Source organism: Maniola jurtina, chromosome 6 (assembly GCF_905333055.1).
Source record: "Maniola jurtina chromosome 6, ilManJurt1.1, whole genome shotgun sequence".
Lineage (NCBI taxonomy): Eukaryota > Metazoa > Arthropoda > Insecta > Lepidoptera > Nymphalidae > Maniola > Maniola jurtina.
Genome location: NC_060034.1, coordinates 14,289,523 through 14,350,470, shown reverse-complemented (window position 1 = coordinate 14,350,470; position 60,948 = coordinate 14,289,523). Strand labels below are relative to the sequence as shown.

Below are 60,948 nucleotides of genomic sequence, written 5' to 3'. Positions count from 1 at the left end.
TTGTGGAATATATAGAAAAAATTGAGAAAATATTCCGAACTTCATTTAAAACCAAATATATAAATTGTTAAGTAGCTGCAGGTATCTATAACCAAGTAAAAGATATTCCTTTTTCTCCATCTTGTCCATGTTTCCCAAAACAATTTTTAATTAAAAGCTTTATACTAGAATGCGGATTTTTTAAACTTTAAAATTTAATAATTCGTATCGTTCGTTTAATTTCCTACGTCTCAGTCGAGGCGCAAATATTTTTCGGTCTCAAATGTATAAGACCGATTTGTTATTCAATCATAAACATGGTTTTTTAATTAAATCTACCAATCAAAAAACAACACGCATTTTTATTGAACATTTCCTATTTCCATTTGAATTCACAAAGTATTTTATTTGTTTATATAAAAAAGTATATTTACAATCACAAAACTAGATGGAAACACAAAGTAGGCAAATGTACTTAAAATGCAGGAGGCGGGCAGCCCTACCGCATGTTTACGTACCGCGCAGCTGTAGGTATTTATTTCAAAGAAACGGCCGAGTTAGAATACTGTATAGATAATATTACCGTGCCGACGTCGACTCATGCAACTGAGTCGAAATATCGGCTGTTCAAAACACCAAATTAATAATGGCATGTACCTGTTGTCTACAATATAAAAAGATCCTATTATAGGTTCCTTGTTTCTCTCGAGATATACAAGCCTAAAATAGACAAATTCCCCTGCAGTTCTACGTCATGTAAATAAGGATACACTGAGCCGGGCTATTAGCCCACAATTACGGTGGACCATAATTGATTTCGCTGAACGCCTGTGCGTCATTCTTATTTACCACTAGACGATGCCCGCAGCTTCGCCCGCATGGATAGGTCAGATCCCCTGCAGCATCAGGATTGAGGAGTTGGAATCCAAATTCTTTATGGAACAATCTCGCAAAGTTACCTTAACGATTAAAAAAAAATTACGCAAATCGGTTCAGATATCAGTGTACATAGGTAGAAAAACACAACTCCCTTTTTGAAAGTCGGTTAAAAAAGGAACCGATTTGCGTCATTTCTTTTTTAATCGATAGAGGAACTTTGCGATATTGTTTCATAAAAAATTTGGAGTCCAAATCCTCAATCCTGATGCTGCAGGGGATCTGACCAATCCACGCGGGCGAAGCTGCGGGCATCAGCTAGTCATTCATAAAAATCGGCCCGGTAATTTAGGCGCTACGGTGGAACACACAGAATCTGATACAAATACAAAGGTACATAAATACATACATAGACTGCTAAAATCATAACTCTTCCTTTTGGCTTTGCTGTAGTCAGGTAAAAAGTAACCACTGAGCTATTGCAGCATAAAGAATAACAACGTGTTAGATCCACCAACGGCATTAAGGTAATTAGATTACCTTGCCGGCCGAAACGAAACCTTTCAGTGTTTCGCCTGCCTTCGTTCAAGCTGTGGATATCGATATGGCGGAAGGTAAGGAAACAAAACAGTTTATAATATCGTAATTACTGTACGTGACAGGTCAGATGGCAATCGGGGTATGAGGCAAGGGGACGCCCTGAACGCCCGTACGGGCTGTGAAGGTGTGTTGGGCGTCCTCACCCTGGTTGCTGTCTCGACTTGTCGCGAACCATAGCTATTCATCACAATAATCAGGTTTTGGCAGGACATTTCTATAATTATTTAAAATTATTTAAGTAATACCTGCTTTTCTGAGTGACGCTTAGGTGTACAACCGACAGACGTCCATTGCTGACACACGAGTATAGATCGTTTCAACGAATAGTTCCTTTGGCGTTATGTTGACTCCCCTGTCTGTCCAAGTCATTGGCACCATTTTTGCATAAGAAGATGCAGATTTTGTTTATTTTCATTTGATTTTCATGAATGAATGATTAGAAAATCAAATGAAATTGAACAAAATCTGCGTCTTCTCAGCAAATATGGTGCCAATGACCACTCAATGACTTAGACAGATAGGGGAGCCAACATAACGCCGTAGAAACTATTCGTTGAAACGATCTATAGGACTTTTATAGAGACTTCCTCGCGCTGCTTGAATTCAGCGGCGCCCTGTGATTAGTTTGATGTCGGCTGTCCAATGTCCTTCTAGTGGGAGATCTTCCAACGCTGCCCTTTCCGGTGTGAGGTCACCATTCTAACATCTTAGTCTAGAAGTTTTTGGAAATATCTTTTTTTTTTTTTTTTCTTATACAGCAGGGGAATTCCTCATGGACACCCACTGGGTAGTGCCGGACTTTTACCGGCTAAAACCCCTGCTGTCTCCTTGTTGGCTGTGTGCCCGCCTCGCAGCCTAAAACACAGCACAACACTTTTGCCCCTTCATCTATTTTTTCCCCTCCTTTTCTCTTCTTCCTCCTTTTCCTTCATGATTACTTCGGCATAATTTGCAACAGCAATCCAATTCTCTTCCTTTGTTAGCATCTTTTTAACTACATTTTCTGCTGTTATGTCTCCTATTTTATCCACCAGTTTTTCTCTTTCCGTCTTCCACTTTGCACAGACAAATATAGTGTGCATGGCGTTATCTACTTCGCCGCAGTAAAAACATGTATCGTGTTTTTCGAAATATCTGCCCTACTCATTGCCACTTCAGCTTCGCAACCTGTTGAGCAACGCTGGTCACTCTGGTTCACCAACGGATCTCCTCATTTCTGATTCGATCAAACTCCAAGCGTAGCTCTCTCCCGCGGAGTGACTGAGTGGAGCTTTTTTATGAGGCCTTTAGTGAAATGCCTCTGGCAGGGGTTTGCCATTTAGAAGGAACTATGAAAAAATAGACTTTAAAGGTACGTTGACGTAAGATTTTTACACTTTTCTCGTCTGTTATCTCCCAAAACCAACATGATCCAAACTTCACAGTCGCTGATCGTTCCTCCCTGTGTTGGGGACAATACGCTGAGAAATTTTCAGCTTTTATAAAATAACGAAGGTCTGGCACGCGTTGGCTCTCTCTATAATAAGTCATGCCCGAGGAGACAAAACTGTTGCCCTTTATATGTTATTATTTTGTCGCTATTACCAAAATTGGATGTATTAGGTTTACCTAATAACAAGGAAAAAATCAAGGAAAATTCTTTTCCGCAGAGAAAATCATGAGGAAAATCTGGGATCCTTTCTAATTTGTTCAGTGAAATTTTCTCTTACAATACTCCAACTGGCATTGTCTGTTTACGGTTTTCCTATTAAATTAAGGTCAGTTGCGTTGATAGTCCGAGAGATTGTGGAACATTTTTGAGAGCTGTTGAAACTAAAAGTTTATTAGTAGTACAATATTAAAATTCCTCTATTTACTTTGCCATACCGATCATAGTGTTCTCAAGGGTGTGTGAAGTCTGCCAATCCGCACTCGGCCAGCGTGGTGGACTCTGGCCTGAATACTTCTCATTTTGACAGGAGACCCGTGCTCAGTAGTATGCCGCAGTGACGGGTTAATAAGTTGATGATTTGCAATAATCGAGCGATGGTGAAAGAAAATTTCGTGGGGAATCCTGCATGCTTGAGATCTCCATAATGTTCTGTCTGAAATATACTGGTTTATTGGTTTGTCCTTCAATCAAGCCGCAACCGATTGACCTGATTTACATAGATAGTTGAAGACCTAGAGAGTGACATATGCAACTTTTTATTCCGGAAAATTAAAGATTCCCCGAGATTATCCCACGAACTATTTTTATGAATAACTGGATGATGCTCGCACTTCGTCCGCGTGTATTTAGGTTTTTAAAAATCCCGTGGGAACTGTTTGATTTTCCGGGATCAAAAGTTGCCTTTGTAAATTTCCGGTATGCAAGCTACCTCGGTATCTTTTATATAAATCTGTTAAACGGTAGGGCCTATAAGATTCCCGTGGAAACTCTTTGATTTTCCAGAATAAAAATAGCCTATGTCCTTCTCCGGAACGTTAACTAACTCTGTACCAAATTTCATTAAAATCAGTTAAACTGTTGGGCCGTGAAAACCTAGCAGACAGACGGACAGACAGGCAGATTGACAGACACACTTTCACATTTATAATATTAAGTATGGAGGTATGGATTACTTTCCCATTATGTCTGCAACTATGTAGATAAAGTGAGGTCGGTCGCTTGGTTCGTCAATAGGATAAAACTCAAAGTACATTCACAGTGTTCACAGTGGGCTCAATTTGATTAAATTTCCATCTTTTTGTGTTCAAATTTACTTAGCTTTTAAAGGACTTCAAAAAGGAAGGAAGCTTTCAGTTTGACGCAATTTTAGGTTGTAATTGAATTTTTCTAAGGCTGCTTTTTCACTGCTCAATTTAGGGAAGCGAAGGATTTGAAACCTAATCGGCGTACCAACAAAAAAATATTTATAACGTCATTGAAAACATTTTTTGAGACTAGCACTACAAAATCAATGGAATAGCACATAATGGAGTAATTTAAATAAGTAATATAGGCAGTTTTATCGCTGAACTGTTTATTTATAACTAACTAGCCGATACCCGCGACTTCGCCCGCGTGAATTTAGGTTTTCCAAAATCCCGTGGGAACTCTTTGATTTTCCGGGATAAAACGTAGCCTATGTGCTAATCCAGGATAGTATCTATCTCCATTCCAAATTTCAGCCAAATACGTCAAGCAGTTTTTGCGTGAAGAAGTAACAAACATACACACACACACACACACACACACACACACACACACACACACACACACACACACACATACACACGCACACACACACACACACACACACACACACACACACACACACACACATATATACACAATTTTTCACCTTTATAACATTGATTAGTGTGATACTAGTAAAAATTTTACTTTTTGTGATGCATACCTACTTGCAAGAGTGATATCTCTTTGTTCGGTGGTTTACAGCGTTCTGCCCACGATAAAAATTGAAGCTTATTTATGCTTTCTTTTCATGGGAAGTGTCTTTTATTGGATAGGTATACCGACCAACTTGGCCCATCCCCCTTTCTTAACCGAAAAATCTAATTCCTAAATATTTTTAGCCCAGGACATCGTACAGGGCAGGACTTGCTAACCATTAAAGCAACGAGGCAGGTAGCTAGTAGGTATGATGGTTCACACAAAATATCCTTCGTAACGCATCTCTACACACTCCACGCGAAAAAGAACCTACGTGTCTTCTTCTCTTTCTTCTCTCTGGTCTGGTTTCCACACTTAAACGATTCCGTCTGTTGTGCGTATCCTACATGGCGTCGCTGGCCATGAAAATTCCGCCATGAGGCGGGGTGACGCCTTGAACACCCTCATGGGAACTATCCCACACCGGGTTAGCGCGAGGTCTGTGCGGGTGTGCGGGGCGTCTCCATCCCGATCGCCATCTTGACCTGTCACGAACTATAGCTATTCATCATCATAATCATCATTTTCGACCGATAGACGTCCACTGCTGGACATAGTTCTCTTGTAGGGACTTCTTGCGCCGCCTGAAGATTTCAGGAGACGATCACATTGCTAAAAAGATTATTTTTTGAACTAGCACAAATCTTACATGTACACAAAGCAAAACAAATCGGTAAGCAGGCAACACAACGAAGCATTATGTGTGTGCATAACTCGTTTACTTATTATTTTACACCTATCTCTCTTTAATGAATTGTCGGTCTCTTTTCACCATACCTACTTGCAATAATTACAAATTACATATTTCGCTGATTTCCCCACAGCAGGCACTAGGTAGTATTGCCGCTTACCCACGCTGATAGAATCCGATCGTCGAAGCACAATTATGTCAGAGTAAAATGGCCTTAAACCACCTTGAGATAACGTCTAAAATTCACGACTTTAATTAGCAGTTTTCACTTGCAGTGCTGGCTGTAGATATGTGGACGAATTTAAGCTTTAAAACAAGACAGTTAAGGTCTATTCATCACTGAAATGTTTCGAACCCACAAAACGATAAATTATGCGGTGTAGGTATACCTATAGATTACAGAATGGCAATATCAAGTTGATGTCCCATTTTTTAAATCTACCCTACCTATTTTATAAATTATTGTCAAATAGAACTTGAGCACGCGGATTAATAGATCCTTGTAGTGAATTCATTTATGGTGTATTGTGTTATTTTTCACACTGAATAACTACTGAACTTCTCACCACCATGGAACATTTATTTATCTTTGTTTAAAAAGCAGAGATTGTTATTTGAGCGGAATATTTCGATAACCGAAATCGATGATATCGGTAAGTAAACAAATATAACCTACTCGTATTGAAATTATGTTTATGGTTTTACTTATGTGCATTTAGTATTTTCTAAATGTTAGCGTAATGTTTTTTTCCATTTAATACTTTTAATCAGACGCATTATAATATAACAATGTAACCAATATACTAAATACTAGTTGATGCCCGCGACTTCATTCCCGTGTATATAGGTTATTAAAAATCCCGTGGAACTCATTAATTTTCCGGGATAAAAAGTAACCTATGTATTAATCCAGGATATAATCATTTACAGATGAATACCGTGCGCTTGTGGGTCTGTCACTACGGTGAAACGGGGCATGTAGACAATTGTTGACCTGGGCCCAAACCATCAGCTTATAAGATGGAGTCACATCACCACCAAGAAATCGTTGCAATGCATAGCGTGGATTCCTTTTTAAAAATTTGGTTGACAGCGACCAAGCACAATGTAGTTCTACAAACTGTGCGGAAGCATTTGCGTGCGGCCGGAATACATTACGAAGAAAATATTACGAATGGTTTGCACCAGGACCATAGACTTTCATTTTGCAATGAAATATATAAACTTTGACTGATGTAATTACGTTGTTATTTTTAATAATGAAAAATCTTTTGAGTCGGACAAGGATGGACGTAAAATACTATAATAATAGAACAACAGGTAAACGATATATTATACTTTGAATAAAGTGGTAACTTCAACCTGGGAGTCTCTGTGGGGCAGCATAGACTTGCTGGAATATGGTTACTAACATGACGAGTCGATTACAAAAAGTAATAGCTTACGAGGGTGGCCTACCTTTATACATTATTAAATAAAGTATAGGTAATTAATTTAATTCTATTTGTGAGTGATGTTATTGTTATTGCAGTTAGAAGTTATAATTGATTTTGATTTCTAACTAAGTAATTAACATGTTGATTCATCTCACAAACCTAAAAGTAACCCAAAACGTAAATAAAACATTACGTTCATACTTGACCGACTTTTAGCATACTTCACATCGATATTGGTTTTAAATTACTATAGGAGTAATAGGAGTAGATAAAGTATGTCAATTTTTTTTCCTCTTTTGTATACCTTCTGTTAACTTGATGTGTTAATTTTTTGACAAGCGTCTTATTTATTTCTTGCTTATTATAATAATTTATGAACTGCACAAAAGACAAATAAATAACTTCTAAAATAGAAAAGTGTTATTATTTTTGTTTTTTCTTGCTTATAATTATATTGTTTGAAAGTATGATAATTTTGACTGTATAAAGAAGACAAAATAAATAATTGCAAAAATAAAAAAGCAATCCCCCACTAGGATTAGAACTCACGCCATATTTAAGAACTTCAACACTATTACCACTCGGCCATCAGAACTATGTTGACGAATGTGAAATTTGCAACCCTATACGACTGGTAAGGTTATCTAGAAGTGTGAGTGAGTGTAGTAAGTGTGAGTGTATCTATTATCGGATAGCATCGGGTCGTATCTTTGTGTGTTATACATACGCGCGCATTAGTATGCTCTGCCAAGCGAATTATTTTTCCGAGTGTACACACACCTTTTAAAACCAAACAGAATTACATAAGTGTAAATTAAAAATTTATAACACCCCCGACAAGTGAAGGTTACAGTAACTAGAAAAGAGCTGATAACTTTCAAACGGCTGAACCGATTTTCTTGGATTGTAGCTACGAACACTTTCGATCAAGCCCACCTTTCAAAAAAAAAACTAAATTAAAATCGGTTCATTAGTTTAGGAGCTACGTTGCCACAGACAGATACACAGATACACACGTCAAACTTATAACACCCTTCTTTTTGGGTCGGGGCTTAAAAGGTAAATCCTAAACAAATAAATAGCGGATTTTGCATGCGCAGCGATGTACATCTCTGGGAGATGTTTTAACATCGTAAAAATGCTTTACGCCCACTTAACGTTAACTGGAAAGTTACGCCGTGCCCCTGACTTTTTAATCAAATTCCAAAGTTGAAGTTTTCAATTAGGTTCGTATTTTTTTCTGAAATTTCCAAGATTTAAAAATTTGCGTGATTCTTTTTTCGATAAAGAATCCTTCTAAATGGTCCTAATGGAATTGCGGTAACTTTGATTCAGTTGTTTTTAAATAGCTTTAAAAATCACTAACCATCACATCGTATTATGAATGCGAAAGTGTGTTATTTGTCTTTCAATCACGTCGCAAACGAAACGTACGTACGACATCGTACGTAACGGTATCGACATGATTTTTTTCATGGATAGGACCTGGAGACTGGAGAGTGACATAGGTTCTTTTGGTCTCTGTAAATCAAACAGATCATACACAATTTTAAAAACCTAGATCTACGCGGACGAAGTCGCGGGCATCGACTACTAAAATATATCTGACTTTTTATTGAGAAAGCGCCTGTGACAAAAATATAGCAATGAGAACTTCAGTAAAAATCTAAGAAAAACGGTCTAGTCCGAGTCGGACTCCCACTAGAAGGGTTCCGTACCATCTTACAAGCTATAACTAACACTTTAATGTACCTAGAACACTGAAAGTTAATGATGGGCTGCACTATCGAGATTTAGTAGGTAAATAAATTTTTTCGTGAACCCATTTTCTTTTTGTGAAGTAACCACAAATTCACTGTTTTTGGTTTTTTTACTAGTGCTATATGACCTACCTACCTGCCACATTTCATAATTCTAGGTATCCTGGAAGTACCCTATAGAATTTCTTGACAGACACGACAGAAGACCAAACGGATAGACCAACAGGCAATCAATAAAGTTATCCTATAAGGGTTCCTTTAACGCACAACAGACGGAAACGTTTAAGTGCGGAAACCAGCCCAGAGAGAAGAAGAAGGGTTCCTTTTTTTTATTTAACGGAATTCTAAAAATGAAAAATTGGCAAAGCGCGATTGGGACTCTTTTAAATTCGTTTTCTCTTTCAGTAGCAGATTCAGTGGTGGCCAAAACCGGCGCTTATAAATATGAAGATGGTACCCGGTACGTGGGTGAGTGGAACTCCAAGGGCCAGAAAAACGGGATGGGACACCTCATGCTATCTGATGGGACCAGATACGATGGCGCCATGACGGCTGGACTGTGCTCTGGACTTGGAGTCATGGCGTTCCCCGATGGAGCGAAGTAAAGTTACTTTTTACCCGACTAGCTAATATCTGTCCACCTTGAAAGGGTCTTCTAAAGTTCTAACGCTGCGTTTTTCGATGCAAGGTCGCTATTCTAGAACCTTGGGACCCCAACGTCTAGCGATTTTTCGAATTACCAGTACGCCTTACCAGTTCAGTTTCGCAACCCATTCAGTTATGTTGGTTACTCTGGATCTCTTACGGATCTCCCCATTAGATTTATTTGTGGATTAGATGCGTGGGTTTTATTATAGAGCAATTAATGTGTGTGTGAGCACAGGTTTTCCTTATTCTAATAATCCGATGGGACGGCAATCCGACACAACCGTGGAGAAATAAGGCGCAGAACCGACAGTTTTACGTGCTCACCAAGGCACAAGGGTTCAATCACCTTCCTAACTCTAGACTAGTATTGAGAATAGATAGGTATTTCTTGAAAAAAAACAATTCAATAAGTTCTAAGTTCTAACCTAACTAACGAGCCAGGGCAACTAAGATATCTCAGTATAATAATAACATTAAGAGTATAATAGTAGCCAAAACAATTAATAAAGTTAAATTGGACATTTTTCACGAAATTTTTCTCGATACACTGTATTTACATTACTGGATTTCATGAATTTATTAATAAAAGTAATCCATGAGTTTAATTAACGTGAATGCGCGAGATAGACGTTTACTCGAAAACAAAATTAAATATTTAAACGTGAAACAAGGGAAAATAAAGCAGTTCATTTCATTTCATGAATTCTGAAAACTCGTTTTATTATTTTCCATTTAATTCACATCTAGTAACATCTTTCTAACGAAAAAATGTTTGCAAATCTTGGGTATGTTTTGGGCAAGAGAGTGAAGGAATATATAGAATATAGATTATTTGTGGTATTTACCTTATTTTGTTTATTTATGCAGTTTTTATAATAATTTATTTTGAGTATTCTAGAATATAATAGACAATATTAATGCACTAAATTGTCGGAAACAACTGGGCTACTTCTGGAAATCAGCGCTACAGCTTACTGTGGCTTCGTGCTGAATGGGAAACCTTATTTGTTCCATTCCATATTGTTCAGTTCATAGAATTGTTATACTTATTACAGTACGCTAAAGTTCAAGATGGCAATCGGGGTATGAGGTGGGGGGGAGGCGCCCCGCTCACCCGCACATCGCCCGCGCTATCCCGCACTGAGTTAGTGCGGGGATGTGAGGGTGTACGGGGCGCCCCCACGCTGATTTTCATCTCGTTGCGTACTATACTTACCTCTTTGATGAATTTTAGCGTACTGGTTTGTGGATAAAATTAAAAAAAATATTTCAGTAATATCTTGTACGGGAGCTGTGTGTCTGTGTGCTCGACCGTAGCAATAGGGAAATTCCCAACCGAGCGGTGTTGTGCTCGGTAGCGCCAGCTGGGCCGACGGTTATGCGTTGAAACTTCTATATATAGTGCAATTTGGTAAACGCTCTGTCCATGCGATTGAAAGTTGCGTGTTTCTCCTTGTATTCCAATTAAGCTACCCGTGCTGCCATCTAGGCGTAGGTCGTGAGTTATCAGGCTGGGGTTCGTTTTTCGAGCGTTGTTGATTGATTGAGTTTAGAAGCGACATCTTCTTGCGAATGTGGCAACCGCTACAATCTAACTAGGTACTACTAGTTCTTAGCCTAGTTGTGGCAGCGTAAAGTGGATTGGGCTGATTATAAGCAACGTTGACCCAGGTCGGTAACTGGATGGGAGATCGACTTCGATCGAAGTCAGAATTTGGTCTTTTTGTCACCTCTGTTCCTCGGAGACCACATAATGGACTAAGAGCCAGCGCGTGCCAAACCTTCGTTATTTTATAAAAGCTGATATTTTCTCTGCGTAGGTATTGTCCCCAACACAGGGAGGAACGATCAGCGGCTATGAAATTTGAATCATGATGGATGGCTATGGAGGGTAACAGGTAACAAAGGTGTAAAAAATCTTCCCTCCGCATTACATGCCCAAACCATGCCAATCTGTTACCCTTCACTGGTACTACTTTCAAACCCCCTACCTACTATTATGGGATTAGTGGATAGGGGTCTCGACCCACAGAAATGAGGAATATGACGTAGAGAGAGAGATAATATTTAGTTAATGAGATTGACCTTGTTGCAATTTCAGGTATGAGGGTGAATTCATGCAAGGCTGGTTCCATGGACATGGAGTATTCTGGCGATCGGATGGGATGAAGTTTGAAGGGGAGTTTCGAGGAGGCCGCGTTTGGGGATTGGGTAAGTTTGTTGCTTCTACTTTGATATAATTAAATACCTTCATTTGATTATTCACACGAATAGGTATCATATTCAAAAGCTACGTCCTTTGTACTTTGGTTGCCTGGAAGAGATCGCAGCAGCAGGTTTGATTGACTCGCACGTGGAAGGTTCCGTACCATCGTAAAAGACACTTTTAAGTGCAACACTGCCAGTCAATGATGGACAGCGCCATCTATATGTGATTTAGTGAACTAATTATGTGATTATTGTGAGAAAATGTTCTCAAAGATGTGTAAAGTCTTCCAGTCCGCGCTGAACCAGCATTTTACCTTCTCATTCTGAGAGATTTGTGCTGAATAGGCTTGGCGATGGACTGACCATGATTATGTAGATGGTGATCAATTTGTTTGCTTCAGGTCTTGTAACCTTCAACTGGCAAACTATGGCCTTAACCCTTCTCATTCTGAGAGGAGATTAGTAGTGGGCCGTCGATGGGTTGATCATGATGATAATGATCAATTTGTTCGCTTCAGGTCTGGTAACCTTCAACGATGGCAGCAATGGGTTCCCGCGGAACGAGGGTTACTTTCAAGACTGCAAGATGGTCCGTCGCAAGCGTTGCCCTGAGGTGGTCCAGCGGGCACAGAAGGTGGCCTACATGGCCCGCGCACAGTGCCAGCAAATGTAGCAGCATTAAATATCTCTTTTTGTCTTTTTTTGGGGCTGTGCCATATATGACACAGTTTATTCCAGCGCTTCTTCTGGTTAAGGCATGTTCACTTTAATAAAGCGGAATTTATATTACGGAATTATTTGCACGAAATTAGTTTTTCAATTTATTGCACGTGTAAACGTCTTATCTAGCCGATGTGCGAATTAAGGTGATATTGGATTCCTTTACAGGATCAGGTATTCTATAATGATGCTGTTATGATGTCGGTAATCAAAGGTCTAGCTCTAATTAAAATGATCAATGGGATTATATTCGAATGTATTGATGTCGAATAGAGACGATTAATATTACACTGTAATATTAGTCCGTCAATCAATTATCTGTGGGAATAATGTAGCTGTGATAATTCCAGATCATGTATAGTTCGCGACAGGTCGACATGGCAATCGGAGTGGGGACGCCCCGCTCACCGCACAGCCCACTCGCTAACCTGGTGCGGGATAGCGCGGGTGACGTGTGGGTGTGCGGGGCGTCACTCCACCTCATATCCCGATTGCTATGTCGACCTGTCGCGAAATATACGTGAGGGAATCTGCTTGGCAGAAATTATGTGGAAAATAATATAACATGATATTATTTTCAAGAACGTAAATTGCAGGGTCCATGCTGAATAAAGATGCAGGGTCCATGCTGAATAAAGAATTTCCACGGGACTATTAAAAACCGAAACTTGCGCGTGTCTGCCTTTTACATTTTCACAACTCACTACGAAATCTTTGATGAAATTTGATATAAAAATTACTTTTTAGCTCGGAAAAATCAAAGAGTTCCCACGAAAATAATACGATATTGTTATAAGGTTATTGTTAAATGTTCTGTTTATGTAAATGTTGTGTATTTTAAAATATTAATCTTTAATTATAAATGTATAAGAATAAAACAATTGTCAACCCAACAAAATAATATTTAATTGCCATCCTTTACAATTATACATAAATACATTTTAATTACTAAACTAATTTATTTTTTATTTATGTACATTAACTTATAATAAATTATCAGTAATTTGGGCGACGATCCGACACGACGTTCAGAGTTCTAGAAATCGGTTGGTTCGGTCTAAAAACCGTATTCATCTCTATGGCAATGTGCTACTTTCCATTCCCCAGAGTTCACAACTCTACAAAAAATCGTATCGTATCGTAATACATCAAGTAATTATTAATTTCTAGAAGCCAGATTGTTGGATCGTCGTCTAATTTACTTACACAAAGTATGACGACAACTGCTCGGCAGTACGTCACACTGAACGCGCGCTTACATGTGTATAATGTAAAGAAACGAATCGAAATGAAGTAGCGCTAATCATACCGTCTCACTCACACTATACACAGACACACTGTGTAAGTGAAATCGAATGATTAACGCTTTTTTTTTATACTAAGGGCCGGGGCACATATTATGGCGGAGCGCAGCGCAGAGCATTTTTCACGGTCAAAATATTATCGACATTATCCTCATTGAAATAATTGTGCATCCGTGCGGATACTCGCGCATCCGCGCGCAGTCCCGCGCGTGCTCGCGCATTATCTGGTACAAATTCACGCGATTAGAAAACCGCGGGCATGCTCTGCGCTGCGCTCCGCCATATGTGCGCCGGCCCTTATAGTTTCTTTAAAGCAGTTACAGATTAGCATTAGCGTGCGTTATACGTTTTACTAAATACAAAACTTCCTACAACTTCTAGGAGCCTCGTTGGACACGTTGCCGTCGCGCCGCGCTGCTGTCGCGCATTTTATGTGTCGAAGCTTTTATGAAGAGTTGTATCAATTGTCTTTCAGTTTTCTTCTTTGGATCGTCTCCTCGTCGTCCAAACATTGGCCATATCTTACTTCCATGCATTTGCTTCCCTGTAAGAAAAAAAATATTGTTTTATTACTTACGAGTAATCTACACAAAGATTTATGGTGTTTCGGTATTTGAGTTAGATTTCCCATATTTTTCTTATCGAAGTGATGAGATAAGAACAGTGTGGTTAGTATGAGATTTTTCATCTCACCAAAAGGTGTAAACCAAACTTAGTGGAATTTACATTACGAAATTAGTGGCACGTAATTAATTTCACGACATTAATTTCATCATCAATTGCACGTGTAAACATCTAATTTCGTAATGCATGCATTCTGCTGGCCATACACGATCAAGTTTACCGTCAAGTTTGCAGCTTGACAACTGTGAGCCATGCACGGTAAAATCTACATGACATAATGCACACTGATAGCCTTATACCGTCAAGTTTACTAGACGCTACTGTAAGCCTGCAAACTTGACCGGTTGACTAGGTGTTAACCATACGTAACGTAATGCCCTGGCCAACCATTGAATCCCGAAATTCCGAAAAATAGGCTGCAGTATTTACCCTCCAGGCCACCACCGCTGTTTATGAGCATACTTTTAATGGATTCTTAAAGCCTAGTAAGGCACAAAATTGATTTCCTCGAGGCACCAAAATAATAAATTATGCAAATACGCCCTTTTACTGATAAAAGTAGCCATACAGGTTTAGTGACCGTGTCAACTCGAGATGGGTATTTTATTACCTACTCTCCGGATGTCAGCTCGAAAGTAAAACGCAATGATGTAACGAGGCATGCTTCGAGCCTGTTACGTGGCAGCTTTCACTCGGAACTCGGGTTACGTAAAACGGAACGTAACTGACCACTCATTACAAGTTATTACCTGTGTTATTACAGTGTATGATCAAATCTCGGAATCTCGGACAGAGCATAATAATCAGCGAGCACGCGACAGGTCGAGATGGCAATTGGGGTGGGGTATGCCCTGTACACCCGCACGTCACCCGCGCTATCCCACAGCGGGTTAGCGGAGAGGCTATGAGGTCGCGAACTATACTTATTAAATGATAAAATATGATCGTTTGCTGCATCTAACGTATCATCAAGAATGTTTAGCTTTTTTTTCGTTAAGTCTCATCTTTTCCACTCGCCGGACCATATTAAGCACGGATCTCCTCTCAGAATGAGAAAGGTTTAGGCCATAGTCCGCCACGCTTGCCAAGTGGTTGCAGCAGACTTCACACACTTCACAACTCTCAGGCGTACAGGTTTCTTCACGATATTTTATAATTGATTAAAACGCACAATTCCGAAAAATTAGGGGTGCGTACCTAGAATCGAACCCCTGACCTGAATATTAGGCGGACGTCTTAATTACTAGACTATCACAGAATAGCATACAGCTCGATGATTACAGTTTCAATTACATAACCAGTAATCATATTGGAATCCCTGTGAGTCCGTCCACACCAGAAAATGAAATGAAAATAATATCTCTAGTACCAAAATCAACAATTGTACTACATCTACTAAAGTGATTTGACCTACTTTACATTCATTCTTGTTTGTGGTCCGCTTCAAATCTCGGTCTCGGTTACATATATATCTACTCATACCTACCTACTAATCAAATTTTGTACTCGCCTTGCAGAATGCAATTGTGTTATGTTCGAAAAGTTATTCGTAAAATTTAAATTAAAGCCTGACTCATCTCTTCTATAATATATACTAATTATTTAATTTAGAACTAATATTAGATAAGTAGGCGTTTTTGACGGCGCAACGCACACCGACAGAGTGGATTGAAAACGAGGAACGGCGTCTTTCTTGATAACAACTGAGTTTTATTAACTTTGACATCGGACGGTCGGAGTGCCACCCAAATGGGCCGCACGTCCTCCGTGTTTTCTTATGTGTACCTATTGCAACCGTATTTTTAACTAAATAGGCGTGCCCTTGTTACGGTGGAGCGCGCTTGCCTAAAAAGTGCCTTTTAGCTGTTCTTTGAAGGTCTCAATATTGTAATTAGCGAGAAAAATGAAAAAAACGAATAGCATTCCATATTCTAGCAGTGCGTATGAGAAACGAGAAAGCGAATCGATTCGTACAAGTCCGTGAAATTTCGACTATGTACAGGTGCAGATCTTTATATGGTCCCGATAGTAAAAATTACGAGTAAAAAGTCAAGTTATTATCAAATAGACTCGGCTCAACTCCGCTCTGTCTGTATGCGTTGGTCTTTTGCAATAACTTGACCATCACTAAATTGTTGGTTACTTATAAAAGTGTAACTTACCTTCGCAAGGTATGCATTCATATAGAAGTTGCCAAAGAGTACTATGAAGGAGATCATGTAAATGATGAGCATGTAGTGCATCCAGAGAGGAAACTCGCAGCCAGTCCTGATGCCGTTGATGCCGAGGACTAGGGCACACGTGAACTGGATCTAGAAGAGGAAACAAGTTTTCATGAAGAGCTAAACATTTTGACAATCATACTTTTCGATAAAAGCACGAACTCATTCATCATTATAAACAACAACTGATGGACGTCCACAGCTGGACGCAGGTCTCTTGTAAAGACTTCCACACACCACCGTCTTGTGCCGCCTGAATCCAGCGGCTCCCTGCAACTCGCCTGTTGTCCATCCACCGGGGACAACAGGCGAGGGGGGGTTCTTCGAACTCATTAGAGGCTACTAAATCACATCACACTAATATTATAAAGGCGAAAGTTTGTGTGTGTGTGTGTGTATGTGTGTGTGTGTGTTTGTGTGTGTGTGTGTGTGTGTGTGTGTGTGTGTGTGTGTATGTATGTTTGTTACTCCTTCACGCTAAAACTACTGGACGGATTGGGCTGAAATTTAGAGTGGAGATAGATTATACTCTGGATTAGCACATAGGCTACTTTTATCCCGGAAAATCAAAGAGTTCCTACGGGATTTTTAAAAAACTACATCCACGCGAACGAAGTCGCGGGCATTAGCTAGTCGTTTAATATTTACTTATAGATTCATCCATACTAATATTATAAATACGAAAGTGTGTCTGTCTGTCGGTCTGCAACCTTTTCACGGCCGAACAGGTTAATCGATTTTTATGAGGTATAGAATTAGCTCACATCACGGGGACAGACATAGGCTACTTTTTATCCCAAAAACCAAACAGTTCCCAGGCCGATCCGTTTAAAACCGATTTATATGAAAGGAACAGAAGTAGCTTGCATCCCAAAAATTGACATAGGCAATTTTCGTCCCGGAAAAGCAAAGAGTTCCCATGGGGTTCTTAAAACCCTAAATCCACGTGGCCGAAGTCGCAGGCAACATCTAGTTAATGATAATAAAAAATATATTGTGTTTAATAAAAGTTACTATGATCAGACGTGCGGAACTATTTTCCAATTTTCTTAAGAAGAGGAAAGTTTAAAAATACCTTTGAATTGGGGTTATAATCGTCTAACGCCAAACGGCATTGCAAATGTCGTTGTACGTTGATTGTGGTTACATCTACGTTTAATTTAACGGGAAACGCCGTTGAACGTCGCGTTGTTGGCTGTCAATGTAGCCGAATAAATCACGAGGAAACTCTTTATTTCACGGGGATAATAAATATCGCGAGTTCGTTTTGTAGGGTAGCTATACAAGCTAACATAACATCTTATTTCGTCGAGATCAGTTCAATGATTGAGCTATGAATAGGTATTAATTAGGTAACAGACAGACACACTTTCACATAATGTTAGTATCGAAGTATGTATAAGTGAACTTACCAATTGCAAGATGGTAAGGTATTTCTTCCACCACAGGTATTTGGTGACTAAAGGACCGAAGACCGAGAGGCCGTAGTACGTATACATCAGTACGTGGATGGCACTATTGACCATCGCAGGAAGGAAGGCTGAAAACAAGTTTCAAAATTTTCAATACAAAAATACATGGGTTTATCCAAGGGGTTGACCAACACATTCCTGAAAGGCCCTTAACGCATCGACAGTTCCTCTGGTGCTGCAAATGTTCATTGGCGGCGGTAATCACTTAACATCAGGTGACCCGCCCGTTCGATTTACGCTTAGTACTTAGAAACGAGGTACGTATCTGACCCATGACATACTTAGGTAAAATCACGTGCGCAGCAAACCAGGCAGGCCAACAGCAGCACTCCGTCAGCAAAATATGACACGTAACTCGAACTAATTGCGGCTAAATTATTGTTTACGACAAGTCGAAATGGCAATTTTCTAGTGAGGTGACAATCACACACCGGGTAATCGATATCGATAGTTTTTTGGGTACTATTTGGTAATGTTTTATTTATTCATCACAATCAAAATCAAATAAAGTTACACTAATATCGCTATAAAAACTTGATTTGAATTGTGAAATCCTACTAATTTTTGAATCAGATTTTATTTTCGACAGAGAATTCTTTTCGATATTCCAGTGTAAAACACATAGGTACCTATCCAGTATACTTATATCAATTATTTTTCTGTTGGACGTTGGGACACGTAAATATTATTTTGACAAACCCAACGTCCGATGCAGCCATGCAGCAAAATATTTGTACAGGATGGCCCGTAGAAATATAAGTCTTAGAAGCAAGTAATTGTTAATAGTATGTAGATTGTAGTAGAAGTATTAGAATAAGATAGAATGGACCTACCAGAGCTACATGGTCAAACTAGTGACCCAGCTCTTTAAATGAGAGAGAAAAAAAACTAATTTTTTCAGGCTTGTTCACGTGTTTGAGAATGATCATTGGTTATTTTATTATTTTTTATTTTTACACGTGACGGACAGACAACTCAAGTCATATTATTCAATATATAAAACTACAAGCCACTACGAAGTCGATAAACGTGCTCGATACGAACTCGTGCAACAAACTATGACAGCATGGCTGTGCTGGGCGTCCCCCCTGCACGACTCATATCCCGATTGCCATCTCGACCTGTCGCGAATAATACGTTGTATTAGTTAGTTAGATATTTTGTGCGAGTTTGACTCACACTTGACTGGTTTTAATAAAGTGTTCTAAGGCTTAAAGGCCCCAACACAAAATTAAATAAGATTGGTGTTCCGTGGAAAATTTATTCAGATCCATCCAATTTTTCACGAAATAATCAGCATAGATCCAAAAATCCAGATAAATTACTCAATTTAAATGGTGCCTTAATTCAACTTTCCTTTTAAATTAATTTATTTTTTTGCGAGTGTTCAAATAATGCAATATCTTAGGAGCTTTTGTTTTAAGCAGCAAAATATTTTCAATTTTAGCTGGCTTGCCTCGGCGAAGTGTTTCAAAAAATTCGTTCTCAAGCGACGGGTCTGCCCGCGAAATACAAATTTTACTTGGGTTTTCGCAATTTGTAAACTAATACGACAACGTAGGCTTATGTCACTTTAATTGTGGCAATGGCAGTATCATCCTCACAGGTTTATATAAAATTCTTTACTTGAAAGGGGCCAGTTTAAGAAGTTAGTTCTAGTATCGACTATAACTCACAAACTAGTCGATACTAGAACTAACCTCTTAAAAACTGGCCCGTTTCAAGGCAAGATCTGCACTCTGCAGCCGTATTGAACTCATATATAAATAAGTATATCGAAATAATATTATATAAATTAAATCGAATTTTTTGCACGCTATACCAAAATATAGCGGGGTTGAAAAATACTACATCACTAAAACGACATGTATAAGGCAAATGGTTACTGGTATTGGATTGTGTTTTACTCACTAGATCCACTAGGCACCCATTTGATTCCAATCCACCAGAAACCGAACATCGTGGAATGGTGGTAGACATGGAGGAAGGTCAGCTGTTCGTCCTTCTTTCTTAGGATGAAGAAGAATGTGTCGCAGAACTCTAGAAGCTTCGAGAAGTAGTACCACCATACCGCGTTTGCTATCTAGAACAAAAAATGCGAGTTTAATCCATATTTTCATACTTTCTATATAAATCCTTTCCATCCATCATTTGGTACAGAGTTAGTTTGCATCCCGAGGAAGGACATTTATGCTACTTTTATCCCGGAAAATCGAAGAGTTCCCACGGGATTCTAAAAGGATGGGCCGTTTAACCGATTTATATGGGTACACAGAGGTAGCTTGCATTCCGGAAACTGACATAGGCAACATTTTATCCCCAAAATTACAGCGTTCATTTAAAAAAAACCACGACATTGGTTGTTTGTACATTGCTGCTTCACTGAGTGATATTAAAATAAATTTTCGTAAAAAAATCTTCAGTGGCTTAAAAATAAATACCGAATGTACAATTATTCTGATGAGTGTATAATTATTTTGGAACTTTAAACGTTGTTCTTTTGGCACCCCCGTATAGAGTGGGTATATTTTATTTGAAGTTAACATATTTTACTTCGTGCTTAGTCTTAGGGTCTAAAAATTATTTTGGTAAGCATTTAAATTGTACCCTTTATTTATTTATTTATTTATTTATTTATTTATTTATTTATTTATTTACCCTTAAGGAATGAGTAGACAGCTACTTACTTGCAATTCATCAGGATCGTACTTTTGCCGGCAAGGCTCACATATATAGCTATATCTCAGCCTGAACGACGCTGTTAGTAGTCTGACAGCTATATAGCCATTTAATGCGGCCATCGCCAAGTTATAAGGGACTAGAAGCCAAGTAAGCTTGAAGGGACGTCTGTTTTTCATGACCTTGGGCCCGATCCAGACGATGAATAGGTATATTAGTGTGTAGATGACTGTGGGTATGGGGGAGTCCACGAGCGGCCATCCTTCAGTCCTTTTATCTGCAATAAGAAATAATATTAACTGCATAGGGTTCCGTACTTCAAAAGGAAAAAAGGAACCCTGTCTGTCTGTCCATCTGTCCATCTGTCGTGTCAAGAAACCTAAAGAGTACCGTTGACCTAGAATCATGAAATTTGGCAGGCAAAGGCATTTGGTGTCTTATAGCACACAATATAAGTAAGGGGGAAATCTGAAAATCGTGAATTAGTGGTAACATCTAATGTGGTAACATTTGTAGTAAAAAATTCAAATGTGGTCACGAACAAATAATTAGTATTTTCTACTTTCAAAGTAAGATTAGTACTTTACCTGTACATTCTAAAACAGATTTTTATTTATTTTTATGCATAGGTACCTACCTAAATGATTTTGATTTATCGTGGAAAATGTCGGAAAAATACCCTAGTACGGAACCCTTGGTGCGCGAGTCTGACTCGCACTTGGCTGGCTTTTTATAGCGGGAATAATATAATTAATAGCTGACTTGGCCTGGCTTCACTCAAGTGGAATTTTTGAAAATCGGTGAGGGGAACAATCCGGGACCTTCGGCTTACAAAACAGCAGCACTACGCCAGTAAGGTAGTCATTACATCATCATTTTCTCTATGGTTCTGGGTGTATACAGGTATGGAGTATATCTTACCTGAGAGTGATAAGGTCCATAAATAGTAGTCGTACGTGCCTTTCAGGACACTCTGCGTCGAGTTCACGATTTTCGCCATATTGGTTGAATTTCATATGATCTGAAACGAAAAAAGTTTTTGTTCATAAAAGTGTTGTTTGTAATTTGAACTCTATATATTACGGTTCACGAGATAGAACCCGCTTACAGAAAGACAGACAGATGGATAGAGGAGGCTTAGTTATAGGGTTCCGTTGGCACACTTCGGGTGCGGAACCTTAACAAAAAAGATTCCGACGAATTGAGAACCTCCTCCTTTTTTCGAAGTCGGTTAAAAAGGAGAGAAAGTTCTAAAATGCAGTTTTATTATAAGTAAGTAACAGGCTTAGTATTCTCAGTATACTGTATTATGGGTAACTAAATTAAATTTTGCTAAATTAAAGCTTGAAATTTTCACAGAATTCGTTAAGCGCCAGAAGATCCACGAAGATTGCTCTTTGAAAACAATACTTAATTACCTTTTGCTAATTATATTACTGAAGTATATCAAAATATTAGTTACTTTTACAAGTATAGTGCGCGACAGGTCGAGATGGCAATCGGGGTATGAGGCGGGGGGACGCCTCGCACCCTCGTACGTCACCCGCATTATCCCGCATCGAGATAGCGAGAGGGGTGTGCGGGGTGTCACCACTCCGATTGCCATCACGACCTGTCGCGTACTATAGGTACATTTCGACGAAATGAAAGATACGAACAAAGCAACCTATAAAGCTCTTAATTAAACAAAATATCTCCTACCTAGGATCTCCTTCAGTTGAAATAATATAAATAAACGCAGATATTTTCCATAGACCCTTAAGAGGGGTCTCTCCGTCACTCGCTCCATACAATCGTAGTTCGTCTCTCATTGGAATACTAACCAATCATACTCAATGGAATTTTGCAGAAACGTTCCGGGAACTAATATCTATGCCTGTGGTTTTCCAGATTTCCGTTAATATATTCGGTTTCAAAGTTACGCGGTCTTAAAAATTCACATACAAATCTTTGAGCCCTTGTAATTTTAAAACTACATATTTTTATAAAAATCTAAAACACCACACGCACGGATATTAGTTTCTAGAATGACTCTTAGTTTCTTAGTTTCTAGACTTTGGCTGCTTAATATTCAAATGAAATTGGAACTACGATTGTATGGAGTAAGTGACGGAGAGAGCCCTGTTAAAGTACTGGATAGTCAATCAAGTAATAATATTACAGTCCACAATTATATAAGCCGTTTTCTCCTGTGACTCGACATTCATTGTGGCAGGTCTCGCAAACGCTTTCTAATTTATGAATAGGTTTTCAAATGGTCTTTGCTTTCGGTCACTGAAATTTATTTTGGTAATGTCATGACCTTTACTCATTATAAAATTGTGTTGTGTTTGAACTTTGAACTACCTAACCAAAATTTGCCAGCTTTTTATTCGCTGACAATAGCAAAAATCTATTGATTCGAATCCCACTTCTGACTGTTAAAGATAAACGCAGGTTAAACGATTTAATATAGGGTGTAACGAAAACGCTAGCAAAAATGATGACAGGTGATAGTACTGATTATAATTTACCATTACAAAAACTAGATTTTTTCCTGTATTTTTATAAAGCTTACAATATATTGCAAATTAAACATCTGACTGACGTTAGTTCTCGTCAACGAACGTTTCGTAAATAAGACACTCGCAGTCAATTCCGCGGAGGGGCATTGACCCAAACTTTGCACGCTATACAATACTTGTTAGAAAAGTACTATATCACTAAAACTACAAGAGAATGTTTAGTTTATCCAACACTAGCTTCTCCTTTCTTCTGTATACTTATAATTAACTTAACTCAATTATTTTAGAAGGATTGACATTATTATACGTCACCAGACGCATCGAGTTGCCCAAAGCATAGACACCTCGAAAACTGTCAGAGAGGGTTAGGACGTGTCTACACTATCAACAAATCCGTCTAACAGTTGGTAACCTGTTTATCATAAATTTTTTAACAAACAAGAACCCCAAATTACAGACACCAGGTGAATTCCAGAGAAAAAAAAGAGAAGAGAAGAGTCCATTCCAAACAAAAAAAAAATTGCGGGCTGCGACTCATTTTTATGGTCCCGTACCTCAAAAGGAAAAACGGAATCCTTATAGGCGGGGAGCCACCAATTTGGTATGCGCGATACTTTCGGCAGTTTGTAAGCACGCATACCAAGATAATTATAAATGTGACATTAAAACGCGTGAATTAAAAAAAAAAAGGTTTCCGTGATAATGGATAAATTCTACCCCTTATCACACCATTCAAATAGGCATGCGTGACCGTTTCGGCTAAAAATCATTGGTCGGCGTGGTCGGCCGGATTTTTTTTTGTTGAACATAATGTTACACACAAAATTCTATATGATTGATCGAAATCCGTGATGACGGAAAAAAATTATGGAAACTTAATAATAAATAATTTAATTAAAATATTTCCGGCCAATCAAATCCACGCCGACCAAGCAAATCTTGTTCGTCTAAACGTTTACTTTTATTTTTCATTAAAAATATTAGAATCCGTGATCACGGAGCTTTCAGGATTGGTGACACCCGGACTATTAAAGGATCACTTAGTTGTCTGTCTGTCTGTCTGTCAAGAATCCTATAGGGTACTTCCCGTTGACCTAGAATCATGAAATTTGGCAGGTAGGTAGGTAGTACAAGTACAGGAATAAATCTGAAAACCGCGAATTTGTGAAAAAAAATTAAAATATGTTTCAATTTTCAAAGTAAGATAGCTATACCAAGTGGGGTATCATATTATGAAAGGGCTTTACCTGCATATTATGAAACAAGTTTTTATTTATTTTTATGCCTGATAGATTTTGATTTATCGAGCAAAATGTTAGAAAAAATACCCGAGTACGGAACCCTCAGTGCGCGAGTCTGACTCGCACTTGGCCGGTTTTTTTATAACATACCTAATAACCATTTTTGTCAGCTTTATATAACACAATTTTGTACAGAATGATTTCATCTAGCACATACATAGAGGTCACTGGGGTGATGCTATGTGTGACATCTACATACCTACTTAACTTTGTGAAACACATTACCGTTAGTTTTCTTCCCATAGTCGGGTAAGGAACTAAGCTTACTAAAGTCTTCTCTCCATGTAAGGAATTCAGTACAATGAATCAACAATGCCATTGAGGCAGTTGACTAACAAAACGGACAGTCTTTGTTACAGATAAATGATTGACGAGTGAAAGTGAATGAAAGAAAAATACGCTTAAAGGTACGAGAGACGGAGAAAGCATGTGTCGTTAAAAGTAATAGTTACTTTGGTCCTAAGTTGTAAGTTCGATTTTACAACCTGTCGACCTCTCCAGTACATTTTATGCGACTTCTTTAATTAGGATGGTGGAAGTAGTTTATAGTTCAAACACGTCATTGTAATTTGTATAATATACATTACTAGCTGATACCCGCGAATTCGTTCGCGTGGATGTAGGTTTTTTAAAATTCCCGAGGGAACTCTGTGATTTTCCGGGATAAAAAATAGCCTATTTGCTAATCCAGGGTATAAATTACCTATCTCCATTCTAAATTTCAGCCCAATCCGTCCAGTAGTTTTTGCGTGAAGGAGTAACAAACATACACACACACAAACACACACACACACACACGCACATACAAACTTTCTCCTTCATAATATTAGTGTGAAGTGTGATAGTGTGATGGTTTGAGGTTCTAGGGCAGGTAGCTACTTAACTTCGCTATACAGAGTGTATCCAGAACGCTAACAAATACGAAGACAGGTGATACTTTGTACCTACCGATGATTACTGATAAGATACCATAAAAACTACGAAAAAAAAATTAAAAAGTCCTGTATTTTTAAAAGTTCACAAATAAAACATCTGACTGACGCTGAGGTCAACGAAGACTACGTAAATAGGTCACTCGAAGTCAATGCCGCGTCGTAGGTGGGGCATTGACCGGAGATTAGCACGCTATACAATGCGGGTTTGTTAAATACTAAATCACTAAAACTACGAGGTAAGACAAATGGTTATTGGCATTTTTTACTTGATGTGACGTTCGGACAGTGTTCGATACATGAGAAATGTGCCGTTTGTTTATCAAGCTGCTTGACGGGAGCATCAAGCTCGCACCAAGTAGATTGATCAAGCAAAAAAATCTACGTGCTTGACGTCAAACCGCTTGAACGTGTCGGAAGCTCTTGACTTTTGTAAATAGAAATACCTACCCTGGGAATTGGTACGCCTGAAAATAACAACTCCATACAGCAGATTAACGTATAGTAAGTACGTGACAGGTCGAAGTGCCAATCGGGGTATGAGGTAGGGGGACTCCCCGCACACCCGCACGTTACTCGCGCTATCCCGCACCGGGTTAACGCGGGGGCTGTGCGGGGCGTCCCCACCTCGATTGCCATCTCAACCTGCCGCGAATATAGCTTCAGCAATACTTACTACATTACAAGCGAGTGTAATTTGATAAATAAAGCAGTACGCAAGCCTGTGATAATTAATGCTTTAGATCTACAAAAGCCGATACTCGATATTCAATGCAATAATTTGGATTATGTAGATCTATGTATCTGAGTTACATCTATATCAGCAAAATGAAACCGATACCTCTGACTATTACAATAATGTTTCAGAACTTAACAAATTTATTGAAAACTACACTCTATTTCTAGGTCTTAAAGTCTATTTTCAGATTATAGCTGAATTCATTAAGTCCGTTGCATTATTATTCACTTCAACTCCTGGTGAATACTTAGTCAGTCTTAATTGTATGGTTGTTCTGCTGGTTCTGTTCAAATGGGATTATTATAATATTATTGTTCTGTGATTTAATCAGGATGTTATGGGAGGTAGCTTGAACAAGGGAAAACAAAAGACGATCTTTCAGCCTCGTCTATCTCGCTGTTCAGGGAATGCAATTTATTCATAATGCTCTCAAACGTAGGTAAGTGATTTGGCTCTCATTTGAGTACTAACCAATCAAACTCTATGAAATTTTGTAGATACATTCTAGAAACTAATGTCTATGTCACAATAATTGTACTCGCAGAAAACATCTGACGAAAACAGCCACTATGGCCGCCGCAGTGTTCAACTTTTACCCGCCAATTAGGGATAGCTCGTGCGCGAGGTGGCCACAAGCGCCACTCGACCACTTTTTTACCCGACTGCGGCAAAGCCAAAAGGAAGGGTGATGATTTTAGCAGTATATTTTATACGAAAAAAATTGACGTAACGGATGTTACATCAAAAAAAGTGGAGGTCTTTAAAAAAAATTTTTTGCTATTGTATCGAGTGGGATGTCAAATAAAAGAGGAGAAAATTCTAAGGTCAGGAATATAAATGTGCAACGACATTAAAATATACCAAGCGAGAGAAAAACAATTTTATTTCAGCGTTTATTAAGACGATCGCAGTCGGGTTTAAGTTTTATGTGAATTCGCGGTTTTTGGATTTTACTCGTTACTAGTGCTCTAAGACATTGACAGATGCCAATTTCATGATTCTAGGTCAACGGGAAGTACCTACCCTATAGGTTTCAATTCCTTTGACGGGCAGACAAGAAGTGATCCTATAAGAATTCCTTTTTTTTAACCCCCGACCCAAAAAGAGGGGTGTTATAAGTTTGACGTGTGTATCTGTGTATCTGTGTGTCTGTGTATCTGTGTATCTGTGTATCTGTGTATCTGTGTATCTGTGTATCTGTCTGTGGCATCGTAGCGCCTAAACGAATGAACCGATTTTAATTTAGTTTTTTTTGTTTGAAAGGTGGCTTGATCGAGAGTGTTCTTAGCTATAATCCAAAAAAATTGGTTGAGCTGTTTAAAAGTTATCAGCTATTTTCTAGTTTTCTTGTAGAAAAGAAGGTTAGATAACCCTTAGGTTGATAATATTCAAGTGTCAATTGAAAATGTCAAGCTGTCAAGATGGACGTTGCCTAGATATACATAATTATTTATTTGAAAATGATTTGTCGGGGGTGTTGAAAATTTTTAATTTACACTTGTCTCTAAAGATATAGAGCCCTATTTTGACTTGTTTGAAATTATTAAAATAGCTCCTTGTAGGTAGCTTAGTTAAGTTATTTTTCTTTCTAAAGAGAAAAAATCCGCATCGCAATTCCTAATCGAGACAAGTGACTAATTGCCGGTCATGTATCTTTACGCTGGGCACAACAAAGCCTCGGGCCTTCATTCTTTATGATACAGTTTCCTTTGTGAGGAGAGAGCGTCGCTGGTCCATGAATGGAGAGGATTTGTTACAGTGTTCCCCACTTATCTTGAGAGTCTTAGCAAATCCGCTCCCATTCGCGATTCGAGACTTAAAGCTAAGTTTCTTCAAGTAATATTAAGCTGCATTTTGCATGTACATGCATGTTCAGATTCAGAACTTTTCTTTTTATATGTATTTTAGGCGTATTCTTTTTAGACGAGTTAATTTTTATCCAGATTTTTAGGGGTTCCGTACCTTAAAAGGAAAAACGGAACCCTTATGGGATCACTTTATTGTCTGTCTGTCTGTCAAGAAAACCTGTAGGGTACTTCCCGTTGACCTAGAATCATAAAATTTGACAGGTAGGTAGGTCTTATAGCACAAGTGAAGGAATAAAACCGTGAATTTGTGGTTACAACATGTAAAAAAAATGTTTAAATTTTCAAAGTAAGATAACTATGCCAAGTGGGGTATCATACGAAAGGGCTTTACCTGTACATTCTAAAACAGATTTTTATTTATTTTTATGCATTACTAGCCGATGCCCGCGACTTCGCCCGCGTGGATTTAGGTTTTTCCAAATCCCGGGGGACTCTTTGATTTTTCGGGATAAAAAGTAGCCTATGTGCTAATCCAGGATATTATCTATCTCCATTCCTAATTTCAGCCAAACCCGTCAAGTAGTTTTTGCGTGAAGGAGTAACAAACATACACACACACACACACACACACACACATACAAACTTTCGCCTTTATAATATTAGTGTGATAGTTTTTGATTTATTGTGCAAAATGTTGAAAAAAATACCCGAGTACGGAACCCTCGGTGCGCGAGTCCGACTCGCACTTGGCTGGTTTTTAGGGTTCCGTACCCGAAACGTGACGATTATTTTTTATCTTTACGTTTCTCACCTATTTTATGTTAGCAAGTACAACACTATTAAGTTGTCTTCAAACTACGGAAATATAATATAATATATAAATATCGCTCACCCTACTTTTAAATGTCACTGTTCACATTGTTAGATGTAATAATATTACATTTAAGTGTGAACAGTGACATTTAAAAGTAGGGTGAGCGATATTTATATATTATATTATATTCCGTAGTTTGAAATCAACTTCTGACTATCATTAAAATAATTTCTACCTAGTTCGCTTCCTAGTTGTCACCCTGAATATAATAACCAATAAATATCTATCTACATACTAATTACCTACTATACTTTATAATAAGTAGCTAAGTAATAGGTAGAGATATTATATTAATTACTAACTTAGGTATATGCTCCAGGCTCCAGCATTACACAATGCAAAAACTAAAATAAAACTATAATTATATTATTAAGTACTAGAGGATGCCCGCGACTTTGTCCGCTTGAATTTAGGTTTTTAAAGATCCCTTGGGAACTGTTTGATTTTCCGGGATAAAATGCCTATGTCAATTACAGGGACGCAAGCTACCTCGGTACCAAATTTAATACAAATCGTTTAAGCGGACGGTTTTTTAGGAATCCCGTGGGAACTCTTTGATTTTCCGGGATAAAAAGCCTGTGTCCGTCCCCGGGATATTAGCTAACTCTGTACCAAATTTCGTCAGAATCGGTTAAACTGTTGGGCCGTGAAAAGGTAACAGACAGACAGAGAGACAGACAGACAGACACACTTTCGCATTTAAAATATTAGAGTATGGAAGTATGGATATACCTACCAATTATTTTTATTAACTGAGTGTATATAACAATACTAGCGACCCGCCCCCAGCTTCGCACAGATAGCTCATCACAATTTTCGTAGGGATCTATTCGGATTAGGGTTCCGTACCTCAAAAGGAAAAAGGAACCCTAGGATCAGGAACCCTACGATCATTTCGTTGTCTGTCCGTCTGTCGTGTCTGTCAAGAAAACCTATAGGGTACTTCCCGTTGACCTAGAATCATGAATTTGGCAGGTAGGTGTAGGTCTTATAGCAGAAGTAATGGAAAAAATCAGATTGAGTTAAAATTTTGAACATTTGTTGTTGGCACTTGCGTGAAGGTTTCTGGCATATTTAGTACCATCAACGTACAACAGGTGACGCGCGAGTTGCATTGCCACGCATGTTGGGCAAAAAGGTAAATTATAAAAATAAGGCAACTTACCTAAAAGTCCTTATTTTCATAGACGTAACATAACACACACAATTACAAAATCACACACTAACGCGGCTTGCGCGCGCAAGCTTGGTCCACCTACTGAAAGGCTTGTATGCGCCGGCGCACCATCAATAGTTCTTCCGTTGCAAAAGTAAAACGCAGCTAAGTGCGAAAGAACAAGTTTTGAGAAAATTAAATAAGTGACAAACGGGGAAAGATCCATACCTATTATGGTTCGGGTTCCGTATTTCATAAGGAAAAACGGAACCCTTATAGGCTCACTTTGTTGTCTGTCTGTCTGTTGTCTGTCTGTACGTCTGTCGTGTCTGTCAAGACAACCTATAGAGTACTTCCCGTTGACATAGAATCATAAAATTTGGCAGATCTTATACCATAAGTAAACCAAAAAATCCGAAAACCGTGAATTTGTGGTTACATCACTAAAAAAAAAATCAAAATGTTTTCATGAACATATAATTAGTAAGTAAATATTTTCAATTTTCAAAGTAAGATAACTAACTATATCAAGTGGGGTATCATATGAAATGGTTTTACCTGTACATTCTAAAACAGATTTTTTATTTATATTTATGCATAATAGTTTTTGATTTATGGTGCAAAATGTCGAAAACATACCCAAATGCGGAATCTTTTTAAGATTTTAAACGGACACTCAGGGCTCTGTTTCATCACATGGTATCGAAAATTCAAAATAAACCATGTGAGACTTAACTCACTTTTAGATACCAAACGGAAATAGTTACATGGCTACATTTTATGGGGGTTTGCACTTTACACACTTGTTACGTCATTTAGCATCACTTTCTGATTGTTCTACGGAACCGATGCGAAAAGCTGTGTAACTTCTTAACGTGTTTGGTTTGCTTATGACTTAGACATAGATATGTGCTTATGATAAATAAACTATCTGCAAAATTTTAATAAAAGAACTCAAAACACAAGTGTAAATTAAAAATTTATAATACCCCCGACAAAGCATGAAGATTACAGCAACTAGAAAAGAGCTGATAACTTTCAAACGGCTGAACCGATTTTCTTGGATTATAGCAAACTGGATCCAAAGTTTTCCAAAACATAGAAAATATTCAAATAAATATTAATTATGTATCTAGGCAACGTCCATCTTGACAGCTTGACATTTGTCAATTGACGTAACATTATGAACCTAACGGTAAGTTAACCTTCTTTTCTACAAGAAAACTAGAAAAGAGCTGATAACTTTTAAACAGCTGAACCAATTTTTTTCGATTATAGCTAAGAACATCGATCAAGCCACCTTTCAAACAAAAAAAAAAACTAAATTAAAATTGGTTCATTAGTTTAGGAGCTACGATGCCACAGACCGATACACAGATACACACGTCAAACTTATAACACCCCTCTTTTTGGGCCGGGGATTAAAAAGCTAGAGCTGTACGCCCGAGTTTATACTACCGAACCCCCGAATAGGGAACCTATGACCTAATCACCTTCACCACCCTAAACACAGATATATTTATGATATATGATCAAATAAATAAACAGATACTTAAACATAGCTCGCTTAAATCACAATTTCATAACATAACATAACACTTCCGTTTCGTGGACATGTAATAAGGTTACGCAATACGTAATTACTATGGTATGCTATAAGATACTTTTAATCTTATGCTATAGAAGTGTAATTTGCTCGACGTAATTTAACGGTCTCATGCTCTACATTTGCTTTGGATGAAAGTGAAATACGACAGTTGTAGAGCAAGAGCCTGTAAGAGTCCGACCTTCGTTATTTTATAAAATTTGAAAGATTCTATGCGTAGTGTCCACAACAAGGTAGGAACGACAAGATTGGATCATCGTGGCTTTGGCAGATAACAGGTAACAAAGGTGTAATAAAATCTTTCGTCAAAGTAAAAAAGTGCATTTTTTTATATTTTCTACGGAATAGTATTAGAGATAGAGTCATGGATGAAACTTTAGCTTTTATAAAATAACGAAGGTCTCGCCTTCACGGGCTCTTAGTCATTAAGAGAAATAAAGTAAACCTAGCGCGCTCTCCAGCGCTTTTCTTATAAACTTAGTTTACTTCTCATTTGAATAATTAACCAATCATAAGTACTCAATGATTTTTTTTTCTCTCATCTGTGGATCGTAGTCTACTTGTAACGGCTCCCACTAAAAACCAACGCTGCAGCTTGTTGCAGCTTCATGCTGAGTGGAAGACCTAGGTTTGGTCACACATGATTATTTAATCACACTTCACACTATCATACTTCACACTATCACACTAATATTATAAAGGCGAAAGTGTGTGTGTGTTTATGTTTGTTACTCCTTCACGCAAAAACCACTGGATTCGGCTGAAATTCGGAATGGAGATAATATCCTAGATTAGCACATAGGCTACTTTTTATCTCGGAAAATCAAAGAGTTCCCACTGGATTTCGAAAAACCTAAATCCACGCGGACGCGGGCGTCAGCTAGTATTATACATATTGTTATTCACAAGATTAGATTATAATTAGTTTTGAGGCTCATTGATGATCAAACAAAAAGTTTCTTTCTTTCTTTCTAGTTTTTAAGTTACATGCCGGCTCAAAGATTTGTGTGCAATCTTTGAACTCTTTGATTTTCCGAAATGATAAGCACAGCCTATATATTTTTCCGAGCTGCAAGTCATATCAGTGACAGACGGACTGCCACACTTTCGTATTTATATGTAATATTAAACCAAATTAGGTAATTGGTAAAAATGTTGAAATGATATTCACCCCAATTAAAAGTGAAAGGCAAAAAAACAGTTCGTCCTTTTTCCCTAATTGCGTAAAACCTACTTCCGCAATAAGTTATACCATACTTATTTCTACCGGATTTATGAATATAATTAGACTAGCTCATGCCTACAACTTTGTCCGGGTGGACTTCACACACTTAGGGGTTTAAATTTCAAAACTCCTTTGTTAGCGAATGTCTACGTTATAATAGCTACCTGCAATCTGCATGCCTTTCAGCCCGATCCGTCCAGTAGTTTGAACCGCGCGTTGCTAGATCAGTCAGTCACATTTTGATGCCCGCAACTCAATTCATGTGGATTAAGGTTTTTAAAAATTCCGCAAGAACTCTTCGATTTTTCGAGACAAAGTGACCTATCATATTTTGTCAAATTAATTTACGTTAAATGATGGACCGTGAAAAGGTAACAGACAGATAGATAAATACACTTTCGCATTTGTGATACCTAAATCCAAGCGAACGAATTCGCGGGCATCAGCTAGTTTTAGATATGGGAAAACCATCTGTACTAGTTTTTGTACTTCATAGTTTACAATATTTCCTTTGCGGTTTCTTATTGTTTTAGAAACCATATTCAGAATCAAGGAAGTTTGTTTTCACAATATTGACTAATACTGGAGAAACTTAGTCGACGGTAAGTAGTTAGAGATTGGCAAACTGTGTGTTTGGGAGTCAAAGGATAGATGAAACTTACTTTGGGTACTTATAATGTTCTCATGTTTTCACTGATTCCTGATTTTCAGATATACATCATCATGACCAACCCTCACTACTGATCACAGGTCTCCTCTCGGAATTAGAAGGGTTAAGGCCACATTCCGCCTCGCTGCTCAAAGTATAAATTGGCAGACTTCACACAACACAACCTTTGACAACATTGAAGAACTTTCAGGCATGCAAGTTTCCTCACGATGTTTTCCTTCACCGGCAATGCAAGTGATATTTTTGATTGCTTGAAACGCACGCAATGAAAGAATATCGTAGCAAAGATTTATCTAAGGGGAGCCACGATCCTCAAAATGAAGGGAACAACACAGGAAGAAGAAAACGCATATACGAGTAACTCCAAAAATTTGTATAACGTACCCGGGAACCTCCGACCTCTCGAATAGAAGACGGACGTATTCACCACTAGGCCATCATGGCTCTCAATATTCAGGTACTTGCGCATACGATTATAAATTATAATTACTGCGTACATATACATATGTAGGTAGTTTAAGACGTGAAGAGTGTTATCATAAGCTACTTGTACGTCTTATGAAGGGTTCCAGTTGAGATTGGCCGCTATGGCCAAATGGTCAGGAAGGCTTTAAAATACACGTGTAAGGAAATTATCCCGCAAAGCTTGTGGATGGCAGCAATTTCCGAGAACCTTCAAAAATCTGTTTTTTGCGCCGGTTTTTCGTTAACAGGGCTCTCTCCGTCACTCGTTTCATACAATCGTAGTTCCAATTTCATTTGAATATTAAGCAACCAAAGTGCATGAAATTTTGCAGACATATTTTAGAAACTAATATCTGTGTCTGTGGTGTTTTAGATTTTTCTAAAAATGTGTAGTTTTAAAATTACAGGGGCTCAAAGATTTGTATGAAAATTTTTAAGACCGCGTAATTTGGAAACCGAATATTTTAACAGAAATCTGGAAAACCACAGACATAGATATTAGTTTCTAGAATATGCCTGCAAAATTTCATGGACTTTGGTTGCTTAATATTCAAATGAAATTGGAACTACGATTGTATGAAACGAGTGACGGAGAGAGCCCTCTTAATTCCTAATGAGATGAAAATTATACTGTCAGGTTCATAGCAATGAAATAAAAATAGAAAATTAAGTAGGTTAAATTAAGTATTTTCTATAGATCGAGAAGGCGCGGCTTAGAAGACTCCTGGCTAGACTCCTGGCTAGGTGGACAGATGACATCAAACGAGACGCAAGGAGCCGTTGGATTCAGGCGGCGCAGGACTGTGACCTTGGTCTGGTGACTTATTTGGCTGTAGGTCTTGAGAGCGCGAGTTTGAGCCCCAGTTTGGACCAAAAAATACTGAAGTTTCCTCAAGAATTTCTCTGTAGCAGACCATAATTGGGAAATTACGTGTGACACATTTTGGCTCAGAAAGCTATTAAGGTCGCTAGTTCTGCACCTGATCTCTCCGGTTGTGTCGGATTACCGTCCCATCGGACTATAAACGTGCACCCGTACACCCATGTTAACGCACCCACTTTTTCACACACCATCGCACCATCCACCTTTGAGGATATTACAGGAAATTCTCCGCAGGCATGCTGATTTCCGATGTTATTTTCCGTTATTTAATCTCACATATCACCGACAGTTATCCATTAAAAGTCCTCCCTTTGGAACTGACTTCTTAACCCTTAAGCTATCATCGATACTTTACTGAAAACTTAAACTATTAAGTACTTCGTAATTAGTTTTCTGTGCTATTAGATATAGTCGATTACTATGGACATGTTATTAAGTGTTCAAACTAGGGTTTAAAACCATCGATGCATTTAACCATAGATCAATGGTTAATACCCGTAAGCTCGGAGTTAAACCCGGACTTCTACTAGCGTGACTTGCTAAATGTGTGTACCGATTTTGTAAGAGTCGAAAGCAAGTAGGTACCTAACATTTGCCTTTCACTACTTGCTTGTTTAAATGCTTCAAGAGCTAGTGGAAATATTTGAGAAGCTACTTAAATTATAATAATGATAATAAAGTATAGCCTCATAATTGATCAATCAATCCGGCTTTATAGCCAGCAACCCCTAAATGGATAGACTCTATAGATATAGGAACTCTTTGTTTTCTCGGGATATAAAGTAGTCTACGTCACTCTCCAGTTCCATAACTATGTTTATCCATGCAGAAATCTTGTCAATCTGTTGCTTCGTTACAACGTACCTAATTAAGGACACACCAACAAATCAACAAACAAACGCACTTTCGCATTTATAATATGACTGTGATAATACATGATATGAGTGGTGATAACATTACAGAGAGAGAGAAAGAGAGAGAGAGAGAGAGAATCTATGTAAAATATTGAGTATTTGATATTTCACGAAATATCGAGTTACAGTGAAGGTTACAGTAACTAAAAAGAGCTGATACCTTTCAAACGGCTGAACCGATTTTCTTGAATTATAGCTAAGAACACTCTCGATCAAGCCACCTTTCAAACAAAAAAAAACTAAATTAAAATCGGTTCATTAGTTTAGGAGCTACGATGCCACAGACAGATATACAGATACACAGACACACAACACAAACTTATAACACCCCCCTTTAATTGTCGGGGGTTAAAAAAAAGTCGTAGAGCAAAAGTTGTTAGTTTTAATGATAATTACGTGCCGAGAGCTTTCTGATATTTTTTATTTAACCCTGTATAATGCGATTGTGTGGAAATACCGACAAATAAAACCATGTATGATATGTACCATTAAAATATTATACCTCCTCTAAATTCCCCACCAGTTCTCAGGCTAAAACGGAAAAAGCGTTGAAGTTTGTTCGCGGAACGCATCTTTTGACGGTAACTTGTAATTTTAAGTCGGCATTATAAGCATTGTTCGTAAAGAATGTTGTTTTTAGCTGAGGTGGGTTTGATTACTTAACTTGAGGTCATGTGAGGGACGTGCTCTTTAATTTTTACTCGAGAAGACACGTGCATAAATCTGCGATAAAATTCTTTTAGTCGTAAAAGCCTAGTACACATCCGCCTCAATATCGAGCAAAGTGGAGTTCAATCCTGGGCAAGCACCCCTAATTAGGGTTCCGTACCTCAAAAGGAAAAACGGACCCTTATTGGATCACTTTGTTGTCTGTCTGTCTGTCTGTCTGTATGTCCGTCCGTCCGTCCGTCGTGTCTGTCGAGAAACCTATGTGCCTATACGATACTTCCCGTTGACCTAGAATCATGTTTGGTAGGTAGATCTAATAGCACAAGTACAGGAATAAATATGAAAACCGCGAATTTGTGGTTACATCATTTTCAAAGTAAGATACCAAGTGAGGTATCATTATGAAAGGGCTTTACCTGTACATTCTAAAACAAATAATTTTTTTTAATGTAAAATAGTTTTTGATTTATTGTGCCAAATGTTGGAAAAAATACCCGAGTACGGAACTCTCAGTGCGCGAGTCTGACTCGCACTTGACCGGTTTTTTTCCTAATATTGATATTAAAACCTGACATAAATTGCTTGGCGACACCGTTTTGCCAAGTAGGATCTTATTGATCGTTACATAAGATTAAAATTTTGTTTGTCTATAAAATTACGGTACGTAATTAAGGTATTGACTTTCACCTGATAATATTATGAAGTAGGTACCGTTTTACTACGCACTTTACCCAACAGATTATAAAATAAATAAATAAATAAAAATCATTTCTCTCGACCAAGATCATATTTTTGTTAGTAATGTTTCGTTTTTTGAGTTCCGTCATCCGTGCCTCAAGAGGAAAAATGGAATCCTTTATAGGATCACTTTGTTGTCTGTCTGTCTGTCCATCTGTCGTGTCTGTCTGTAGGGTGCTTCCCGTTAACGTAGAATCATGTTTGGCTGGTACCTAGGTCTTATAGCACAATTAAAGGAAAAAATCTGAAAAACGTGAATTTGTGGTTACATCACAAAAAAAAGTGTTCATGAACAAATAACTTAGTATTTTTAATTTTCAAAGTAAGATAACTATGTCAAGTGACATATCATATGAAAGGGCTTTACTTGTATATTCTGTAATAGGTTTTCATTTATTTTTATGCATAACTAGAGGATGCCCGCGACTTCGTCCGCGTTGATTTAGGTTTTTAAAGATCCCGTGGGAACTGTTTGATTTTCCGGGATAAAAAGCTGCCTACGTCAATTACGGGACGCAAGCTACCTCGATACCAAATTTCATACAAATCGATCAAGCGGATGAGTATTTAGGAATCCCGCGGGAACTATTTGTTTTTCCGGGACAAAAAGTAGCCTATGTCCTTCCCCGGAAGGGCTTTACTTGTATATTCTGTAATAGGTTTTCATTTATTTTTATGCATAATAGTTTTTGATTTATCGTGCAAAATGTCGGAAAAAATACCCGAGTACCTTACCCTCGGTACACTAGTATGACTCAAACTAATCTCGCAGCCAAAATTGTCCCAAACTAGCCACGGCCGAAGCAACCAGACCAGACCAGACCAGATAAAAATAAAATTATGAATTCCATTGCCTCTCCTGGAAATCGGACCCGGGACCTTTAATTAATAAATCAATGCCTCCCACTAATAAGACCACAGCGCTTATCAACCTAGAATCAATTGTAATTGATTCTAGGAAGTCGAAGTTACCAGTTATCAGAATGCTTCGACGAGATTCGCGATCAAAACCACCTAGTTTGCTCGTTTGACTTTTCCAGTAATTCCCGGGTTTAGTAACGGAATATTAGTTGTTGCTTAACTTCTTGTTATTCTGATATATATTTTGTTCAAGGAAACAAGCTGGCGGGGATTTGTTCATACAAATATAGGTACATATAGGTTCTTCTAGAAATCCGGTGGGAACTCTTTGCTTTTCCGGGATAAAAAGTTGCCGAAGTCAATTTCCGGGGCGTAAGCTACTTGTAAGTCTGTGCCTTTCATTTAAATCGGTTAAACGTATATAGATCCATAACAATCCTGTTGGAACTTTTTGATTTTCCGGGATAAAAAGTAGCCTAATTCGGTCCCCAGGATGTAGCTCCTCGACGCTTTCCATTCAAGCGTACCTATTTTAGTTCTAATTCAACAAATCAAATCCATTGAAATTTTGTAGGTCACACGTTCTAGAAACAGAATGTCTGTGTCTATGGTATCCAGATTTCATAAAATGTGTTAGTAGTATCAAGATTACACCGGCTTAAAAAATTTGTAAAACCAGAGATACAGATAATGTCATACTTAGTTTTAGTGTTGCACAAGTTATCAACTTCGTCGTTGCTTGTAGTTTTGTGTATTGAAAAATATGACTTCAGTTGCCTGTAGGTAGGTACGTCACGTGTAGAAATAAAACCAATAATACATTAATTGCAAAGTCTTATTGAACTAGCCTGATTCCGTAGAATCCCGAGAATCCCGAAGAAACTCTCTGATTTCCCGGGAGAAAAATGAGCTTATCTGCTATTATAAGTATCCGGGATGCAGTTTTGTAGAGTTGTGAATAGCTGTTTGACTTCATTCCACCCTCCTTTTCTACAACCTCACTGCAAGTAATTTCACCCTTACCACCCGGGTGCCTGGTGCACTTCGTCCCGGATCTTTTTTCCACGCACATGCAAACTATGGAATCAACCCCCATCGGCGGTATTCCCACTAGATTATAACATGGAGTCATTCAAAGGGTGGACCAACAAATTCCTGAAAAGTCGCCAACGCATCGGCGAGCTAGTGCTGCAAATGTTTATGGGCGGCGGTAATCACTTAACACCAGGTGACCCACGTGCTCGTTTGCTCGCTATTTTAATATAAACAAAAATGATAACAGACAGGCAGACAGAAACTTTCGCATTTATAATACTAGTCTAGATAAAATAAAGTCGCAAGCCGCGTTGCGTAGTTCTAAGTAGGTATTCGTTATTATAAAATCTAACCTTCTGTTCAAAGAATATTTCTCTCCATTGTTTACCGTTGTTTTACCATTAAGTACATGTTTATTTCATTTAACGAAGCCCTACACAGCTTAACAAAACAATCCCTTTGTTATTTTTGGTAAAATCTGAAATTAGAAAGCAAAGAATTAGGTACAGTACCTACTTAAATTACATCAGCGCAGACAGACAAAAGAAACCAACTTATAAAATATTATAAAGTAAAAACGAGCGTATATTGCGGCTTTATTCAATTTAATTTTAATTAACGGTTTACAATATAACTTGAATACGCGACTTCGTCCCATGGACGAAACCCACACGAAATCATTTTCCACAAGTGTAAATTAAAAATTTATAACACCCCCGACAAGTGAAGGTTAGAGTAACTAGAAAAGAGCTGATGACTTTCAAACGGCTGAACCGATTTTCTTGGATTATAGCTAAGAACACTCTCGATCAAGCTAAGCCACCTTTCAAACAAAACAAACTAAATTAAAATCAGTTCATTAGTTTAGGAGCTACGATGCCACAGACAGATACACAGATACACACGTCAAACTTATAACACCCCTCTTTTTGTTTTTTAGCGGATGTTTACGCCACAATAGCTACTCGTATGTGCATAGCGTGCAATTACTCGGTCAGCTTTTCCTTTTATCTACATCTATCTTCATCTACACTATTATATAAAAAGCTAAAGTTTGTGAGTTCGTTTGTAAAGGGTAATCTCTGGAACTACTGAATCGATTTTGAAAATTCTTTCATTATATGAAATTAAATATTTTATACTTTCATAAAATGACAAATAACAAAACCAGATAAAAAATATTATAAATAAGTATTATGTTGTGTTTGTATTGTGAAAATGTTCCTATCTGCTAACTCTTCACGTCTCATCTGTTGAACTAATTTTGATGAAATTTAGTACAGCACAAATACCTACGTCCCGGGGAAGATTAAAGTCTACTTTATATCCCGGAAAATCAACGTGATCTTCGGGGCTGTCTAAAATTGTAGTAGGTAACTAGGTAGGTACTCGTAGGTACGTGTGAATAGAAAACCGTGTTTTTATGTAGATAATTTTGTGTGGTGTGGTAGGTGTTCTAGCAATATGGTACGTCTGAAAGATATAAACTTACTAAATCTGGTCTGAAAGCTTAATTGGAAGCTTTTGAAGAGAAGCTGAGGATAATAATTGGTCTTTCATCAAAGTAGGCGCCTGCAATAAATCAATAGCAAATACTGAGATACAAAACTTTGCTAATCTTACTACCACAGGAATTATATATTTTTGCTGGTTTCTTTCTGGGAACTGGCATGGCACAGTGTGAATGATTCTATGGTTTCTGGCTGAAGGCGCTTTAAAGAAGTAAACAAGGGCTTCCTAGTTCGAGTAGACGTAAATAAATGGTTTGCTTTGAGGTCCGTTCTAAATTTCCTGATTTGACCACTCTATAATATTATAATACCTACTTTCCCTGGGTAAATAAATATCATATTATAATATAGACCAATATACCTACTTAATTTTAAAAAAGCCATAAAACAAGGGTGAAAATTATGATTTACTCTCAATTAACGTTATCATAACAAAAAAAAGGATTAATTAGTTCGAGGTTAATATAAATACGACTCATTGATTAAATAAGATTCTTGACTAAAACCTCGAGCCATGCAAATAAGTTTTTTAATCTACACTCTGTTGTATTGAATTAGAGCACTTAAATAATTGTGTGTTAAATTAAATCTTTGATTCCTTAATCTTAATATATCTTAACATCGATGCATTTATTAATTGCTCTGTACTTATATTTTGAAACTAGTTTTTGCTCGGTGCGCGAGCTGCTAAAGCAGCTCACGTGACGTGGTAAGGTTAACTTTATTATATAAAACCAAATTGATTTATTAAGATAATTCACCCCGAAAAACCCCATAAAATGACAGGCATTTCTATTTTTTGTAGAAAATGTAAGTCCGCCATCTTGGATTTGAAAATAAATGTCATTATCAAAATCAGCACCCTGGAAACCCTGAAAACGATATCCATATTATTTTTTGTAAATTAGGATAATAATTTAGTAGGGTGCGTGGGTGCGCGGACCACTAAAGTGGTCCGCGAGCATGCAGTGTTTGTTTCACCGAGTAGACCTTCGGACCCTGATCATCTTTTGCCAAGAAACCACTCTTCCATCTTTTATATCCTCCGAGATATAAACCGACGAAATTTGTACGGCGGCCATCTTGTTTTTTCAAAATTTTCCACTTTTTCTATTAATCGTTTACTACATTCTTCAAAGATTGCGAGTTTCAACGAAATCGGTTGGAAAACAAAAGAGTTGCAAAAATCATATAGGCCGCCATCTTGTTTTTCTGAAATGTCATAATTTTCCCCTACTCATATCACGCATTTAAACATATCTCCCATACATCAATGTATCGTTTTCTGTCTCTTTCTAGGAGAATGTGACATTCAATATTCGCCATACATTTTCTATGGGGAAAAAAAATCCGCCATTTTGAATTTTTTTTCTATTCATCGAGTAGACCTTCGGACCCTGATCATCTCTTGCCAAGAAACCACACTTCCATCTTTTATACCCTCCGAGCTGGACACCGGCGAAATTTGTATGGCGGCCATCTTTTCTTCGCCATTTTGAATTTTTTTTCAGCTTTTTGGCAATTGGATGACGTCATGAATGACATTTGGTCAAGCACCCCCCACCTATCTTCAATACCTTGAGCGGACCCTTCACCCGTCTCCGACATCCTTCATCATCAGCTATTTCCAAATTTTTCCTCGATTTTTTTTTTGTTTTCTATACGAAACCATCAGTGAAAAAAAAATTTTTCATACAAAATTTTACAGGAGGAGTTTTTGGGGAGAATCTCGAAAATCTCCCCAAATGTGGCAACACTGTTCACATATTTCGATACTGCTGGTTGAGTCACACAATCGATTCATACATATCGACTTTCCAAAATGTTGCCAACTGCGTCAAAAACGTGATCAAAATTTCGAAAAATTTTAAAAAATACAAAATGGCCGCCAACTCGTTTCACAGAAAGATTTTACACGGTTTCATAATTTTCCTATTAACTACAGGATATACCGCTCCCGATGACGTTTCAATCTTTCCTCTCGCTCGCACCCACGCGAAAGAGGATACCGTGAAAAAGACCGTGTCAAAAATCACTTTTAATTTGATAAATTCCAGTGTTGCCAGTCTCCGGTGACAAAAATACCCAAATGTCTTTTGTACGAGCAAAACACGTAATCGCTCATACTCGGATTTTTCAAAAAGCCCGTATTTCGATTTTTTACAATTTCCCGAAAATCTTGAAATTTCCCCAAAAAATGGGGTAATTTTTTTCCTCCAATCTATACCTCGAGCCTATACGTACAATCGCTTCATAAAAACCGAATCGCTCCGATGTTGCCAACTTTGAGATATTTAACTTTTAAAATTGCGTTTTTTCGTACCTCGAACAAAACGGCCGCCATGACAGCCGCCATCTTGAATTTTTAAAAACCACTCCCGTTTTGTCAAAATACAGGATAATCGTGGGCGAAACCAAAAAAAATAATTATCCTCGATTACCCCGTCTCGGATCTGTGGCGCCGCGGTTCGGGGTCGAAAAATCAAAAATTTTAAAACGCTACGGCTCGGCCGCCATTTTGTTTTTCCAATTTTTTCCACATTTTCTTTTAACCATTTACTACTTTCTTCAAAGTTTGCAAAATTCAACAAAATCGGTTGAAAAACAACGGAGCTGCAAAAATCCATTCGGCCGCCATCTTGTTTTTCCGAAATGTCATAATTTTTCCCCAGAGGGTTCCCGAAACCGAACACAACTCCCCTACATCACTATATCATTTTCCTTCTCTTTCTAGGAGAACAATTATGTCAATGAGTGAGTCAGTGAGTGAGTGGTAATCGAGCTATATATAGTATAACTAGTGTTTTGCTCGGTGCGCGAGCTGCTAAAGCAGCTCGCGTGACGTGGTTAGGTTGATAAGTATTAAAACGAATTTATTTATTAAGATTCAAAATTCACCCCAAAAACACCATAAAACGACACCCATATCGATTTTTTTCTTAAAAAATGCATGACCGCCATCTTGGATTTCAAAATAAATGTCGTTATCAAAATCAGCACCCTGGGAAACTCTGAAAACGACATCCATATCATTTTTTATAAAAACGGGGTAGTTGAGGTTAATAAAGTAGGGTGCGTGGGTGCGCGGACCACTAAAGTGGTCCGCGAGCATGCAGAGTTTGTTCCATTGAGTAGACCTCCGGACCCTGATCATCTTTTTCGAAGAAACCACTCTTCCATCTTTTATAGCCTCCGAGATAGACAACGACGAAATTTGTACGGCGGCCATCTTGTTTATCCAAAATTTTCCACTTTTTTTATTAATCGTTTACTACTTTCTTCATAGGTTGCGAGTTTCAACGAAATCGGTTGGAAAACAAAAGAGTTGCAAAAATCACGTCGGTCGCCATCTTGTTTTTCTGAAATGTCATAATTTTCCCCTACTCATATCACGCATCCAAACATATCTCCCATACATCAATATATCGTTTTCTGTCTCTTTCTAGGAGAATGAGACATTCAATATTCGCCATACATTTTCTATGGGGAAAAAAAATCCGCCATTTTGAATTTTTTTTCTATTCATCGAGTAGACCTTCGGACCCTGATCATCTCTTGCCAAGAAACCATACTTCCATCTTTTATACCCTCCGAGCTGGACGCCGGCGAAATTTGTATGGCGGCCATTTTTTCTTCGCCATTTTGAATTTTTTTTCAGCTTTTTGGCAATTGGATGATGTCATGAATGACATTTGGTCGAGCACCCCCCACCTATCTTCAATACCTTGAGCGGACCCTCCACCCGTCTCCGACATCCTCGATCATCAGCTATTTCCAAATTTTTCCTCGATTTTTTTTTTGTTTTCTATACGAAACCATCAGTGACAAAAAAATTTTTCATACAAAATTTTACAGGAGGAGTTTTTGGGGAAAATCTCGAAAATCTCCCCAAATGTGGCAACACTGTTTACATATTTCGATACTGCTGGTTGAGTCACACAATCGATTGATACATGTCGACTTTCCTAAATGTTGCCAACTGCCTCAAAAACGTGATCAAAATTTCGGAAAATTTGAAGAAAATACAAAATGGCCACAAACTTTTTTTGCAGACGCAAATTCGATAATTTTACAACTTTCTCATTAACAACAGGATATACCGCTCCCGATGACGTTTCAATCTCTCATCTCGCTCGCACCCACGCAAAATGATCGTCCCTGAAAAAAGACCATGTCGAAAATCACTTTTTCTTTGATGAATTCCAGTGTTGCCCGTCTCCGGCAACAAAAATACCCAAATGTCATTTGTACGAGCAAAACACATAATCGCTCATACTCGGATTTTGCACAAAGTCCTTATTTCGATTTTTTACAATTTCCCGAAAATCTTGATATTTCCCTAAAAATGGGGTAATTTTTTCCCACCGAACTATACCTCGAGTCTATACGTACAACCGCTTCATAGAAACCGAAACGGTCTGACGTCGTCGACTGGGAGAAATTTTAATTTTAAAATTGCGATTTTTCGTACCTTTAACTTAACGGCCGCCATGACAGCCGCCATCTTGAATTTTTAAAAACCACTCCCGTTTTGTCAAAATACAGGATAATTGTGGGCGAAACACGAAAAAATAATTATCCTCGACTTCTCCGTCTTGGATCAGTGGCGCCGCGGTTCGGGGTCGAAAAATCAAAAATTTTGAAACGCTACGACTCGGCCGCCATCTTGTTTTTCCAATTTTTTCGACATTTCCCATTAATCGTTTAATACATTCTTTAATAGTTGCGAATTTGAACGGAGTCCCTTAAAAAACAAAGGAGCTGCAAAAATCACGTCGGCCGCCATCTTGTTTTTCCGAAATGTCATAATTTTTCCCCAGAGGGTTCCCGAGTCCGAACACAACTCCCCTACATCTCTATATCATTTTCCTTCTCTTTCTAGGAGAACAATTATGTCAATGAGTGAGTCAGTGAGTGGTAATCGAGCTATATATAGTATAATAACTAGTGTTTTGCTCGGTGCGCGAGCTGCTAAAGCAGCTCGCGTGACGTGGTTAGGTTGATAAGTATTAAAACGAATTTATTTATTAAGATTCAAAATTCACCCCAAAAACACCATAAAACGACACCCATATCGATTTTTTTCTTAAAAAATGCATGACCGCCATCTTGGATTTCAAAATAAATGTCGTTATCAAAATCAGCACCCTGGGAAACTCTGAAAACGACATCCATATCATTTTTTATAAAAACGGGGTAGTTGAGGTTAATAAAGTAGGGTGCGTGGGTGCGCGGACCACTAAAGTGGTCCGCGAGCATGCAGAGTTTGTTCCATTGAGTAGACCTCCGGACCCTGATCATCTTTTGCGAAGAAACCACTCTTCCATCTTTTATAGCCTCCGAGATAGACACCGACGAAATTTGTACGGCGGCCATCTTGTTTTTCCAAAATTTTCCACTTTTTCTATTAATCGTTTACTACGTTCTTCAAAGATTGCGAGTTTCAACGAAATCGGTTGGAAAACAAAAGAGTTGCAAAAATCATATAGGCCGCCATCTTGTTTTTCTGAAATGTCATAATTTTTCCCTACTCGCCTCCCCCACCCGAACACATCTCCCCTACATTATTGTATCGTTTTCTGTCTCTTTCTAGGAGAATGAGACATTCAATATTCGCCATACAAAATGTATGGGAAAATAAATTCCGCCATTTTGAATTTTTTTTCTATTCATCGAGTAGACCTTTGGATCCTAATCCTCTTTTGCCACGAAACCACACCTCCATCTTTTATACCCTCCAAGCTGGACGCCGGCGAAATTTGTATGGCGGCCATCTTTTCTTCGCCATTTTGAATTTTTTTTCAGCTTTTTGGCAATTGGATGATGTCATGAATGACATTTGGTCGAGCACCTCCCACCTATCTTCAATACCTTGAGCGGACCCTTCACCCGTCTCCGACATCCTCGATCATCAGCTATTTCCAAATTTTTCCTCGATTTTTTTTTTGTTTTCTATACGAAACCATCAGTGAAAAAAAAAAATTTCATACAAAATTTTACAGGAGTTTCTTAGTTGAAAATCTCGAAAATCTCCCCAAAAGTGGCAACACCGGTTGCATATCTCCATACTGCCAGCCGAGATACACAATCGATTCATACATATTGACTTTCCAAAATGTTGCCAACTGCCTCAAAAACGTGATCAAAATTTCGAAAAATTAAAAAAAATACAAAATGGCCGCCAACTCGTTTCACAGAAAGATTTTGCACGGTTTCATAATTTTCCTATTAACTACAGGATATACCGCTCCCGATGACGTTTCAATCTTTCCTCTCGCTCGCACCCACGCGAAAGGGGATACCGTGAAAAAGACCGTGTCGAAAATCACTTTTACTTTGATAAATTCCAGTGTTGCCAGTCTCCGGTGACAAAAATACCCAAATGTCATTTGTACGAGCAAAACACGTAATCGCTCATACTCGGATTTCGCGAAAAGTCCGTATTTCGATTTTTTACAGTTTCCCGAAAATCTTGAAATTTCCCAAAAAATGGGGTAATTTTTTTCCTCCAATCTATACCTCAAGCCTATACGTACAATCGCTACATAGAAGCCGAATCGCTCCGATGTTGCCAACTTTCAGATATTTAACTTTTAAAATTGCGTTTTTTCGTACCTCGAACAAAACGGCCGCCATGACAGCCGCCATCTTGAATTTTTAAAAACCACTCCCGTTCTGTCAAAATACAGGATAATCGTGGGCGAAACCAAAAAAAATAATTATCCTCGACTACCCCGTCTTGGATCTGTGGCGCCGCGGTTCGGGGTCGAAAAATCAAAATTTTCAAAACGCTACGGCTCGGCCGCCATCTTGTTTTTCCAATTTTTTCTACTTTTTTTATCAATCATTTACTACTTTCTTCAAAGATTGCAAAATTCAACGAAATCGGTTGGAAAACAACGGAGCTGCAAAAATCACGTCGGCCGCCATCTTGTTTTTCCGAAAAGTCATAATTTTTCCCCAGAGGGTTCCCGAATCCAAACACATCTCCTCTACATCACTATATCATTTTCCTTCTCTTTCTAGGAGAACAATTATGTCAATGAGTGAGTCAGTGAGTGGTAATCGAGCTATATATAGTATAACTAGTGTTTTGCTCGGTGCGCGAGCTGCTAAAGCAGCTCGCGTGACGTGGGTATGTTAACTTTATTATATTTAATAACCCAATTTATTTATTAAGATACACAATTCACCACAAAAACCCACAAAACGACACCCATATCAATTTTTTTCTTAAAAAGTGCATGTCCGCCATCTTGGATTTCAAAATAAATGTCGTTATCAAAATCAGCACGCTAGAAAACTCTGAAAACGACATCCATATCATTTTTTGTAAAAACGGGGTAGTTGAGGTTAATAAAGTAGGTGCGTGGGTGCGCGGACCACTAAAGTGGTCCGCGAGCATGCAGAGTTTGTTCCACCGAGTAGACCCTCGGATCCTGATCACCTTTTGCCAAGAAACCACTCTTCCATCTTTTATAGCCTCCGAGATAGACACCGACGAAATTTGTACGGCGGCCATCTTGTTTTTCCAATATTTTCCACTTTTTTTATTAATCGTTAACTACTTTCTTCAAAGGTTGCGAGTTTCAACGAAATCGGTTGGAAAACAAAAGAGTTGCAAAAATCACGTCGGTCGCCATCTTGTTTTTCTGAAATGTCATAATTTTTCCCTACTCGCCTCCCCCACCCGAACACATCTCTTCTACATTATTGTATCGTTTTCCGTCTCTTTCTAGGAGAATGAGACATTCAATATTCGCCATACAAAATGTATGGAAACATAAATTCCGCCATTTTGAATTTTTTTTCTATTCATCGAGTAGACCTTCGGACCCTGATCATCTCTTGCCAAGAAACCATACTTCCATCTTTTATACCCTCCGAGCTGGACGCCGGCGAAATTTGTATGGCGGCCATTTTTTCTTCGCCATTTTGAATTTATTTTCAGCTTTTTGGCAATTGGATGATGTCATGAATGACATTTGGTCGAGCACCCCCCACTTATCTTCAATACCTTGAGCGGACCCTCCACCCGTCTCCGACATCCTCGATCATCAGCTATTTCCAAATTTTTCCTCGATTTTTTTTTTGTTTTCTATACGAAACCATCAGTGAAAAAAAAATTTTTCATACAAAATTTTACAGGAGGAGTTTTTGGGGAAAATCTCGAAAATCTCCCCAAATGTGGCAACACTGTTTACATATTTCGATACTGCTGGTTGAGTCACACAATCGATTGATACATGTCGACTTTCCAAAATGTTGCCAACTGCCTCAAAAACGTGATCAAAATTTCGGAAAATTTGAAGAAAATACAAAATGGCCACCAACTCTTTTTGCAGAAGCAAATTAGATAATTTTACAACTTTTCTATTAACTACAGGATATACCGCTCCCGATGACGTTTCAATCTCTCCTCTCGCTCGCACCCACGCGAAATGATCGTCCCTGAAAAAAGACAATGTCGAAAATCACTTTTTTTTTGATAAATTCCAGTGTTGCCAGTCTCCGGCGACAAAAATACGCAAATGTCATTTGTACGAGCAAAACATATAATCGCTCATACTCGGATTTTGCGAAAAGTCCGTATTTCGATTTTTTACATTTTCGCAAAAATCTTGAAATTTCCCTAAAAATGGGGTAATTTTTCCCCACCAATCTATACCTCAATTTCATACGTACAATCGCTTGATAGAAGCCGAATCGCTCCGATGTTGCCAACTTTGAGATATTTAACTTTTAAAATTGCGTTTTTTCATACCTCGAACAAAACGGCCGCCATGACAGCCGCCATCTTGAATTTTTAAAAACCACTCCCGTTCTGTCATAATACAGGATAATCATGGGCGAAACGTGAAAAAATAATTATTCTCGACTATCCCGTCTCGGATCTGTGGCGCCGCGGTTAGGGGTCGAAAAATGAAAATTTTGAAAACGCTACGGTTCGGCCGCCATCTTGTTTTTCCAATATTTTCCACTTTTTTTATTAATCGTTTCCTATTTTCTTCAAAGATTGCAAAATTCAACGAAATCGGTTGGAAAACAACGGAGCTGCAAAACTCACATCGGCTGCCATCTTGTTTTTCTGAAATGTCATAATTTTTCCCCAGTTGACTCCTCCATCCGAACACAACTCCCCTACATCACTATATCATTTTCCGTCTCCTTCTAGGAGAACAATTATGTCAATGAGTCAGTGAGTCAGTGAGTGGTAATCGAGCTATATATAGTATAATGAGCTATATATAGTATAATAACTAGTGTTTTGCTCGGTGCGCGAGCTGCTAAAGCAGCTCGCGTGACGTAGTTAGGTTTATAAGTTGTATTAAACCGATTTTTTTAATTAAGATACGCAATTCACTCCGCAATACCTAAAAAACGACACCCATATCAGATTTTTTCTTAAAAGTGCATGTCCGCTATCTTGGATTTCAAAATAAATGTCGTTATCATAATCAGCACCCTGGAAAACCCTGAAAACGACATCCATATCATTTTTTGTAAAAACGGGGTAGTTGAGGTTAATAAAGTAGGGTGCGTGGGTGCGCGGACCACTAAAGTGGTCCGCGAGCATGCAGAGTTTGTTCCATTGAGTAGACCTCCGGACCCTGATCATCTTTTGCCAAGAAACTACTCTTCCATCTTTTATAGCCTCCGAGATAGACACCGACGAAATTTGTACGGCGGCCATCTTGTTTTTTCAAAATTTTCCACGTTTTCTATTAATCGTTTACTACATTCTTCAAAGATTGTGAGTTTCAACGAAATCGGTTGGAAAACAAAAGAGTTGCAAAAATCACGTCGGTCGCCATCTTGTTTTTCTGAAATGTCATAATTTTTCCCTACTCGCCTCCCCCACCCGAACACATCTCCCCTACATTATTGTATCGTTTTCCGTCTCTTTCTAGGAGAATGAGACATTCAATATTCGCCATACAAAATGTATGGGAAAAAAAAATCCGCCATTTTGAATTTTTTTTCTATTCATCGAGTAGACCTTCGGATCCTGATCACCTTTTGCCAAGAAACCGCACCTCCATCTTTTATACCCTCCGAGCTGGACACCGGCGAAATTTGTATGGCGGCCATCTTTTCTTCGCCATTTTGAATTTTTTTTCAGCTTTTTGGCAATTGGATGACGTCATGAATGACATTTGGTCGAGCACCCCCCACCTATCTTCAATACCTTGAGCGGACCCTTCAACCGTCTCCAACATCCTTCATCATCAGCTATTTCCAAATTTTTCCTCGATTTTTTTTTTGTTTTCTATACGAAACCATCAGTGAAAAAAAAATTTTTCATACAAAATTTTACAGGAGGAGTTTTTGGGGAGAATCTCGAAAATCTCCCCAAATGTGGCAACACTGTTCACATATTTCGATACTGCTGGTTGAGTCACATAATCGATTCATACATGTCGACTTTCCAAAATGTTGCCAACTGCCTCAAAAACGTGATCAAAATTTCGGAAAATTTGAAGAAAATACAAAATGGGCGCGAAATCGTTTCACAGAAAGATTTTACACGCTTTCATAATTTTCCTATTAACTACAGGATATACCGCTCCCGACAACGTTTCAATCTCTCCTCTCGCTCGCACCCACGCGAAAGGGGATTCCGTGAAAAAGACCATGTCGAAAAATCACTTTTTCTTTGATAAATTCCAGTGTTGCCAGTCTCCGGCGACAAAAATACCCAAATGTCATTTGTACGAGCAAAACACATAATCGCTCATACTCGAATTTCGCTAAAAGTGCGTATTTCGATTTTTTACAATTTCCCGAAAACCTTGAAATTTCCCCAAAAAATGGGGTAATTTTTTTCCTTCAATCTATACCTCGAGTCCATACGTACAATCGCTTCATAGAAGCTGAATCGCTCCGATGTTGCCAACTTTGGGATATTTAACTTTTAAAATTGCTTTTTTTCGTACCCCTAACATAACGGCCGCCATGACAGCCGCCATCTTGAATTTTTAAAAACCACTCCCGTTCTGTCAAAATACAGGATAATCGTGGGCGAAACCAGAAAAAATAATTATCCTCGATTACCCCGTTTCGGATCTGTGGCGCCGCGGTTCGGGGTCGAAAAATCAAAATTTTAAAAACGCTACGGCTCGGCCGCCATCTTGATTTTCCAATTTTTTTCACATTTTTTGTTAACCGTTTACTACATTCTTTAATAGTTGCGAGTTTGAACGGAGTCCCTTAAAAAACAAAGGAGCTGCAAAAATCACGACGGCCGCCATCTTGTTTTTCCGAAATGTCATAATTTTTCCCCAGTCGAATCCCGCATCCGAACACATTTCCCCTACATCATTATATCATTTTCCGTCTCTTTCTAGGAGAACAATTATGTCAATGAGTCAGTGAGTGGTAATTGAGCTATATATAGTATAACTAGTTTTTGCTCGGTGCGCGAGCTGCTAAAGCAGCTCACGTGACGTGGTTAGGTTTATGAGTTGTATTAGACCGATTTTTTTTATTAAGATACACAAATTACCCCGAAAACCCCATAAAACGACACCTATATCAATTTTTTTCTTAAAAAGTGCACGCTCGCCATCTTGGATTTCAAAATAAATGTCGTTATCAAAATCAGCACCCTAGAAAACTCTGAAAAAGACATCCATATCATTTTTTGTAAAAACGGGGTAGTTGAGGTTAATAAAGTAGGGTGCGTGGGTGCGCGGACCACTAAAGTGGTCCGCGAGCATGCAGAGTTTGTTCCACCGAGTGAACCTTCAGACCCTGATCATCTTTTGCCAAGAAACCACTCTTCCATCTTTTATAGCCTCCGAGATAGACACCGACGAAATTTGTACGGCGGCCATCTTGATTTTCCAAAATTTTCCACTTTTCCTATTAATCGTTTACTACATTCTTCAAAGATTGCGAGTTTCAACGAAATCGGTTGGAAAACAAAAGAGTTGCAAAAATCATGTCGGTCGCCATCTTGTTTTTCTGAAATATCATAATTTTTCCCTACTCATATCGTGCACCCAAACATATCTCCCGAACATCATCGTATCGTTTATTGTTTCTTTCTAGGAGAACAAAACATAAAATATTCGCCATACAAAATGTATGGAAAAATAAATTCCGCCATTTTGAATTTTTTTTCTATTCATCGAGTAGACCTTCGGACCCTGATCATCTCTTGCCAAGAACCCACACTTCCATCTTTTATACCCTCCGAGCTGGACACCGGTGAAATTTGTATGGCGGCCATCTTTTTTTCGCCATTTTGAATTTTTTTTCAGCTTTTTGGCAATTGGATGACGTCATGAATGACATTTGCTCGAGCACCCCCCACCTATCTTCAATACCTTAAGCGGGCCCTCCACCCGTCTCCGAAACCCTCAATCATCAGCTCTCTCCATAATTTTGGCTTACTAAGTTTTTGTTCTCTATACGACACCATCAGTGAAAAAAAAATTTTTCATACAAAATTTTACAGGAGTTTCTTAGTCTCGAATCTCGAAAATCTCCCCAAAAGTGGCAACACCGGTTGCATATCTCCATACTGCCAGCCGAGACACACAATCGATTCATACATATTGACTTTCCAAAATGTTGCCAACTGCCTCAAAAACGTGATCAAAATTTCGAAAAATTAAAAAAAATACAAAATGGCCGCCAACTCGTGTCACAGAAAGATTTTACACGGTTTCATAATTTTCCTATTAACTACAGGATATGCCGCTCCCGATGACGTTTCAATCTTGCCTCTCGCTCGCACCCACGCGAAAGGGGATACCGTGAAAAAGACCGTGTCGAAAATCACTTTTTCTTTGATAAATTCCAGTGTTGCCAGTCTCCGGAGACAAAAATACCCAAATGTCATTTGTACGAGCAAAACACATAATCGCTCATACTCGGATTTTGCGAAAAGTCCGTATTTCGATTTTTTATAATTTCCCGAAAATCTTGAAATTTCCCTAAAAATGGGGTAATTTTTTTCCTCCAATCTATACCTCAAGCCTATACGTACAATCGCTTCATAGAAACCGAATCGCTCCGATGTTGCCAACTTTGAGATATTCGAGTTTTAAAATTGCGTTTTTTCGTACCTCTAACATAATGGCTGCCATGACAGCCGCCATCTTGAATTTTTAAAAACCACTCCCGTTCTGTCAAAATACAGGATAATTGTGGGCGAAACCAAAAAAAAATAATTATCCTCGATTACCCCGTCTTGGATCTGTGGCGCCGCGGTTCGGGGTCGAAAAATGAAAATTTTGAAAACGCTCCGGCTCGGCCGCCATCTTGTTTTTCCAATTTTTTCCCCATTTTCTGTTAACCGTTTACTACTTTCTTCAAAGTTTGCAAAACTCAACGAAATCGGTTGGAATACAAAAGAGCTGCAAAAATCACGTCGGCCGCCATCTTGTTTTTCTGAAATGTCATAATTTTTCCCCAGAGGGTTCCCGAAACCGAACACAACTCCCCCACATCGTTATATCATTTTCCGTCTCCTTCTAGGAGAACAATTATGTCAATGAGTCAGTCAGTCAGTGAGTGGTAATCGAGCTATATATAGTATAACTAGTGTTTTGCTCGGTGCGCGAGCTGCTAAAGCAGCTCACGTGACGTGGTTAGGTTTATGAGTTGTATTGAACCGATTTTTTTTATTAAGATACACAAATTACCCCGAAAACCCCATAAAACGACACCTATATCAATTTTTTCTTATAAAGTGCACGCCCGCCATCTTGGATTTCAAAATAAATGTCGTTATCAAAATCAGCGCTCTGGAAAACTCTGAAAACGACATCCATATTATTTTTTGTAGATTAGGATTATAATTTAGTAGGGTGCGTGGGTGCGCGGACCACTAAAGTGGTCCGCGAGCATGCAGAGTTTGTTTCACCGAGTAGACCTTCGGACCCTGATCATCTTTTTCCAAGAAACCACTCTTCCATCTTTTATAGCCTCCGAGATAGACATCGACGAAATTTATACGGCGGCCATCTTGTTTTTCCAAAATTTTCCACTTTTCCTATTAATCGTTTACTACATTCTTCAAAGATTGCAAGTTTCAACGAAATCGGTTGGAAAACAAAAGAGTTGCAAAAATCACGTCGGCCGCCATCTTGTTTTTCTGAAATATCATAATTTTTCCCTACTCATATCGTGCACCCGAACATATCTCCCGAACATCATCGTATCGTTTATTGTTTCTTTCTAGGAGAATAAAACATAAAATATTCGCCATACAAAATGTATGGAAAAATAAATTCCGCCATTTTGAATTTTTTTTCTATTCATCGAGTAGACCTTTGGATTCTGATCCTCTTTTGTCAACAAACCACACTTCCATCTTTTATACCCTCCGAGCTGGACGCCGGCAAAATTTGTATGGCGGCCATCTTTTTTTCGCCATTTTGAATTTTTTTTCAGCTTTTTGGCAATTGGATGACGTCATGAATGACATTTGGTCGAGCACCCCCCACCTATCTTCAATACCTTGAGCGGACCCTTCACCCGTCTCCGACATCCTCGATCATCAGCTATTTCCAAATTTTTCCTCGATTTTTTTTTTGTTTTCTATACGAAACCATCAGTGGAAAAAAAAATTTCATACAAAATTTTACAGGAGGAGTTTTTGGGGAGAATCTCGAAAATCTCCCCAAATGTGGCAACACTGTTTACATATTTTGATACTGCTGGTTGAGTCACACAATCGATTGATATATGTCGACTTTCCAAAATGTTGCCAACTGCCTCAAAAACGTGGTCAAAATTTCGAAAAATAAAAAAAAATACAAAATGGCCGCCAACTCGTTTCACAGAAAGATTTTACACGGTTTCATAATTTTCCTATTAACTACAGGATATACCGCGCCCGATGACGTTTCAATCTTTCCTCTCGCTCGCACCCACGCGAAAGGGGATACCGTGAAAAAGACCGTGTCGAAAATCACTTTTACTTTGATAAATTCCAGTGTTGCCAGTCTCCGGCAACAAAAATACCCAAATGTCATTTGTACGAGCAAAACACGTAATAGCTCATACTCGGATTTTTCAAAAAGCCCGTATTTCAATTTTTTACAATTTCCCGAAAATCTTGAAATTTCCCCAAAAATGGGGTAATTTTTTTCCTCCAATCTATACCTCGAGCCTATACGTACAATCGCTTGATAGAAGCCGAATCGCTCCGATGTTGCCAACTTTGAGATATTTAACTTTTAAAATTGCGTTTTTTCATACCTCTAACATAACGGCCGCCATGACAGCCGCCATCTTGAATTTTTAAAAATCACTCCCATTCTGTCAAAATACAGGATAATTGTGGGCGAAACACGAAAAAATAATTATCCTCGACTACCCCGTCTCGGATCTGTGGCGCCGCGGTTCGGGGTCGAAAAATCAAAATTTTCAAAACGCTGCGGCTCGGCCGCCATCTTGTTTTTCCAATTTTTTCTACATTTTCTATTAACCGTTTACTACTTTCTTCAAAGTTTGCAAAATTCAACGAAATCGGTTGGAAAACAACGGAGGTGCAAAAATCACCTCGGCCGCCATCTTGTTTTTCCGAAATGTCATAATTTTTCCCCAGAGGGTTCCCGAAACCAAACACAACTCCCCTACATCATTATAACATTTTCCGTCTCCTTCTAGGAGAACAATTATGTCAATGAGTGAGTGAGTCAGTGAGTGGTAATCGAGCTATATATAGTATAATAACTAGTGTTTTGCTCGGTGCGCGAGCTGCTAAAGCAGCTCGCGTGACGTGGTAATGTTTAGCTTTATTGTATTAAACCGAATCGAGTTATTAAGATGCAAAATTCACCGCGAAAACACCATAAAACGACACCCATATCGATTTTTTTCTTAAAAAAGGCATGTCCGCCATCTTGGATTTCAAAATAAATGTCTTTATCAAAATCAGCACCCTGGAAAACTCTGAAAACGACATCCATATCATTTTTTGTAAAAACGGGGTAGTTGAGGGTAATAAAGTAGGGTGCGTGGGTGCGCGGACCACTAAAGTGGTCCGCGAGCATGCAGAGTTTGTTCCACCGAGTAGACCTTCGGACCCTGATCATCTTTTGCCAAGAAACCACTCTTCCATCTTTTATAGCCTCCGAGATAGACACCGACGAAATTTGTACGGCGGCCATCTTGTTTTTCCAAAATTTTCCACTTTTTCTATTAATCGTTTACTACATTCTTCAAAGATTGCGAGTTTCAACGAAATCGGTTGGAAAACAAAAGAGTTGCAAAAATCATATAGGCCGCCATCTTGTTTTTCTGAAATGTCATAATTTTTCCCTACTCATATCGCGCTTCAAAACATATCTCCCCTACATTATTGTATCGTTTTCCGTCTCTTTCTAGGAGAATGAGACATTCAATATTCGCCATACAAAATGTATGGGAAAATAAATTCCGCCATTTTGAATTTTTTTTCTATTCATCGAGTAGACCTTTGGATCCTGATCCTCTTTTTCCAAGAAACCACACCTCCATCTTTTATACCCTCCGAGCTGGACGCCGGCGAAATTTGTATGGCGGCCATCTTTTCTTCGCCATTTTGAATTTTTTTTCAGCTTTTTGGCAATTGGATGATGTCATGAATGACATTTGGTCGAGCACCCCCCACCTATCTTCAATACCTTGAGCGGACCCTTCACCCGTCTCCGAAACCCTCAATCATCAGCTCTCTCCATAATTTTGGCTTACTAAGTTTTTGTTTTCTATATGACACCATCAGTGAAAAAAAAATTTTTCATACAAAATTTTACAGGAGTTTTCTAGTTGAAAATCTCGAAAATCTCCCCAAAAGTGGCAACACCGGTTGCATATCTTCATACTGCCAGCCGAGATACACAATCGATTCATACATACTGACTTTCCAAAATGTTGCCAACTGCCTCAAAAACGTGATCAAAATTTCGAAAAATTAAAAAAAATACAAAATGGCCGCCAACTCGTTTTGCAGAAATAAATTACATCGTTGTACAACTTTTCCAATAACTGCAGGATATACCGCTCCCGATGACGTTTCAATCTCTCCTCTCGCTCACACCCACGCGAAACTATCGCCCCTAAAAAAAGACCACGTCGAAAATCACTTTTTCTTTGATAAATTCCAGTGTTGCCAGTCTCCGGCGACAAAAAATTCCCAAATGTCATTTGTATGATCAAAACACATAATCGGTCATACTCGGATTTTGCGAAAAGTCCGTATTTCGTTTTTATTCAATTTCCCGAAAATCTTGAAATTTCCCCAAAAAATGGGGTAATTTCTTTCCTCCAATCTATACCTCGAGCCTATACGTACAATCGCTTCATAGAAGCCGAATCGCTCCGATGTTGCCAACTTTGAGATATTTAACTTTTAAAATTGCGTTTTTTCGTACCTCTAACATAATGGCCGCCACGACAGCCGCCATCTTGAATTTTTAAAAACCACTCCCATTCCGTCAAAATTCAGGATAATCATAGACGAAACCAGAAAAAAATAATTATTATCGATTTCCCGTTTCGGATCTTTGGCGCCGCGGTTCAGGGTCGAAAAATCAAAATTTTGAAAACGCTACGGTTCGGCCGCCATCTTGTTTTTTCAATTTTTTCGACATTTCCCATTAATCGTTTACTATTTTCTTCAAAGATTGCAAAATTCAACGAAATCGGTTGGAAAACAACGGAGCTGCAAAAATCACGTCGGCCGCCATCTTGTTTTTCCGAAAAGTCATAATTTTTCCCCAGAGGGTTCCCGAATCCGAACACATCTCCCCTACATCACTATATCATTTTCCTTCTCTTTCTAGGAGAACAATTATGTCAATGAGTGAGTCAGTCAGTGGTAATCGAGCTATATATAGTATAACTAGCTTTTGCTCGGTGCGCGAGCTGCTAAAGCAGCTCGCGTGACGTGGCAATGTTATTTTTTTATTGAGATAGACAATCCACCCCGAAAAACCCATGAAACGACACCCATGTCAATTTTTTCTTAAAAAGTGCATGTTCGCCATCTTGAATTTCAAAATAAATGTTTTTACCAAAATCAGCACCCCGGAAAGCTCTGAAAACTACATCCATATCATTTTTTGTAAAAACGGGGTAGTTGAGGTTAATAAAGTAGGGTGCGTGGGTGCGCGGACCACTAAAGTGGTCCGCGAGCATGCAGAGTTTGTTCCACCGAGTAGACCTTCGGACCCTGATCATCTTTTGCCAAGAAACCACTCTTCCATCTTTTATAGCCTCCGAGATAGACACCGACGAAATTTGTACGGCGGCCATCTTGTTTTTCCAAAATTTTTCACTTTTTCTATTAATCGTTTACTACATTCTTCAAAGATTGCGAGTTTCAACGAAATCGGTTGGAAAACAAAAGAGTTGCAAAAATCACGTCGGTCGCCATCTTGTTTTTCTGAAATGTCATAATTTTTCCCTACTCGCCTCCCCCATCCAAACACATCTACCATACATCAATGTATCGTTTTCTGTCTCTTTCTAAGAGAATGAGGCATTCAATATTCGCCATATAAAATGTATGGAAAAAAAAAGTTCCGCCATTTTGGATTTTTTTTCTATTCATCGAGTAGACCTTCGGATTCTGATCATCTCTTGCCAAGAAACCTCACTTCCATCTTTTATACCTTCCGAGCTGGACACCAGCGAAATTTGTATGGCGGCCATCTTTTCTTCGCCATTTTGAATTTTTTTTCAGCTTTTTGGCAATTGGATGACGTCATGAATGACATTTGCTCGAGCACCCCCCGCCTATCTTCAATACCTCAAGCGGGCCCTCCACCCGTCTACGAAACCCTCAATCATCAGCTCTCTCCATAATTTTGGCTTACTAAGTTTTTGTTTTCTATACGACACCATCAGTGAAAAAAAAAATTTTCATACAAAATTTTACAGGAGTTTCTTACTTGAAAATCTCGAAAATCTCCCCAAAAGTGGCAACACCGGTTGCATATCTCCATACTGCCAGCCTAGATACACAATCGATTCATACATACTGACTTTCCAAAATGTTGCCAACTGCCTCAAAAACGTGGTCAAAATTTCGAAAAATAAAAAAAAATACAAAATGGCCGTCAACTCGTTTCACAGAAAGATTTTACACGGTTTCATAATTTTCCTATTAACTACAGGATATACCGCGCCCGATGACGTTTCAATCTTTCCTCTCACTCGCACCCACACGAAAGGGGATACCGTGAAAAAGACCGTGTCGAAAATCACTTTTACTTTGATAAATTCCAGTGTTGCCAGTCTCCCGTGACAAAAATACCCAAATGTCATTTGTACGAGCAAAATACGTAACCACTCATACTCGGATTTTGCTAAAAGTGCGTATTTCGATTTTTTACAATTTCCCGAAAATCTTGAAATTTCCCTAAAAATTGGGTAATTTTTTTCCTGCAAACTATACCTCGAGCCTGTACGTACAATCGCTTCATAGAAGCCGAATCGCTCTGATGTTGCCAACTTTGAGATATTTGAATTTTAAAATTGCGTTTTTTCGTACCTCTAACATAATGGCCGCCACGACAGCCGCCATCTTGAATTTTTAAAAACCACTCCCGTTCTGTCAAAATACAGGATAATCGTGGGCGAAACCAGAAAAAATAATTATCCTCGATTACCCCGTCTCGGATCTGTGGCGCTGCGGTTAGGGGTCGAAAAATGAAAATTTTGAAAACGCTCCATCTCGGCCGCCATTTTGTTTTTCCAATTTTTTCTACATTTTCTGGTAACCGTTTACTACTTTCTACAAAGTTTGCAAAATTCAAAAAAATCGGTTGGAAAACAACGGAGCTGCAAAAATCACCTCGGCCGCCATCTTGTTTTTCTGAAATGTCATAATTTTTCCCCAGAGGACTCTCGAATCCGACCACATCTCTCCTACATCATTATATCATTTTCCGTCTCCTTCTAGGAGAACAATTATGTCAATGAGTGAGTCAGTCAGTGAGTGGTAATCGAGCTATATATAGTATAACTAGTGTTTTGCTCGGTGCGCGAGCTGCTAAAGCAGCTCGCGTGACGTGGTTAGGTTTATGAGTTGTATTAAACCGATTTTTTTTATTAAGATACAAAATTCACCCCAAAAACACCATAAAACGATACCCATATCGATTTTTTTCTTAAAAAGTGCATGTCCGCCATCTTGGATTTCAAAATAAATGTCATTATCAAAATCAGCACCCTGGAAAACCCTGAAAACGACATCCATATCATTTTTTGTAAAAACGGGGTGGTTGAGGTTAATAAAGTAGGTTGCGTGGGTGCGCGGACCACTAAAGTGGTCCGCGAGCATGCGGGGTTTGTTCCACCGAGTAGACCTTCGGACTCTGATCATCTTTTGCCAAGAAACCACTCTTCCATCTTTTATAGCCTCCGAGATAGACACCGACGAAATTTGTACGGCGGCCATCTTGTTTTTCCAAAAT

General features: G+C 38.5%; 2 protein-coding genes across 3 annotated transcripts; one reads left to right on the top strand and one right to left on the bottom strand.

Annotated features, from left to right (window-relative positions):
* The first annotated feature begins 1,346 nt into the window (after positions 1-1,346).
* LOC123866029 (MORN repeat-containing protein 4 homolog) lies at positions 1,347-13,379 on the top strand. Of its 2 annotated transcripts, none has more exons than XM_045907335.1 (4): positions 1,347-1,469; positions 9,169-9,361; positions 11,510-11,619; positions 12,135-13,379. In XM_045907335.1, the coding sequence occupies exons 1-4, from the start codon at positions 1,460-1,462 to the stop codon at positions 12,287-12,289; spliced, it is 468 nt and encodes a 155-aa protein (XP_045763291.1). In that variant the 5' UTR covers positions 1,347-1,459; the 3' UTR covers positions 12,290-13,379. The 2 variants fall into 2 exon arrangements, with proteins under 2 accessions (XP_045763291.1, XP_045763290.1); XM_045907334.1 differs by having other exon boundaries at positions 1,410-1,469; positions 9,166-9,361.
* A 448-nt stretch (positions 13,380-13,827) lies between these two features.
* On the bottom strand, positions 13,828-30,085 carry LOC123866028 (elongation of very long chain fatty acids protein 4-like). The gene is made up of 7 exons (XM_045907333.1): positions 29,961-30,085; positions 21,559-21,658; positions 20,646-20,914; positions 19,870-20,041; positions 17,899-18,026; positions 16,427-16,576; positions 13,828-14,184 (listed from the first exon to the last, which is right to left on the bottom strand). The coding sequence occupies exons 2-7, from the start codon at positions 21,635-21,637 to the stop codon at positions 14,101-14,103; spliced, it is 882 nt and encodes a 293-aa protein (XP_045763289.1). The 5' UTR covers positions 21,638-21,658; positions 29,961-30,085; the 3' UTR covers positions 13,828-14,100.
* Positions 30,086-60,948: the final 30,863 nt, after the last annotated feature.

What these genes read in the sequence shown, in the direction of transcription:
- LOC123866029 (XM_045907334.1), top strand. An exon ending in GCGTTCCCCGATGGAGCGAA is followed by an intron (nt 9,362 to 11,509) that starts GTAAAGTTACTT and finishes TTGCAATTTCAG; the next exon opens with GTATGAGGGTGAATTCATGC. An exon ending in AGGCCGCGTTTGGGGATTGG is followed by an intron (nt 11,620 to 12,134) that starts GTAAGTTTGTTG and finishes TGTTCGCTTCAG; the next exon opens with GTCTGGTAACCTTCAACGAT.
- LOC123866028 (XM_045907333.1), bottom strand. Translation starts at nt 21,637, where the DNA reads ATGGCGAAAATCGTGAACTCGACGCAGAGTGTCCTGAAAGGCACGTAC. An exon ending in ATGGACCTTATCACTCTCAG is followed by an intron (nt 20,915 to 21,558) that starts GTAAGATATACT and finishes TTCTTATTGCAG; the next exon opens with ATAAAAGGACTGAAGGATGG. An exon ending in TGAATGCATACCTTGCGAAG is followed by an intron (nt 14,185 to 16,426) that starts GTAAGTTACACT and finishes TTTTTCTTACAG; the next exon opens with GGAAGCAAATGCATGGAAGT.